The sequence below is a fragment of the Equus przewalskii genome, chromosome 3 (assembly GCF_037783145.1).
Source record: "Equus przewalskii isolate Varuska chromosome 3, EquPr2, whole genome shotgun sequence".
NCBI lineage: Eukaryota > Metazoa > Chordata > Mammalia > Perissodactyla > Equidae > Equus > Equus przewalskii.
In genome coordinates this window covers 115979068-116037462 of record NC_091833.1, presented here as the reverse complement: position 1 = coordinate 116037462, position 58395 = coordinate 115979068, and the positions used below count along the sequence as shown (strand labels likewise).

Here is a 58395-nt window from a genome sequence, read left to right as displayed (position 1 = left end):
TCTTTACATGGTAAATCGCCAAGTCTAGTTGATTCTATTTCTGTAAATTCCATTCGAGGCGCGTGTCTTACTTTGGATTACCCGCCCCCCTCCCCCGCCCCCCCCAAACAGAGCCGGAGACAAGGATCGGGGCGCAGGCGTTTAAGTATGGAGCTGCCCCAAGATGCAGGGAGGAGGAAGAGGGAAGTAGGAGACGAAAGAAAGAACGCCAGTAAAGGGTGGGTTTCGAGTTGGTTACTGCTTCCGGCACCCCGGCGCAATTCCCCCGCACCCTCTGAGGAACCGGGCGCGACCACGGTTCTCAGACTTGGCTGAGCTCCTGGGCGGCTCGGTAACTTGAGAACGCCAGGCCCCAGCCTGCGGGCTCCGACTCGCCGCCCGGGACTGGCCGCAGGAGCCCGCGTGCTGAACGATCGCCGGGCACCTCAGCGCGAGGCCCACGGGGCGCCCGGGCGCGGCCAGGAACGGGCCTCCCGCGCGCACGGCCTCGGCGCTCCCGGCGCGCGACGCGTCCTGCGTTTCCCGGGCAACGGGGGCGGCCTGCGCGGCGCGATGACGTCAAGGGCGGACGGAGGCCGAGAGGCGGCGGGGGCGGTGGCCTGGACGCGGCTGCGCGCGCACTCCGCTCGCCCTTGACTTTGTTTGCGCTCAGCTAGACGCCCACTGAGCGCCTGCTGTGTGCACTGGGCGGTGCGGAGAGACAGCGAGCCGGAGGGACCGCGCTTTTCTGAGGTCTAGCCTGCGTCAGCCCCGGGGCGAGGGGGCAAGGGGACGAGTGAGTGCCTGGTGGGAGCGGGGAGACAGCGTGTGCAAAGGGCCGGGGGCGCCCTGGGCGTCGGTGCACGCCCTTCCAGGTGCGGAATTGCCTGGAGCAGAAGTGGCAAGGGCCGGCGGGCGGGTAAACGCCTGAGACATTTTGAGGAGTTCGAACGTTGTTCTTTGGGGTCACTGGACACCTGTCACCTAAAGGAGAATGATGAGATCTACATTTTAGAGTCACCTCTTCCACTGCAGAGAGGAAAATTGAGGTGGCTGTCGCTGTCATAATGATATCAAGGCCGCAATCCCATGCTGGGAGGTGTTCCAGGTACTACTGTGAGTTTCAACAGCCTGGAAACTAGGCTAGCGTTACCCTGTCGCCGTAACCACTGAGGCACAGACAGGCGAAGCGACTTGTCAAGTTCACTCAACTCGTAAGCTTTAACGTTGGGGTCTGATGCCAGACACTCTGGCTTCAGAATCCTTGCTCCCAGCAGCTGTGCTTCCTGCAGTAATGTTGGTGACCTCAGGTGGCGGGGGGCTCCAGGGACTTACTGGCTGGTTAGGATCATGGGCTTTGGGGTCAGGTGTGCCTGATAAGAGCTGTGTGACCTTGGGCAACGTTCTTCACTCTGACAGCTCAGTTTCCTCACCTGGAAAATGCGAGCGACGTTGAGATTATGTAGCTGCTTAACACATGCACCTGCACTCAGCGATCGCTCAGTGATCGGAGGTTATGATGATAGATTTAATAGGAGCGGGGAGAAGTGAGAGCATTGAGTAGGCATTAGGGAGGCGCGGGAAGGACCCGGTAACTAACTGGGTCACAGGGCGTGATGGAGAAGGGAATTCCAGGATGACAACCCTTGGGCCACCGGCTGTCGAACTGGGCCTGTGGCAGGACAGGCTGGGTCAGGGGGCTCAGGGTGAGCCCAGTGTTGAACATTCAGAGTTTGAGGGCCTCGGGAACGTGACAGGGAGGGGTGTCCAGGAAACTGCCAAGTGGGTGTGGAGGTCTCCACGCACGAAGGAAAATGTACACGGATGCCCTGATGCAGAGCGGGAGTGGCTAAGGCCAGGTCTGCGAGGAGATGGAAGAGGAGCAGCCGAGGAGGAGGGGACTGGTGTTCTGGACCCCACGGGGGCGGAGCTCGAGGAGTCACAGGGATGGGGCCACGTGCGGGAAAGTCCAGAAGGTACTGTTCCCCTTGGACTTTATCACTTGCATTTGGGCACCTGGTTTCTGCCAAGAGCTGAGCCTTACTTTTTTTTTTTAAGAAAAATTGCTTTATTGAGATCGAATTCATATACCCTGCAATTCAACTGTCTAAAGTGTGCAGTTCAGTGTTTTTCATATAGTCCCAGAGTTGCAACCATCACCACTGTTCAATTCTGTAAAATATTTTCATCACCCCGAAAGAAACTTTGGACCCATTAGAAGTCACGCCTGTGCACCCCCTCCCCAGCTGCTGGCAGCTGCTCATCTCCTTTCTATCTCTGTGTGTTTACCCATTCTGAGCGCTTCATGTAAATGGAATCATGTGATACGCGATCTTTCGTGTCTGACTCCTCACTTAGCCTGATGCCATAGCGTGTGTCAGTACTTCATTCCTTTTTGTGGCAAATAATATTTCGTTGTGTGGACAGACTGTATTTTGTTTATCCGTTCATCAGTTGATGGACATATGTGTTGTTTCCACTTTTTGGCTCTTACAGATAATGCTGCTGTGAACTGCCTTGTGCAAGTTTTTGTGTGGATATCTGTTGTCGTCTCTCTTAGGTGTGTGCTTGGGAGTGGAGTAGCTGGGTCGTATGGTGACTGTATATTTCACCTGTTGAAGAGCTGCCAGACTTTTCCAAAATGACGTAGGGACCATTTACGTTCCCACCGGCCACGTGTGACGGTTGCTGGTGTACGACTGCTCCTCATCCTCATCAACACTTGTTATTTTCTGTCTTTTTGGTCGTGGCCATCCTGGGGGGTGTGAAGTGGTATCTTTTTGTGGTTTCGATCTGCATTTCCCTGATGGCTAATGGTGTTGAGCATCTTTCCATGTGCTTGTTGGCCATTTTTATATCTTCAGAGACATGTCTATTCAAACCCTTAAAATTGAGTTATTTGGCTTTATTATTAAGATTTAAGATTCTTCATATAGTCTGGGTACAAGTCTCTTATCAATATGTGATTTGCAAATATCTTCTCCCATTCTCTGAGTTGTCTTTTTGCTTTTGTTTTTTTTAAAGATTGGCACCTGAGCTAACAACTGTTGCCAATCTTGTTGTTGTTGTTTCCTTTTCTACTTTTGCTCCCCAAATCCCCCAAGTACATAGCTGTATATCTTAGTTGTGGGTCCTTCTAGTTGTGGCATGTGGGACGCTCCCTCAACGTGGCCTGATGAGGGATGCCATGTCTGCACCCAGGATCCGAACCAGTGAAACCCTGGGCCACTAAAGCGGAGCGCGTGAACTTAACCACTCGGCCATAGGCTGGCCCCTCTTTTTGCTTGCTTTCCTTTTTTTTTTTTTTGAGGAAGATTAGCCCTGAGCTAACTACTGCCGGTCCTCCTCTTTTTGCTGAGGAAGAATGGCCCTCAGCTCACATCCATGTCCATCTTCCTCTACTTTCTATGTGGGATGCCTGCCACAGCATGGCTTGCCAAGCGGTGCCATGTCTGTACCCGGGATCCAAACCAGTGAACCCAGGGCCGCCAAAGTGGAACTTGTACACTTAATCGCTGTGGCACTGGGCCGGCCCCTCTTTTTGCTTTCTTAGTGGTGCTCTTTGCAGCAAAGTTTTTAATTTTGATGAATTCTAATTTTCTAATTTTTTTTTATTTTATTGCTTGTACTTTTGGTGTCATATCAAAGAAGGCTTTGCCTAACTTGAGATTATAAAGGTTTACTCCTGTATTTTCTTGTAAGAGTTTTACAGTTTTAGCTCTTACATTTGGGTCTGTGATTCGTTCTGAGTTCGTTTTTGTGTGTGTGTGGACAGAGTTCAACTTCATTGCTTTACGTGTGGCTATCCAGTTGCCCAGCACCGTTTGAGAAAAGACTGCCCCTTCTCCTTGAGTCATCTTGGCACCCTTGTCGAAAAGTAGTTAACCCTGCATGGACGGGTTTGTTGCTGGACTCCAGGTTCTAGTCCATTCATCCAAATGTGTCCGTCTTAAGGCCAGCACCATAATGTCTTCGTTACTGTCACTTTGCAGTGAGTTTTGAAATCAGGAAGTGTGACTCCTTCAACTTTGTTCCTTTTTCAAGGTGGTTTTGTCTCTTCTAGGTTCCTTAAATTTCCATATGAATTTTAGGATTCGCTTTCTAATTCTTGCAAAGAAAGCCAGCTGAGGTTTTGTTTGCGATCACACGAAATCTGTAGATCAGTTGAGGAGTGTCACTATTGTAACACTGAGTCTTCTGTTCCCTGAAGACGAGATGTGCTTACATTTATTTAGGTCTTAGATTTCTTTCGAGAATGTTTTGGGGCCGGCCCCGCGGCCGAGTGGTTAAGTTCGCGCGCTCTGCTTCAGCAGCCCAGGGTTTCGCTGGTTCGGATCCTGGGCGCGGACGTGGCGCCGCTTGTCGGCCATGCTGAGGTGGCATCCCACATGCCACAACTAGAAGTACCCACAGCTAAAAATACACAACTATGTACCGGGGGGCTTTGAGGTGAAAAAGGAAAAAATAAAATCTTTAAAAAAAAAAAGAGACTGTGTTGTAGTTTTCAGACTATAAGTTTTGCACTTCTCTTGTTGAATTTATTTCTACGTATTTATTAATTTTGATGCTGTTGTAAATGGAATTGTTTCCTTAACTTCATTTTTGAATTGTTCATTGGTGGTGTATAGAAATACAATGGCGTTTTGCATATTGGTCTTGTACCCTGCAAACTGGGTGAACTAATTTTTAGTTCTGATAGTTTTTTAGTGAATTCCTTAGGATTTTCTATATACAAAATCATGTCACCTGCAAATAGAGATTCCAGCCTGGGTCATTTTCTTGCCTAATTGCACTGGCTGGAACCTCTAGTACGGCATTGAATAACGAAGGTAGAGCTGACATCTTGCCTTGTTCCTGATCTTAGGGGAGAGGCATTCAGTCTTTCATATTTGAATATGATGATAGCTATGGGTTTTTTGTAGATGCCCTTCATCAGGGTGTGGAAGTTCCCTTCTACTCCTAGTTTGTTGAGAGTTTTTGTCATGAAAGGGTGTTGGCTTCTGTCAAATGCTTTTTATGCATCAGTTGACGTGGTCATGTATTCTCCGGTGTGTTACATTAATTGATTTTTCAAATGTTGAACCAGCCTGCTTTCCCGGGATAAATCGCACATGGTCGTGATGTATAGTCTCTTTCATATGTGGCTGGATTCAGTTTGCAAGATTTCCTGGAGGATCTTTGCGTCTATGTTCGTGAGGGACATTGGGGTTTTGTTTGGGATCACGTTGAGTCTGTAGGTCAGTTGGGGAGCAGTTGGTTTGTGGTTTCCTTTTCTTGTGATGTCCTTGGTTTGGGTGTCACGGTAACACCAGCCTTATGGAATGAGTTGGGGAGTGTTCCCTCCTCTTCCATTTCTTGGCAGGGTTTGTGGATAACTGGCATCTTTCTTTAGGTGTTCGGTAGAATTCACAATTAAAGCCATCTGGCTTCTCTTTGTGGGTAGTTTATGGATTCCTCATTCAATCTCTTTCCTCGTTGGAGGTCTGTTCAGATTTTCCGTTTCTTCATGAGTCAGTTTTGGGTAGATTGTGTCTTTCTAGGAATTTGTCCATTTCATCTAAGTTGTCTAATTTGGTGGCATGTCGTGTTCATAATTTCCCCTTGGAATCCTTTTTATTTCTTTATGGTCAGTACTAGTTCCCCACTTTGATTCCTGATTTTAATAATTTGTGTTTTCTCTCCTTCGCTGGGTCAGTCTAGCTACAAGTTTGTCAATTTTCTTAGTCTTTTCGAAGAACCAACTTTTGTTTTTGTTGATTTTCTCTGTTGTTTTCTCTTCTCCATTCCATCCGTTTTTGCTCTAATCTCTCTTCTGCCTTCTGCTTGCTTCACGTTTAGTTTGTGCTTCTTTTTCCAGTGTCTCACACGGTGCTTGAGGAGCGTGACCCGAGGTCAGACATGGCTGGGTTCAAACCCCTTCTGTGCCGCTTCTCAGCTGTGGGAGCTCTGGAAAGACAGCCCCTCTGAGCTTCAGTTTTTCCATCTTCCAGTAGGGACAAGAGTACTTGGCTCACAGTTTGGGGGAAGGTTGAAGAAATCCCGTCTGTAGCGGGCACCGTCCCTGGCACCCAAGCAGGGCCTCCGACATGCTCCTCCCACCCTTACCCCTTTCCCTTAGAAAACACAGGGCCTTTTTCCAGTGAAAGAGATCGCTCTCCCACTGCTTATGGGCAGTATTGACCCGTCGTACTCAGAGTCCAACATCCTAGACGATTTCAGCTTCAGCTAAAAGGATGTGAAGGTTCCCGTGGGCCTCAAACAGCTAAGCTGGGGGTCCACACACAGGACTCAGCTCTCCCGGTATTCCTCTAAGTCTGGGTTCATGAGCCACCCCCATCCAACGCCTTGGTTAGCCAAGGCTCTGTGGAAAAGGAAGCAGTCTACTTAGAAAATTCCAGAACCATTCAGTTGAGAGCTGGTTGTGGGGTGCTTGCTCTGTTAGTGGGAAGCCAGATGCCCGTGTGTCAATTAGTGTCCAGGACAAAAGCCTGTGTTCAAAGGCTCTGTGGCTGATATCCACGTCCAGGAGAGCTGGAAGGGGTCCTTTGGTGAGATCGTGTGTGGCCAGTGGACCGGCGAGCATTGGCTGGATTCCAGAGGAGAGCTTCCTGGCCGCAGGGTCTGACTGCGCCTTCGGGGAGGGGTCTGGGTGGCTTGAGTGCCCCCCGGGAGGGCCAGGTGTTCTCAGGCCAGGCTGTAGCACATACAACCTCTGGACTCTACACCCGGCTCCCCCACAGCCTGTGATCGTGGCGCTTCCCAGCATCGGCCCCGGGGCTGCCCTTGGCTGTCGCCGGTCTCCTTGGTCTCCTTGTTCAGGAGGGAAGTGAGGGGATCTCGCCTCACCGTCCGTTTGGGAAAATGGCTCTTCACGAGGTCATTCTCTTTAGCCTCCCTGTGGACTCAGAGTTCTTCTCTTCTTTATAGCGCGTTACACGTCTGGGGTTGCTCATGGACAGCGTGAATAGATAAACTGAAACACGTGGGCTCAGGTTGTATCTCTTGTGCAGGTTGATGCTGAGCGATGGCGTCCTCTTCGGAAGGAAGTGGCGATGCCCTGCTGCCAGATTTCCCCAGGGGGCCCCTGCAGGCCTACCGTGCCCGCGCCTCCTTCAGCTGGAAGGAGCTGGCGCTGTTCCTGGAAGGCGAGGACATGCTGCGCCTTAAGGTGAGGCCGGCGGCTGTGTGCGAGAGGCCGTGCTGACCCGCAGTGCGGCCCGGGAGGCATCGCCGTTCATCGGCAGGATGGGGCTTCACGCTCTTGAAGCCACGTGGCCTCCCTGGGCCTCGGCTCCGCCTCGGTAAGGTGCGGCTAGTCCTGGGCCCAGCACAGGCCAGGACCCTGGAGCCCCGGGGCTGTGGAGGAGTCAGGAATGAGCACAGGTGGTCTAAGCTCTCTAAGCCTCAGTCCTTCTGCTTCCCGCTGGCAAGGGCTTTCGTCTGCCCCTGCGTTTCTGGGTTAGACAGTGTCCCAGGTAGCCGGCGGCCTTGAGCAAAACCGTGTGAGTAAGAGTGTAGCGAGCTTCCATCCTTTGACTCCAAATCGGCCATTCCCCATCTGCTGTGTTTCCAGAAAACCATCTTCTCGGCTCTGGAGGACGACCCCCTCTTCGCACGTCCCGGTGGAGGTGACCTCCCGATGGAGAAGTACCGGGAGCTGAACTTCCTGCGCTGCAGACGGGTCTTCGAGCACGACTTGCTCCGCGTGGAAGACATGCTCCAGAGCCCCCTGAAAGTCTGGGCGCTGGTCAACTGCCTGGGCATGTACGACTGGTCCCTGGCTGCCAAGTTTTTCCTGAACGTGCTGGTAAGTAGTCAGGTGGGAGAGGGAAGGACATGAGGCTGTCACAGTCCACTCTCCAGCCTTGGGATGGCCCTGCCCCAGGGCCAGGCGGGAGGAAAAGACACTAAAACTACAGGTACTTGTTTCCTTGGAAGACACACAGCGCATAGCATTTGCACAGTTGGGCCCAGCCCAGTGGCCTGGTGGTTAAGTTCAGTGTGCTCTGCTTTGGAGGCCTGGGTTTCCGCGTTTAGATCCCAGGCACGGACTACCCTGCTCATCAGCCATGCTGTGGTGGCGAATCTTCCTCACCAAAAAAAAGAGAGAGAAGAGATTTAGACAGTTGCCGTTGTAGATTGGTAAATGTGTGCTTTTAGAGTTTTGTGGTGATTTATGTGTTTGGGAAATGTTTGTTTAAAGAGATTTCTAAGAAATAATACAGGAAACAAAAGCAGAGATTAGAATGTGTGAGCAGATCTTGTGATTATGTCTGCAAAGTCCCATTTTTTCAGCTATCTATGCAAATTTACACACGTAAGTCCTTGAGTAAAATCCAGTGCCGTGAAAGTTAAAGCCCCTTAGAAGAGGAGCTTTGGGACGTCTTTTGCTCTATTCCAAAAGAACACAAAGGAAAGGGAAAGTAGTTCGAAGGAGAGGCCTGTGTCCCTTCCTCTCCAGCTCCCAGGCAGAGATGCGCTCGGAGGCGGTGGCTGGGCCTCGCCCTGGCTCGCGGTCGGTCCATGTGTTGTCAGGTGGAAAGCCGGGCTCGATCTGCCCGTCAGGCCCCCTCACTCCCTGCCTTCCCCACCCTCCTCTCCTGGCTCCCTGCTGCCCACAGACCCTCGGGATTTCTTTCAGTCTTCGAAGTTCAAAGTGATCCTGTTTAACTCACATGAACTGCTTGGGGCAGGGACCCAGGTCCTGCCACTCCCATGAGCTCAAGGACTGGGCGGCTGGGTCTCAGGGGACCCTGGGCCCCGGTGCTGGTGCTGTCACTTAACTCTCGGAGCTTCCTTCTCGTCTGAAGTGTGGTGGGGAGGGACCGTCGTGGGGCAGGCGGTGACGTGCTGGTCGGGCAGGGTGTCCTGGGATGGCAGTACTCATTAACTTCCACCTGTTTCTGTGACATTATATCTTCAGGTTTTTGGATCAGCCATTTACAACTCTGGTTCTGAAAGACATTTCAAATATATTCCGAAGATCTTCAGCATGGAGGTAAGTTCCGGTTTGCAGTGAGTTGTGAGCCTCTGTTCTCTTCTGTCTTCTCCTTAGAGGCGTGTGACGGGCAGATGGCAGACAAGGGTCCCCGGGGGTCTTATTTCCCAGTGTCCTTAGGCTTCTTGCCAGATAGCTAACACTCTTGTTTACCAGATGGGGGTATGCTAAATTCCTTGCACTGTATGAATTTAGCTTTTTCTTATCAAAGCTGAAGCTTCCATTTCCTTCTGCCGCCGGGGAGCGGTTCCTGCCGCAGTGCTCACTCAGCGAGGCCGCTGGCAGCTCCTCCAACCCGCTGTCCCGCAGGCTGGGGGGTGGGTCCATCTCGCAGAATGACTGTGAGGTCCCTGGGCAGGTAGATGGGTAGATGGAGATTTGGGGCTTTGATCCATGGCTTAGTCCTTAAAGGGAAGAGGGTGGCAGGTGACCCCAGGAACGCACAGACAGAGGCTTTGTAGCTCATCGTTTTGTGCTTCCGTGTAGATTTTTGGATGTTTTGCTTTAACTGAACTGAGTCACGGGACTAACACCAAGGCCATCCGGACTACCGCTCACTACGACCCCACCACCGAGGTAGGCATGACCTTCCCTCCGTCCCTGGGCTTCGGGCACGAGGAACCGGGCAGTATTGTGGTGAAAAAGTCGTCAGATGGAGAGACTGTCCTTGTCCCCCATGCTTGCACAGCGCACGCCGACATCCAGCCGCCGCAGGGAGGGAGCTCTCGAGACACGGAGTCTGAGCCACAGAACCCGCTCCCCGTGAGCTGTGTCTCGGTTTGGACCTGTGTCGTCGGAGGCCGGTGGAGAAGCTGGCCATCCGTTAAGCGTGTTTCTGTTTCTCGGGCAGCCAGTGGCAGTTGGTTTTGTGACAGTTCAGATCACTCACGCTTTATGAAATGGCAGTGTGCGAGGCTCCTCCGTGACCCTCGTCCCTTTCCAGCTGCCCGTCTGCGTCCCCTGCCTGCGGCCGAGCTCTTTCGGCCAGCGGCCTCCCTTCTCCATCCCTCCCTGCCCACCGCAGTCTGGCCCCCTGGACCCTCGCCATCTTCCTGCATGCAGGCCTCGTCCCGTGGCTGTCCTGTGGCGTTTGCCCCGTCGGCCCTGCCTCACACCTTCATCAGCATATCTGTCGAGTGCTGCCCTGTGCTGCGCGGTTCTCGGTGCTGTGCGTCGCAGGCTGTGTCCTTGCTCTGAGCGAGCGGACAGTCTGCTGGAGGGAGACAGACCGTGAACAGATGGATTCATGTCTATTGCCCAATAGTCGGTGCTGGGGGGGAAGTGAGGGCAGGGAGAGGACGGGGCGTGCGGGCCGGTGGGGGGCTCCTCGCTCCGGGACCCCTGTGCCTCCCCCGTTCTGCTGCCCTCCCCCAGTCCTGGCAGCCGCCCCCTTCGCCTCCGTTCTCACTGTGGCCTGTGTCCTTGCCCTCCTTTGCTCCCCTGGCTGGTGTCTGGGGAGCCTTTCACCTTCCCCCATTGTAGTGTGGTTTGGAAGAGTCTGTGCAGCAGGAAGTGAAGCCCTGTGCCTGTGTATTTGCTCGTCATCCGTTCATTCAACAGAGAGCACCGAGCATGGGCTGTGTGCCTGGGGCGCTTCAGGCCAGGAGCCGAGGGCCAAGCCCGAGAGGAGCTGGAGCGGGGATGAGGGAGGGTGGTCCCCGTGCCGCACCGTGTGGGCTGCTGTCTCGGGCTTAGAGCCGAGGGCCTCCCTCCACTGCCCGCCGCTCAGCCAAGGCCTCTTGGGGTTTTCTGTTTTTAAGCCACGGGATGCCGCTGTCTGCACCGAGTTCTCTCTGGCTCCGTGGCCCCTGCCCCTGCCCCTGCACTCTGTGCCTGTGGGCTCTGTGTGAGGCGGGGAGGCCTGTTCAACTCTGGCAGAGAGAGGGCAGCACCACGTGGCCTCGGGCTGGGGCCTCGTGGGCCGGTCTGTTTCTAACCACTTCTTCCTGGCAGTTGGTGCTTCAGTGAAGGTGGGGGCACGACGTCCGGGCAGTGAGGTCAGGAGCCCGGAGCCCCTCACGGGCTCTGGTTATGCGTTCGTCTGGACAGCAGTATTCATTGGGTACCTGCCATGGGCTGGACGCTGCTCGTAGAGACTGTATACAGAGCGGCGAGCAAACAGATAAATCTCTGCTCTGGGGCGACTCTCGTGCCAGAGGGGAGACACGGACACCAGGAAGAGAAGCCGGTTGTGCCAGGGGCTATGGAGCCTCGAAGGGATGGGGGTGGAGCGTGACGAGGCACAGGGAGGGCATCTGCAGAGGTGACAGGCTGAGACCGATTGGCACGAAGGAGACAGTTGGGTGAAGCCCCGCGTGGGGAGGCAGTGATGCTGAGGCCCCGAGGGAGCTGGCCAGCGGGTGACTCCTGCAGGGCACAGCAGCCGCGGCAGCTGAAGTGTGGGCAGCGGAGAAGCAGAGGTCGCCCTGAGAGTGGAAAGGAAGGCCAGCTGGCAGTCTGCTCTCCCGCCAGCTCCCACTTTCCTTTAGTGAGGTCTCGACTCTGCAAGATGCTGCGTAGCACGCTGTAGTTTATAAAACCGTGCACGCTGCCTGATTCCGGAAGGAATTCTCCCGGCACATCCTTCCCGCTTCCCACCCTGCAGGAAGAGGGAGAGCTGAGAATGTCCCGACGCTGGCCTCCGTCAGTCACCGGGCCACCGTCCCCTCCCCTCCCCACCCGACTCATAGGCCCTCCCGGTGGGGCCCTCCCCAGGGGCAGCCCCAGCCCCCGGCGACCACCCCGGCTCCCTCTTCTCTTCTGCCAGCTGCATCCTCTTCTGTCCACGCCTCTCAGCTCGGTTGAGAAAAAGAAGGGGAAAAAAAAAAGATTAGCAACAGATGCTAGCTCAGGTGCCAATCTTTTTTTTTTTGCTTTTTCTCCCCAAATTGCCCCAGTACATAATTGTATATTTTAGTTGTGGGTCCTTCTAGTTGTGGCATGTGGAGTGCCGCCTCAGCATGGCCTTATGAGCGGTGCCATGTCTGCGCCCAGGATCCGAACCAGCGAAACCCTGGGCCGCCAAAGCAGAGTGTGCGAACTTAACCATTCAGCCACGGGGCCGGCCCCCTCAGGTGCAAATCTTAAAAAAATTTAAAAAAAAAGGCTGCGGTCAGGGAGGCCCCCCAGCTCCCTGAATATTTTGCGTATATCTTACTGTTTGGCATGTTAGTTATCATTTAAAGTTCTTCTTTAAGTCGTAAGACCCAGGACTATGCTCTTTAGAAATAGATCTACTTGTGCCTTACAGGCAATAAGACGTTCAGTCAGTTCTTCCTCTTGCCTCAAAGGTTTTGAACAGAGAAAATCAAATGTATCAAAAAGGAAAAGGAAGCCTGTCTGTGTTTCATGTCCTAATCATAACTTTTGCTTTTTTTCCTCGTGCAGGAATTCATCATACATTCCCCCGATTTCGAAGCTGCCAAATTTTGGGTCGGCAACATGGGCAAGACTGCTACGCATGCGGTGGTGTTCGCACAGCTGCATACGCCGGGGGGTGGCTGCCACGGCCTGCATGCCTTCGTGGTACAGGTGGGCTGCCTGTGGTGGGGGTACTGGGGTTCTCAGCAGGGCTGGCCCTCATTTTCTTTTTTGATAACCACTCTAGTGGGTGTGGAGTAGTATTTGTTGTGGTTTTGATTTGCATTTTCTTAGTGACCAGTAATGTTGAACATCTTTTCATTTGCCAGTTAGCTGATTGTCTGTCTTCTTTGGAGAAATATCTGTTTAGATCCTTTGCCCTGTGGAAGGAAGTGGAGATGCCTATGGGAAAGGCAGGGGCCGTGTCCTTGGTGCTGCTGGAGCAGGGGCTCGGCCACCATCACCTGTGTTTGGCAGAGACTCAGAGGCAGGCAGAGGAGTGGGTGTGCTTCACAGAGGAGAAAAGGGGCTCAGGGGGGCCCTGAGGGTCTGGGAGCCTGGGGAAGAGGATGCCTCACTAGGAGGGGGCGTCCCAGGTGACTGTGAGGGGGCATGTCTGGCTCTGTCGGTTTGGTCCTGAGGTGGCCATGGGGACAGAAATTAGGGACGCTGTTGGTTACTGCTGGAGTCCTGGCTGGTTGGTACAGGTTGTCGTTTGGCCTGGCAGGCTGCTGCAGGCCGTGGGTGAGAGCTCATGATATGGTCTGGCCATTGTCTGCCTGTACGTTCAGCCCCTCCGTCCATTTCTAAATTGGGTTGTCTGTCTTTTTATTGTTGAGTTACAAGGGTTTTTTATATGTTCTGGATACTAAACCCGTATCAGATAGATGATTTGCATGTATTTTCTCCCATTCTGTAGGTTGTCTTTTCATTTTCTTGATAGTGTTCTTTATGCATACAGGTTTTTAACTTTGATGATGTCCAGTTGATCCATGTTTATTTTTTGCTCACGTCCGTATTTCTCACTTTACATTTGAGCTACTGCAGACGAGGTGTATTTTTCAGGTCCGAGGCCACCATCCGTCACTCCTGTGAGTGCAGATGTGTACCTGAAGTGAGCTTCTGATGGAACTTGTCTGGACTGGAATCCATGTCGTTCAGTGTTCAGTGTCTCTGGTTCTCAGACTAGAGAGCTGCGGTGTTTCAGACTCTTTACCAGTTAAGCTTAAATCCGCAGTGGGGTTTAGCCGTCCCTCCATCCAGCAGCTGGCTCCTGTGCCCCTGGTGTGGTTCCCACAGGCTCGGGGGCAGCGTGGCCCCCTGTCCCCGGGGCTCAGCGCCTGCTGAGGAGGACTGGGCCGGGGAGCCCCGGGGTGGTTAGGTTGCAGTTGTGATGCGCGCTGCTCACGGCCAGCTGGGAAGGTGGAGGGCGGTAATTCGTGCAGGTTCTTGTGTCAGGTTGGCAGTGTCCAAATGTTGTGGGGAATGTATATGTCAGCTGACACAATTATCTGTTTTTGAGATAAGCAGACCATTAACCAGCTCTGCCTTTGACCCTGGTCAGCGTCTTTCCTGGCCTGGAGAGGTCCACGCATTGTGTTTGTAAGGACAGCAGTGCCATCTACTCCCAGAGGAACCGACCCCTTGCACTCACTGTATTGTTCTGTTTGGTTACCTGCAAATCACCGGATTCCTTTTGTATCTGTTCTCCTCTCCATCTCCACTTTTGAAACCATTTTCTAATTTCAAAACGCTTTTAAAAGTTTGTATCTGAATCTTTACTGAGCCTTATTGAAAGATTTTAGAGAAAGGGAAAAGATGGTTGACTTTTGGGTTCCAGCCTTCTATTTTATTTTAAATATCATGATTATAAAGTTCAATTAAGTTAGATCCTTGTGGTACTGAAGTAAACAAAATCCAGCAATTCGTACAAATAGCTCAATCCCAAATAGCACAAATTCAGTAATTCTGTAAAGCGGAGTTTCTCAGCCTCAGTGCTGTTGCCATTTCGGGGCGGCAGTTCCATGCTGTGGGGCTGCCACGTGCAGTAGGGTGTGGGGCAGCTCCCCTGGCCTCCAGCCACGAGGTGCCTGTGGTTCCCCTGGTTGTGACAACCAGAACTGTCCCAGACATTGACGAGTGTCCCCGGTGGGGTGGGTGGGGGGTGGCAGACTCAGGCCTGGGTGGGAATCGCTGCTTTAAAGGTATTCTAGAAGGAAACTCCTGTCCTGAGTGCAGAGCTCACACAGTGAGGAATGTCAGCGAGCAATGTCTGTCTTGTTAGGGAAATGCATTTCTTGGAAACTCGTTTTGAGGAGCAGAGGTTTACAAAAATAATCTTAGGCTTTTTCACCCACAGCACACGTGTGCACAGCCATTTTGTCATTTTATTAAAATCCAGCAGGAAGTCCTGTGTCTGGAACATGCATGTGACGTTCGTAAACGTCAGATGCCAAGTTCCTGAGGCAGCAGGGACGATCCGTTCCTGCCTGAGTTTCCTGAGGCTGTTGTGACGAAAGAAAACACCCCCAGCTGGGAGGCTTCAAACAACTCAAGTTTCTTTCCCTCTCAGTCTTGAGGCCAGAAGTGCAAGATCAAGGTGTGGGCGGGGCTGTGCCCCTCCGGGGGCTCCAGGGGAGGCCCCTTTCTGCCTCTCCTGGCATCTGGGGGCCACCAGAGTCCCGGGCTTGTGGGCGCATCCCTCCGGTCTCTGCCTGTCTTCTCTGCATTCTCTCCTCTCCTGACTCTCAGAGGACACTGGTTGTTGGGCCTGGGCCGCCCGGTGGTCGGCAAGGACCTCCTCTGAGATCTTTAGCGTAACTACCTGTGCAGGGACCCTGACTCCACATCAGGGCGGGGCACACGGTTGCACCCCCCGCGCCTGCCTGGAGGGAGCCCAGGGCTCAGTCACTGGCGTTTTTGACGATGCTCGCTTGATTCTGTGTGGCCGTAACAGTTGCTGTCTGTTGCTCTCTGTACTTTGTAGATTCGGGACCCAAAGACCCTCCTCCCCATGCCGGGGGTGATGGTTGGTGACATCGGGAAGAAGCTGGGGCAGAACGGTCTGGACAATGGGTGAGTGTGCTCCCACGCTCCTCGCGGGGTCGTTACAAAAGGCTGCTTACTCAGGACCTGGATTCCTGCCGAGTCCAAGGCCACGTGGCCGCTCGCACTGTGACCTCCCTGCGTCCCTCAGTGCTGTCCCCTCACCCTCCTGGACTCCTGTGGGCCAGGTAAAACGTGGCGGGGACACATGCCTCACCTGCGTACCTGAGAGCGTGTCCTGAGGGCCTGCGCGTCTCCCTGGGGGATTCCAGGGTCAGCGACGCGGGAGCCGTGGAAGCTGACAGATTTGGATTCAGGTTCTGGGTCCACCTCTGACTCTCTTATGTTGACCAGCTCTCGGCCTGTTTCCTCACCCGTGAAGTGTGCACGAGGACAGAGTCCTTCTGAGCGGGCCGAGGCAGGTCGTCCTGCCCGTTTGCTCTGGCTCAGTGCCCCGAACCTGCACATGGGGGACTCCGTGCCCTGTCTCTGGAAGCCTGGCTGAGGGGCTTTCCGCTCCTCTGCTCCTGTGAGGTGGTCTACAGCTGGGGAGGAAGCCAAAGCAGGGCCGTGCCTTAGTCGTGTGTCCTGCGTCGTGTCTCTGGAGTGTTTATAGACTTGCTGCTTCGTAACAGGGAGCCGCCTCTCCATAGTTTGACTCACCGGCTATCATAACCCTGGTCATTTGGGTATGAAGCAGGAGGCGGGTCATCGCCAGAAAGAGAAGCTGGACCAGGTGGCTTCCAAGGACCCCGAGTGTGGAGAGACCTCCTTGCATCTGTCCCTTCCGGGAAGTCGGGGTGCTGGGGATGTGGGGAGAGTCTCAAATCTCTGCTTGGACCCTCAAAACACGGGGGGCCCAGACTGTACCAAAGAGGGCTGGGCAGCCTTGATTTTACTCAGTGCCAGCTTGAGGAGAAAACAGAAGGATGTGGTTAACGAGCAAAACAAAGCACGCGTGCACAAAACCCTTCTAACCAATACCTGTCTCCTGGAATTCTGGCGCCTCTCGCTGACTAAAAGAGCCTGTTTGACACTGGGGCCAGGCGGGGAGGAGGGCGTCCCCAGTGGGGCCGTAAATGCCTTTGATCACTACTTTGTGCAGTGGGGGGGGCCCTGGCGGCCCACGCTGAGGCTCGCCATCCTGTCCTTGTTCTCGGGGCGGTGGGGAGGCACGGCCGCACTCTGGTCTGTCCGAGAAGGTTGCACTGGCCGTGGTGAGGAGACATCAAGGAAGGCCGTGCAGGAGGTCCTGTGGAAGGGACTGCCTCGTTCTGGACTTTGAGCACTAGCATCCTTTTGTTAGATCCACGTGTCCAGTTTGGGGCCCAGAAAACACGTGATTCGTGACTCCGTCTGTGGAGGGGTCTGCACGTACATGTAAGGCCAGGCGGTGCATCCCCAGGTGCGTACTGTGGTAAATCACCCTCCAGCTGCGGATAAAGGCGACCAGGTCACATCCGGTGGGCGGCACCAGGTGTGGGCCTGGGTCTCTATTCTCTGTCCATTTGGTTTTTACTATTTAGAGTCTTTAACATTGTTTTGGAACATCACCAAAACCCCTGCACTTGTTTCCCCTGAATAAACTCAGACTCCTAGAGACTGAGCACCTGTCTCTTGTTCTCATGGTCCCCAGGAGCATTGAGTAGAGCCACGTACAGTGAATGTGTCACAGAACATGGCCCAGGCTCTCCTGAATCAGTATGTCACGTTGCTGGGGCAAAACCTCTTCTGAGACCCAGAAATGCCGGGCACCGCCAGCGTGGTCCTGGGCAGTGTAAGGGCCACCCGGTGGCGCAGCTGCGGGGCGGCTCCCCCACACCCGTGCCACCGTGCCTGGGAGCTGCTCAGTGGCAGGCTGGTGAGACGCTGCAAGCAGCCACAGGGGTCTCTGAGCCTCTGAAGGTTCAGTGACTTGCTCTGGTCCGCGGCTCACAGGGCTGGTGCTGGGCTGTGAGCTGTCACGTGATTTCGCCAGACCCCCCCCCCCCCCCACCCGCTCCTGCTCCCCAGAGATGCTGGCTCCATCCTGGCCTTGGGCTTGCGCCCAGCAGAGGGCGCACGGGGTCCGAAGCTCCTCGCTGGCTCCTGAGGCCGCGCCAGGATCCTGCTGGCTTCTCTGCCTGGGAGCTGTGCAAGTTCTCCATCGAATTTGAATGTCAGGGTTCTAATTTAGTGATTTTTTTTTCCCCAGATCATTTATTTTGGAAAAAAAGCCAAGAATTTGTAAGTTAGATTTTGTCACTTCCCAAGAATTCCCAAGTATGTGGGATGGCCGTCTAGAACTCAGAGGCAAACATGAATTGTGTGGATTAATTTTGGCCAAATAACTCTGGAAGTCAAATAATGAAGACCCTGTCAAGTGAGGTTTTCAGCCAGACCTTTGATGTGGGCTGCAGCTACATTTGTTTGTTTGTTTGTTTTTGAAGGGAGATCCCAAATTGGGACCCTCAGTTCCGGTGATCGCTTCAAGAGGCACGTGTCTCGCCACAGCGCCCTCTGTCAGCTTTGTCCGTCCCACTTTATTTTTACTACGCGGTTTGTCTATTTCTTTCTTGCGTTTATTATTTGTTTATTTATATGTATTGCAGCAACATTGGTTTATATCATCATATAAATTTCAGGTGTACATCGTTATATTTCATTTCCTGTGTAGACTACGTCATGTTCACCGCCCGAAGACTAGTTACCACCCATCGCCACACACATGTGCCCTGTCACCCCTTTTGTCCTCCTCCCCCCTCCCCCTCTGGTAGCTATCACTCTAATCTCCGTCTCTGTGTGTTTATTTATTGTTGTTGTTATCTTGTGTTTATGAGTGAGATCATACAGCATTTGACTTTCTCCCTCTGACTGACTTCACTTAGCATAATACCCTCAGGGTCCATCCATGTTGTTGCAAATGGCAAGATTTCATGTTTTTTGTGGCTAAGTAGTATTCCACTGTGTATATACCACACCTTCTTTATCCATTCGTCCCTTGATGGGCACCTAGGTTGCTTCCAAGTCTTGGCTATTGTGAATAATGCCGCGATGAACATAGGGGTGCGTGTGCCTTTATGCATTCGTGTTCTCATGTTCTTTGGATAAATACCCAGCAGTGGGATAGCTGGATCGTATGGTAGATCTATTCTTAATTTTTTGAGGAATCTCCATACTGTTTTCCAAAGTGGCTGCACCAGTTTGCACTGCCACCAGCAGTGTGTGAGGGCTCCCTCTTCTCCACACCCTCTCCAACATTTGCTATTTCCTGTCTTGTTAACTATACCTATTCTGACCGGAGTGAGGTGATATCTCATTATAGTTTTGATTTGCATTTCCCTGATAGCTAATGATGTCAAACATCCTTTTATGTGCCTATTGGCCATCTGTATATCTTCCTCGGACAAATGTCTGGTCAGATCTTTTGCCCATTTTTTAATTGGGTTGTTGTTTTTTTGTTGTTGTTGAGATATATGAGTTCTTTATATAGTTTTGAGATTAACCCTTATCAGATACATGGTTTGCAAATATCTTCTCCCAATGTCAGGTTGTCTTCATTTTGTTGATGGTTTCCTTTGCTGTGCAGAAGCTTTTTAGTTTGATGTAGTCCCATTTGTTCATTTTTTCTATTGTTTCCCTTGCCCGGTCAGACATGGTATTTGAAAATATGCTGGTGAGACTGATGTCAAAGAGTGTACTGCCGATGTTTTCTTCTAGAAGTTTTATGGTTTCAGGTCTTACATTCAAGTCTTTGATCCATTTGAGTTGATTTTTGTGCATGGTATAAGGTAATGGTTTACTTTCATTCTTTTGCCTGTGGCTGTCCAGTTTTCCCAGCATCGTTTATTGAAGAGAGACTCCTTTCTCCATTTATGCTCTTGGCTCCCTTGTCGAAGATTAGCCATCCATAGATGGCGCAGCTATGTTTTTGTGCGATTGCTCTCAGATGAGGCAGGGCCTTTCGGCCTTGGGAATCCATCTCAAAAGTGGCTGGGCAGAAGTCCCAAAAGGTGCTAGATGTGTGGGTCACAGGTGGGGCTGGGGTGATGGTGATGGTGGGAGGCCCAAAGGAGGAAGAAAATTGCTAGAACTTGGAGCAGAAAGCCCAGGGCAGAGGGTGTGCAGTGCCTGGGAGCAGGGTCTGCGGCTGCAAGTGTCCAGCACAGCCCCGCCCCCCGCCGGGGTCACACTCTCCCTGTGCCACGTACGCCCCCGTGCCACACACACCCTGTGCCACACCTGTGTCATAGCCCGGGGTCACACACTCACCCTGTGTCACATACCTGTGTCACACGCACACACTTGTCTCACACTCTTGTTTCACACACATCCCATGTTGCACACCCCCCTTGTTCAGATACACCCAGTGCCTCCCACACCCTATGCCCTCTGGGACACTGGGAGTTCTGGCTTGCAGGCTGGCGCCCCAGTCTGGCCATCGTCTGACTGTTTGGGACCAGCTTTTGTGAGGTAGAAGTGCTCAAAGAGAGTACGGGAAATTTTTGCTTTCCGTTAAACCCAGCGAATACTTGTGCAAATATAAATATATTCGGCCTTGTTCCACCTCTGGGTGGCACGGAAGGGCGAAGATTTTCCACTCCTTACAAAGGGCTCTTCGAGTTTACCGGGTTGTTCTTGCAGCAGCATTCCTTGGCTTTCGAGGAAAGCCGGTGTACACAGGGGCGTTGGCATCAACTCTGGGGTTCTGGAAAAGTGGGCGTCTGAGTGTGCAGCCACACTCACAGCTGTCATGTGGTGGCCCCCTTGGCTGGGCCTGCCAGTGCCCCAGGCTGGCCGTGAGGAGGGGCTGCAGCCGGCCATCCTTCCCCACGTGGCTGGAGGAGTGTAGGAGGGCCTCCGAGCCACCCATGCCCGCTGGGCTCTGCTCCCCCCAGGTGTGCTGGAGGGCACGCTGTCCTTACCCCAGGCCCTCCTGGGACCTGGGTTCTCTGGAGATGGCACCAGCGCCCCGCAGATTTCTCACCCACAGTAGGTTCACTCCACAGCACTTACTAAGTGTCTGGTAGGTTCCAGGCACTGCAGCCCCATTGTAACAGAGTGAACAAGACACGCCGCCAACTGCCTGTGCACAGCAGGTGGCTCAGCAACGAACGTGGACATGGGCAGTCACTGCAGAACGGGGCCGCCCTCTACTGGCGCTGTGGGACCACCTGGTGCTCAAGGGGAATCGTGGCAGGCTTCCTGGAGGAGAAGGCAACACTGAGGGCCACCTGCCTGGAGGTCAGGAGAGAGCCTGGCCAGTTTGAAGGTCACAGGCAAACACAAGCCAGCTACAGGCTGTGAGGGGACAGTGCCATTGGAGCAGTGGGCAGGTCCTGTCTGAGGACTTACCCTGTGTTTCTAGGGGGTTAGATTCTGTAGGGCCCAGGGATCTGATGGTCTCGTGAGGGTGTAACCATTCTGAGCCAGAGTTGGGAGAGGCTGCTGCTCCCCTGTGCGGGACAGGCTGACGAGGCGGGGTCTGGAAAGAGCCACGGGGGCGTTGATGCAGTAAATCAGACAAGAAGAGGTGGGAGCTGAATGGAGACGGGGCTGGAGGGGAGCAGATGGTCAGACACAGCCCAGGGCAGAGGGGACGGCAGAGGCGGGGCCAGGGTGCTGACTCAGGATGGCGTCCTGGGTACCGCCCGCAGGCTGGAGCCAGAGGAGCTGTCTGTGTGGTTTAGTGAGAGAATATTCCCTGTGATGCTGAGGGTGCTCTTAGCCATCACACAGGTTGCTATAGGAACTACTGATATTTTTAAGATGGTTCAGGTTTTTTTGCACAGTTTATGTCACACCCATTACTTTACATAACCCCGTTCCCTAGACAATTGTGAAATAGGTTTTCCTGACCTGACAACCATAGCAAGTACCTTTGATCACTGTCACGTGGCTGACCCGTGACGACATGTGTGTCCGCCTGCTCTTCACGAGGAGCCAAGTGGCAGCCTTTGGGGCAGGGCTGTAGTGGCGCGGCTCTTGAGTTGGCCTCCAGAGTTTAAGCCCCACTGTGCTGATTTTTCCGCACCGCACGGTGCAGCCTGGGCTGAGGTTGCAGTGTGGGAGCCAGAGACCCTGGCCCTTCGGTTCACAGTTCCCGTCCTTTCTGGCGAGTAGCGGCGTCCTCAGTGGATGCAGGGCCGAAGACTCGCCCTGCAGCCGGCCCCCTCTTCCCTTGTGCCCGGGGAGCTCCCTGTGCAGCCCCAGGACTGAAATTCCCTGTCTACTGGTGTCTTCTCTCCCATTTTCTTTGTCTTTTGGGGATTATGTCACCTTTTAAGTGGTCCTTCGCTTTCATTTGGCTGGGTTTCAGGAGACAGAGCAGGTAAGCGCCAGGCCAGACCCCTGTTCACCTGCCGTCCTGCCGTGTCTCCGCAGGTTCGCCATGTTCCACCAGGTGAGAATCCCTCGCCAGGACCTCCTGAACCGGGCTGGAGACGTCACCCCTGAGGGCACCTATGTCACCCCCTTTAAGGTACAGGTATCTCCAGGCAGGGGGGTTTGTGGGTGGCAAGGCCTCCCCTCTTGCCACGGCCCCCCCTCCATGCTCAGCAGGGGATGGAGCCCAGCTTGGAAGGTGGGCTCACCTCTCTAAGTTCAGGTTCCGGTGCCACCAACAAGGAAGGGGGCACTTGGGTGTGATGGGGCCCAGGCATGATGACAGATGTTGGCCGACAGCTGCCCAGGGCGTCCACTCCCCTGCACCACGCCACCAGCCCCCCGGGGTTACGTCAGGGATGCTGCCTCTGCCAGCGTGGTTTCCCAGGAAGGGTTAAAAGGTGAAGGGCCACCTGGCGGGGCGTCCACACGTGGGGGTGACAAACCGCGTCCACTGGCGTCGGGGGTTCCCCACGCCCCCAAATTCATTGTGTAGTAGACACAGTGGTGTGGCCTTGAGACCTTGGCAGATGGGGCCTGAGTTGGAGTGGCCGATCACCCTCCTAAGTCCTGACCTCACAGCCAGGATGGCCGTGTCCCGAGGAGCTTATGTGCCACGAGGGCTCTGCCCGGACAACATGCGTCACTGACAGGAGCCGAAAGGGCAGGGCTTAGAACGAGTGTGGCAAGTTCACTTAGAGACAAGGAGAGCACTTAGCACCGTGCAACTGGAAGTCATTTAAGATGGAAATGGTAATATGAAAAGTTAATTAAAAGTGAATATGGAAAAAAAATAATCGAAAGAAAGCACGTAACAGATGGGACAAATAAGGTGGGAGAATGACTTAGAGATTGGAGAGTCGGTCAGGGAGCCTCCCAGAGGCCCAGGAGAGGATGCGAGAAAACAAAGAAAGTTTGGAGGAATGATGACGGCAGATGTCTCTAAATTAAAGAAAGGAAAACAGCTTTGACCGAAGGACCCCGTGGCACCCACAGAGGAGACGTCAGCGAAGCTCGCACCCCAGGCTCACCGGAGAGAAGTTTAAGAATCTCCAAGAGCAAATTCTGAACTCTTCAGAGAGAGGCTACCGATCTGGCTCTGAGAGTAAACCCGCTTCCCCCTCCGACTTCTCAGGCGCAGCCCTGCAGGCGGAGAAATGCGCGATCCTGCCCAGGGCACACGTGTGCCGTTCCATCCTGCTTCCCTGTCATTCGGGCGCGAGGACGGGAGAGGGCTTCCCCCGCATGCGGAGTTTCGGAAGGTTGCCACGCAAATTCCTACAGGGCTCATAATTTTGGAAGAAAAGCCCAAATAATGAAGTGACCCAGGAGAAGCAGCAGGTGGTCAGGGAGGTCAGGGCGATGGGACAAGCCCGTAAGGCTGTGGGTCAGGCGGACCCACCGCACCACTGACAGGCCTCGAAAACAAGCCAGGCGCTTCGGAGACGGTGGCGCGTGCCCTGAGATCTGTAACAGAAGATCAAAAGTAGAAGCGCGCAAGATGGCTGCCCATTTTCAAGGAACACAATAGCCGATGACGTCACACCCCTGGGGACAGTTGTCTTTGATGGGGAGAGAGGAATTCTGGGGGAAAGTGGGTCCATGGGACTCATTTTGTGAACAAAGCGTTGGCACCAGCCATGGAGCGCGGGTCCGCGGTTCCCCCCTGGGCTCTGGGCACAGGCACGCTTGCATCTCTGGGTTAGAGCCAGCTGCCGTGCCTGCAGGTGGGCAGGGACCGGTCCCTGGGAGGGTGCGTTCCTGCACAGTGCTCTTCCCTCTGCCTGGAGCACCCTCCCCTGGTGCCTCCCCACTCCATCCCATGAGGGTTCAGTAATGGCAGCCACTCGACCTGCCCGCACTGTCCTGCACCCGGAGGCCTGTGTGTCTGGGCGCCCTGGGGGCAGGACCCAGCCGGCCCTTGTCGGCCTGAGTGGCTGAACGGACACACCTTCCTCTTGGTGCCCTTCTCCCTGGGGAGGCCTCGGAGGTCTTGCTGCACTCCTCACCAGCTTTTCTTCCCCAGGACGACAGGCAGCGCTTCAGAATGTCCCTGGCTAGCTTGTCCTCCAGCCGCGTCTCCATCGTGGGCATGTCCGTTGTCAATCTGAAGCTGGCCGTGTCCATAGCCATTCGCTTCTCTGCCACTCGGCGTCAGTTTGGGCCGACAGACAAGGAGGAAATACCGGTTCTCGAGTATCAAATGCAGGTGCAGTTGGCAAATGCAGGTTCTTTTTCTTTCTGTTCCGTGTGCAAGTGGACTTCTGTCAGGGAGCCATGCTTTGGTTCCGAGAGTCGACCAGACCTCCTCAGGCCGTTAAGAGAGCCATTGCCAGGGCGCTTCGGGAGGTTGAGCGGCATCCAGGGCCGGGCTTTTAGGAAATGGTCGTAGTTAAGGCGGGGCACGCAGGACTGTCCCCTGAGGAGAGTGGAGGAAGTGTATTCCGGCGAGGCTCTGGGAGACAGGTGCACATGCCGTTCCCACGTGAGGTCACTGCAGGCTTCGGCAGGTGGCCTTGCACGTCCACGACCTTTGACTCATTCATCCCGTCCCTGAGAATCGATCCCAAGGAACTGACCGTTAAGCTGCGGAGTGTGCCCCGTTGTTCCTTGTGACGTCGTTTAGCAGAAGGGACGCTCCTCCTTCGGGTCCTCGGAGATGAGGCAGCTGTTGACGGCAGAGATGCGGCCCAGACCACAGTGCAGGAAAGCCCACGTCACTGCCTGGGAGGGGTTGCATTTTATCACAGCGAGTACCCGGACAGCACTTAGGGTTACCAGCCCATTTGTCCACACCAGGTGTCTAGTCGTCACACACGCGGGTCGGGTCATTATTCCCAGTTTGCAGGTGGGGGACTGAGGATCGAATGGGTGACACCTGTCAGAGTGCAGTGGCTGAATCTGGTCCTGGTCCACATTCTGTGTAAGCAAAGGTGTATTTGAGGGAAAGTTTGAGGTAATTGTCACAGAATCATTTCTTTTACTGTGAGCCTGTTTTAATAATAAATAATGAAGAGCAGAATGTCCTGGTTCATGCCTGTGTGGCACACATCTCCCACCCCCTGCTAATCCCATGGCTGTCGTGAGGTCACAGGGCATCTGACCGCCTGGGCATCCAGCGTGGCTCGGTGGTTACGAGAGCCCCCTCACGCACAGTGCTGCTTCTCCTAACCCCAGCTCCACCCCTAGTGGCTGTGTGCCCTTGGGCAGGGCACTGACCCTCTCTGTGCTCTGATTTTCTTATTTGTAAATTGGAAGTGATAGTACTAGCTCTTCACTGGTGGCTGTAAGGGTGAAGCGCGTTAGGACATGAGAAACAGGCGCAGCGTCCACCCTCAGTAACGATCAACGGTGGGGACTGTTTCCCGGGTCCCTTTTCTCCCCTTCCCACTTCCCATCCCTGCAGCAGTGTATGTGCACAGGTAAATAAGACACTCTCCTTTCCTCCGAGGAACTTCTGGCTCTTCATGAGCCTCAGTTTCCCCATCTGGCTTAGGTTGGTTGCTTCATCCCTCAGGGCTCACAAAGCACAGGATATCAGCCAGTCAGCGGCCTACTCTGGCACAGCAGGCTGGCTTCCGTAGTTCCCAGATGGACCCACTCTCACTCTGTTCCAGGGGTCACCTCGATGGGCCAGCGGGCAGTGGGGGCATGGACCCACACTCGCTCTGTTCCAGGGGTCACCTCGATGGGCCAGCGGGCAGTGGGGGCATGGATCCACACTCGCTCCATTCCAGGGGTCACCTCGATGGGACAGGAGGCAGTGGGGGCGTGGACCCGTGCTCGCTCCGTTCCAGGGGTCACCTCGATGGGACAGGAGGCAGCGGGGGCGTGCAGGGAGATGCACAGGGAACAGTTGCACCTTTGAGCGTGGTTGTCGGGGTGATGGGCGGGAGAACGGGCTGAGCTGAGAGCGTCAGGGGCACGGTTTCCTGGAGGGACCAGGAGACATTAAGTGGGAAAGTGAGCAGTGAAGTCCTGTCGCCCACGCTCCCGCATCTGGTGCTCACGGCATGCAGGGTGGGCTGGTCCCGAGGCCCTGGGGTGTATTTACGCGAGTGTCTTATTTACTGCAGCAATGGCGCCTCCTCCCGTATCTGGCAGCTGCGTACGCCTTAGACCACTTTTCCAAATCGCTCTTCCTGGACATGGTGGAGCTTCAGCAAGGCCGGCTGGGGAAGGACGCAAGTGCCGGGCAGGTGAGAGCTCGCTGTCTCTTCTCCGCGGCATTTATGTGGCTATTCACACTCGCTGGGGCTGGACGGCTCGAGGCAGCCTTTCTTTCAAAACAGCTGAGGCTGCTGGTGTCCAGGATGCGGCTCTGACGTACTCCCTCGCTGCGTCCACCCCCTCGGGCCCCTGGGAGCTCGCTTTGATGATGTGAGCAGTGTGGGCGCGTGTCCATACCCCTGTTTCTCAAGGATGTGCTGACAGGACTCCTAATTCCAGGCTGTGAGTTCAGCTGTTGCTCTCCTTTTGAGAACATGATGGTTTTGCAAAAGCCTCGTTCCTGGCCCCTCAGTAGATTTCATGGTTCGATCCTTTTGTAAACAACCCTTCAAAGATCTGAACCCAACTGACGGGATTCGAGTTGACAGCTAAGGATTAGTGCCAGGAATGAGCGTGCAGATCCACTGAGATCAGCGACTACGTAAAAAGAAGTCCTTTGCTCATTTCTGTATTGATGGCTTACAAATTGATTTTCCATAGCCCCTCACGCTGCCTCCTGGGCAGGAGTGAGATGTGAATCACGAGAAATGCATTTGAAAACAGATTAAAAATGCTGCAGATTGGGTTGTACAACACTCTAAAGAGCCTGGATCAAATTAGCACATTTTGACTGTTCTGCATAAACAGGAGTCAAGAGGCTCGGACAACATGGGGGGAATGGCCAGCAGGGCGTGCTGCTGAGCAAAACGGGTCTGCCCGGGTCTGCTAGGGACCCCTCTCCGGAACAAAGGGGTTAAAGGTGTTTTTCCCCGTAGTGTGAGTCATTGAAACTTCTGCCAGCTGACATTGGACTTATTCTCCTGTTAATAATGTTACAAAGTGTAATCATGCTTTATTTTTGCTGAAACTCAGTGGTTTAACCCAGGCGCAGTAGGACCCAAAAGTAGCCCTATTTGAAGTTGAAAACCCTGGTAAAATGCACTATCTTATTTAGCAGGTGTGAGTGCGTTTCTTTCTCCTAAACGTCAAGCAGAAGCAGAAAGACATTTGTAAGATGTGGACGGCCCAGGACGCTGGCTGGAGAGCACCCTCGAGGAGTCGACTGGGAAGGGCCCCCCTTCACGGTCTCCTGGGACCCGTCCCCACGTCCCTCCTCAAGGGGCAGCGTCTCAGCACTGTGTCGTCTCTTGCTTCTCTGTGTGGTCTCACCACAGACGGTGGGAACCTTAGACATCACGTTGCTCGTTTTCACGTTCGTGAACTTCGTGTAAACTGAGTCCTAATGTATGTTCCTGTGAGGTTTGCTTCTGCGACCAGCCCAATGCCCCTGGCTGGGGGTTATCTGCTGTACAAGCTGTGGTCCACTTATTTTCGTTGCTGTGAAATTGTCTGAGTGTACCACAATGTGTCCATTCTTAGGTGAATCCTGTTTTTAGACTAAAATAGGGTAGGGTTTCTTTGTTCTGCAGCTGTCAAGTGTCCCAGATTCGACTGGAGGACAGGCCTCTGTCGCTAGGGTTGAACTGGCCCCTGACCTCTGGTGTCAGAGCCTCTTTTCACTTGCTTTTGTTGGATTCCCTCTCTCAAGGCAGAGCTCGGACGTGAGATCCACGCCTTGGCGTCGGCCAGCAAGCCCCTGGCCTCGTGGACCGCCCAGCGGGGCATTCAGGAATGCCGAGAGGCGTGTGGAGGACACGGCTACCTGGCCAGTAGGTTTTGGAGAACATGTGACGCTTTCCTGTCCTTACTCCTGGTGGCTCAAGACCAGGGGTCAGCACACTGTGACTGCCCCCAGCTTTTGGGAATCAAGTTTTACTGGAACGCGGCCATGTCATCCGTTTACGTGTTTTCCGTGGCTGTGTTTGTGCTGCAGTCAGAGCTGAGGGGTCGTGACGGAGCCTAAGATGTTTGCTCTCCGGCCTTTTCAAGGACGTGTGTGCCAGCCCCGGCCCCACGCAGCTCCCTCCGCTTCTGACGCCCCACGTTCCTCAGTCGAGATCTGGGGGTAACGACACAGTGAGGAGAAACCGTGCGAAGGAGCCTCCTGCAAACCAGAGCAAAAAGCAGATTATCTGTTCGTTTGAATCGTGACATTTTGGTTAATGACGTGGCAGTAGACTGGCACCAAGTTTTGTTCTGATGAAAAATTCTTAAACTTAGAAAAAGAGAGCTGGTTTTCATTGGCATTGGCTGTCGTTTGGGCAGCTGGTGTACGGGTAAGGGAGCAGGCAACCCGTGGCCCAGGGCCAAATCCTGGCTCTGCCGCTCACTAACGGCACAGCCGTGGGCAGGCTACCCAAGCCCGCTGTGCCTCAGTTTCTCTGTCTATGAAATGGGGATGGTTATAGGATACGACAGCACGTTCTTGCCCTGATTCAGTGAATACACACGCAGGAAGTGCTCAGCACGGTGCCGGGCACATGGCTTACCTGCAGAACTCCTTGTGCTAATCTCCGTAACCGACTGGTAGAACCTGGTTACGCACGGAGGGCCACTCACGCCTTCGAAACAGCAGCACGGGCAGGAACCTTATTGGCAGCTCATACCAACAGAAGCATCTCGGGCTCTTGCTGAGTTTGAGGGTTCCGGTGATGGGCTGTAGACACAGCATCCTGTCAGTGAGGGTCCACCCCAGTTTCTGCTCAAGCAGGGGCAGTGCCTCCCCCCCATCCCGACCCCGACTCCTCCATTCTCTGCCTCTCTCCGTCACTGGTGTGTGGGTGACCATGGCTCTGCATCAGTCACTCAGTTACCGGTTTTGTCCTCCACACGACGCTCTTTGTAGTTTCTGTTTGTTGTTATAACTCATAGAGACGCTATAAATAGTTCAGAATAAGGAAATTGAGTCATGCAGGACTGCAGACAACAACATGACTGAACCAAGAGTCATTACATATAAAACACTAAACATAAGGCCTTTATCTAGGTTTAAATGTCAATTGCAAGTGACTTCCCTAAAGTTGCTCCCAGCTCCTCACGTTCAGTAGTCTAAGTATGGCATGGGCAGCCAGTCGCGAAAACAATAAGGATGTCATAGGTGACCACAAGCCTCGTGGCTGCTACAGAACATCTCACACCCTCCGGGGCTCTGTTCCTGGCAGTGTGTGAGCGGGAGAAGTCAGAGTCCCAGCCCTTTCCCATCCCAGCCTCACGTTGGGAGAACCTTCTCCATCAGAGGATGGAGACCCAGAGGTGGAGGGTCTGGGAAGCATCCCTTATAAAATATGCAAAGGAAGTGGGTTATTTAACTGGCAGGAGAGACCACAAGAGGGAAAGGAGCTTTGTCTTTGGATATTTGAAATTTTCTGCATGTAAAGAAGGGTCACTTCAGTTGTAGAAGGACGAAGGGCAGCCCCCTGACAGTGAGCCCCTAGAACATTCCAGGTCTCTCAGCGACGCCCCCCTCCCCCGCCCCGCCCCCGGGGAGCTTCTGCGGGGGGCCCATGCGGAGCTCATGATAACAGTGGGGATGCTACTGACAGTGACTCTGTCTCGAGTGCTCACTGTGCACCAGCACCACCCAAGTGTTTACGGGGACCCGCCCGTTGACCTCCCTGACAGCCTTACTGGGCAGCTGCCCCCATATCCGGAAGGATGGAGCGGGGCCTTTACAGAGGTGGGGGGCGCACAGGCCCCTGGGAGGTGGAGCTGGGCCTCAGCGGGGTGGGAGTGCCTCATTGGGTCAGGCAGGGCCGGGGACTTTGAGATCCCAGATGGGCGGGGGGTTCTCCCCGTGCACCCCACCTGATGGGAACGCTGTGGTTTCACTGCAGTGAACCGGCTGGGCCACCTCCGAGATGACAATGATCCGAACTGCACGTACGAAGGTGACAACAACGTCCTGCTGCAGCAGACCAGCAACTACCTGCTCAGCCTGCTGGCCCGCCGGGCCCAAGGTGAGCCCGCCGCTCTCTCGGCAGCCCCTGGACTCAGACGGGGAGCTGCCCTTGGGCCCCGTGGCGTTAGCCCTCCTGTCGAGATGTACTATGTGTTTGCAGGAAGTAAAGGTGTTCTTAAGTGGTGATTGGCCAGCTCGTGAAATGGGGCGGGAGGGTCTCCCCTCCGGGACGGCTCTGTGCGTGGGGCCCCCTGGCTCCCCCCAGCTCACAGGGTATGCTCCTAGGTGGTGCTCACTGCAAGAGCCGTCTGAAGACTGTGGACTTTCTGGAAGCCTACCCCGACATCCTTGGCCAGAGGTTCGAGGTGCCCAGCCTTGAGGACTGCCTGGACTCCTCAGGTGAGTGTGCCCCTTGCTGTCCCTGCTTCTGTCACAACCCCGGGAGGTGCCCTGTGCCCTGGGCGGGCTTTGGTGGTTCCCGTTGTGGCGGCAGTGGCCTTGGAGACCCCTGGAGGCAGCGTGTGGGTTTGTCCCTCATTCATTGGTTGATTCATCCGTCGAGCATCTGCCTGTGCCTGACACTGAGCTAGGCACTGACTCCAAAGGTGAAACGGCGGGAGCCCACTTCCTTCCCTGACTCTCTCCTCTCCTAAGGATAAAGACGGGGAGGCCTCTGGGGTCCCGCCTTGGCCTCGCTGGGCCCCGAAGCTCCCACCCGCCGCCCTGGGACTGGGCTCTCGTCATAGGAAGCTGGGGCTGTCCTGCTCATGGTCCACAATGCCGGCTGTCTCTGGGCCTTTGCACGGGCCAGGCTTTTCATTCTGGTTGTGGCCTCACCTGTCGTCCCCGCCCACCAGTAGCCCTCCGCCAGCTCTCTTCACACTTCAGCTGCTCCAGCCCCTGTGCCTCTCCTACCCTGGTAGCCCTCCAGCCCTTGCCCCCAGGCACCTCGTTCCCCGCTTCCTGCAGTCCCTGTCGCAGTCTTGCCCGTCGTCAGCATCCTTGTCTCCATGCTCCCCTCCTTTTGGTGTGATTGTCTCCTGGCCGAGCGCAGAGTTAACCCTGCAAGCCTGCTGTGCACGCAGGGAGCAGCTGCAGGCCCTGCCCCCACAAGGACCTGGGAACGAGAGCTGGCCCGGGAAGCGGCAGCTTATTGCAGAGCATGCGTGGTCCTGGCCCTTGGCTTCCCGGGCAGAGTCCTGCTCCTATGCCGCTCCCGCGTTAGCTGCAGACAGGCACTAGGCGTGTCTCTGTGCAGCTCTTGCCAGGCTGTGAGGGTGACTGAGACCTGGGTCGCTGCTCTCACGGGGCTGTACAGTCTGGATGGGGATACTATGTGTTTGCAGGAAGTAAAGGTGTTCTTAAGTGGTGATTGGCCAGCTCGTGAAATGGGGCGGAAGGGTCTCCCCTCCGGGACGGCTCTGTGCGTGGGGTCCCCTGGCTCCCCCCAGCTCACAGGGTATGCTCCTAGGTGGTGCTCACTGCAAGAGCCGTCTGAAGAAGCCTACCCCGACATCCTTGGCCAGAGGTTCGAGGTGGCCATCCCTGAGGTGGAGTGGCTGCTGCATCCCTGTCTGCGTCCCTGTCTCCGTCTCTGGGGGCCGTGTTCAGGGGCATCCACCCTTCTAAGTGCACGCACGGTGGGGGCACATGAAATGCCCCTTGGGCTCTGGCTGCTCGGGCTCCAGTGGGTCCAGTGGCTTGTCCGAGCTGGAGACAGAGAGCCCGGGTCTGCCCCCACGCCTGTTGCATTCCAAAGCTTGGGATCCTCCTTGACAGCTCCCGGAGCCTCCTAACAAGCCATCAGATGAGATTTTGCAGGAGAAACAGGGTCGGACCTTCTGCCCCGCAGTTCGGGCGGCTTCTGAAGGAAGTGCCTTCCTCCCACGTGGTCTCACTCTCATTTTATCGAATCGCATGTCAAAAATAACAGCTTTGGGGCCGAGGGCTTGGGTTCACACTCCGCTTCAGTGGCCCAGAGTTCACTGGTCTGGATCCTGCGCATGGACATGGCACCGCTCGTCAGGTAATGCCAAGGTGGCATCCCACATGCCACAACCAGAAGGACCTACAGCTAGAATATACAGCTATGTACTGGGGGACTCTGGGGAGAAGAAAAAGAAAGAAAAAAAGAAGATTGGCAACAGGTGTTAGCGTGCCTGTCTTAAAAAATAAATAAGTAACAGCTTTAAGCCACAGCAGAAATACCACTAGTTTTGTCGTCACTGTATCCGTTAGTAATTGCTGAACATGCTTCACTTTGCCACCTGAAACACCTGTTTCAGGTCATCTCAGGGACTTACTCTGTGGCCTAGGGACGAATCATGGAGTGTGTGGGGCAGAAGCTGACCCTTCTGGTCAGACACTCAAGACTCAAGCCCACCTGCCGGGAGAGCGAGGCATTAGGCTCCCCTTGGCTGCCGACCCTGTGCCCGGTCCCTCCACCCGCCAGCCCTGGGATTCAGGCCCGTGTCTCGCCCCTCCTGCCTCAGCGTCCTCATTTGCCCTCAGGGTGCTGACAGGACCTGCTGCACCAGCTTTCATGGTGAGCTGGTGCGTGTGAAGCGCTTGCACGGGGCTGGGCACCACATGAGCACCCGGTCACTGTCGACAGCTGTCTGACACACAAGCGCGTGTGCTTCTAGCTTCAGTCACAGAAATCTCCGTCAGATGCCATACATTCCACTGACCACTGTGAGCAGAGGGCCCTTGGTGGGGGCGACCTGAGTGTGAGCGTCCCCTGGGGACTGGGGGCTGCTGGGCCCTCTGGGTGAAGGTGCCGCCATCCTCCCTCCAGGAAGGACAGAGGACACGTGGCACATGGGAACATTGGCAGCTGCAAGCACTCAGGGCTGCGTCGGCTGCTCACGTCTTCCGGACAGCAGACCGAGGCAGAGAGCACGTGGCGGGGACCAGCCCACCCCAGCCCATGCCAGAGCTGGCATGCAACCCAGGGTGGGTTGACTTCCCAGCCCAACTTTCCTCCGTGATCATTGTCATCATCGTCGTCGTCGTCATCATCGTCTTTATCAGCCAGAAAACATTTCTGGTGGTAATTTTTTGTTTCTCATCGGTCACCACGGTTTGGTACAATTTTTCTGGCGACGGCTAAACTTCTCACGGCTCTTCCCCTGCCTTCTCACGGTGCTGACAGGGAACAGGGACGCCCTTGAAGCTGTTTCTGATGGTGGCGGAGCTCCCCACGTGTTGCTACAGAAAGCACTAGAAAATGAGCTATTCGTTCTAAGAACACCAACCCAACCAGAACTTGTTCTCTAAAACCACAGCCTGTTGTGAAATCAGAAAGTATACAAGTGGGGCGCCAGCTTCTTGACGTACAGCCCGTGCTGCTGGTGTCCCCCACTCGCTGACACCATGACGGCAAAGTCCACCTCTATACCGGTATCGGAACAACGCCAGGCGGGGCGGCATCTGTTTTTCCTGTGAGTGGCCTAACTTTTGCAAGATCCAGCAAAGTGAAAACATTGTCTAGGGCAAAGAATGCAACTGAAACTCATTTCGTGAAAGCAGCTCGGCGTTGAAGGCTAACATTACTTTCTGTGCACACACAGGCCCAGCCTCGTCCCAGGTGTTTGACCCTCCGCCCCAGTCCTGGGCTCGCTCCACAGCCCATCTCAGCTGCATCTTTGGTAGAAGTTGCCTGAGTGACTTACAGCCCTCGGGCTCGGTGGGACTGTGACGTGTGACCTTTCCAGCATGGAGCACCACTGTTTGCAGGGTCAGGGTAGGGGGGCAGGCATGCTCTCTGTCCTGGTCCCAGGCTGTGCCCAGCGTGCACCCCGAGGATGGTGTGACAGATGGCCCCGTGTGCTTGAGGACCGCACCGTCGCTGAGTGTGGGAGACCTGTCTCTTTTCTCTCGTCGGCTCATTTGCAAGAACGTCAGACGACCTCAGCTCCATGTGGTTGCTGCTCTGACAGCCTTGTGGACACAGGGGCTGGGGTCATGTCACAGCATGTGTCCCGTGGCTTCCATGGTACTGTTGGTGCACCGAGGTCTGGGAGCTCAGGCTGAGGCCACACTGCCCCCAGCGGTGTGACTTGGGCTAGGTCCTTAACCTCTCTGAGCCTCAGTTTCCCTTGTGACATACGGGGAGGGCGCGAGGTCGTCCCTGTGCTGTCCCTGGCAGTGGCGTGGCCTGTGGTGGAGCGCCCTCACTGGGGGCTGGCTGCCGTGGTGGGGTCACCATTCTGGGCACGTCAGATGCGGAGTGAGCAGTGTGCGTGTGTCCTCGGGCCCCTAACAGCCCCTCAACAGCCCCCCCACCCCGAGGAGGCGCGTTGCTGCTGGAAGCTGCCAGCTTCCCACCCGACTTCATCCACCGAAGATTCCTCAGCTCCCGCTGAGCTCCAGGAACTTCCCACGCAGCCTCCTGTGCTGTGTGCTTTTCTCCGCTCGCTGGGGACTCCTCCCTTCCGTGCGAACCCCGCGAGGCAGCGTGACATACTTTTTGGTAAAAATTAAGAGCTAGATGTTGGGTTTCTAAAGGAAAAACATCCAACAACTCCCGTGTCAAGCTTGCTTTCTGTTTGAAGAGCAAAGCACACTGTGAACTGGTCACTGACATTGAGCCACGCGGTCACCTCTGCTGTGGACACTGCTTGGAGAGTCCAGGTGACTGCCGCAGTGGCGCGTCCCCCACAGAGGGATGCCTCCTAGGGCAGCGTGTGGGGACGTCCGGCAGGCCTTGGGGGACAGCGGGGTCGGACGGCGGGAGCCTCTGGTGTGGGTGGGGAGTCAGCACGAGCCGTTCCTGGCCCTGGCTGCGTCCTCGGGTTTGTTGCTGTGTAAATAAATCATGGAAAATGTGAGTCTGCAACCCCCTCCTCCTGCTGCCGTTGGTGACAGCCCGTCCTACTGGGAAGAGCTGGGGAAGTGGCAAAGTCTCAAAGACCCCCGAACAGGCGTCCTCAAAACGGGCTCTGGGATGTCAGCCTTGCTTTCCAGGGACCGCCTGGAGGGCAGCATCTGAGGCTCAGGAGAGCCCGCTGGGCTCGCTGGTGTGTCAGCGTCCTGGGAAGCACACTGGATGCTGAAAACAGCAGAGACGTACTCGCACATGGTTCTGGACAGAAGCCCAAAATCCAGGGCTGGCAGGGCTGCCTCCCTTGGTGCCTCTGGGGAGGGTCCTCCCTGCCTCTTCCGGCTCCTTGTGGCCCCAGGCGTCCCTGGGCTTTTGGCCACCTTACCCGAGCCTCTGCCTCCATTGTCACACAGCTTCCTGCCTGTGTCTCTGTCTTCTTTCTGTCTCTCATAAGGACACTCTCCTTGGATTCCGGGCACACCCTCCTCCAGGATGATCTCATCTTGAGATCCTTAACTAATTACATCTTCCCGAGTAAGGGCGCGTTCATGGGTTCAAGGGGGCAGGAGGTGGTCATGTCTTTTTGGGGCTCCTATTCAAGCTACACCTGGCAGGAGGCTGGGAGGGGTACAACACCCCAGTTCCCTCTCCACCTGCCTCACTGGGCTCCCTGGGAACAGCTGTGTGGAGGGTACCTCAGGCCTCCCCCACCCAGGGCGGCGGAGAAACCAGCACCTCCCCCCAGGCTCTCCCTCTTGGTGGCTGTGTGAGCTTGGGCAGGCTGCTGCAGTCTCTGAGCCTTGGTTTCCTTTGCCCTGTGAGACAGTTTGCTTGCTCTTTAATGGACGTCTCAGTTGTGCTGAGGATTAACTCATGGAGTAGCCGTGAAACAGTCGAGTGTCTGCAGCAGGACCCCACCCATCGCTCCGTGTCCTTTTCCCAGGGGCCGGGCTATGTGACAGAAGGAAATCCCAGGACCCATTTGCCCAGGCTTCGGGCCCTGACCAACGCAGCCAGGTCCCTCGTCCCCCTGGGAGCTCTGAGCCAAGAGCAGCTGCCAAGTGGAGGGGCTCCTGCACCCTGTGTGCCCTCTGTGCCTGGGCCGGGGGAAAGCGTGGCCTCAGAGCCCCGTGGCCTCAGAGCCCCGTGGCCAGGCCAGGCCAGGTCCCTCCCACTCGCTCACCGTGTGCCCCAGGTGCCTCCTTGCACCCTGTGCCCTCGTCGGAAGGGGTGGTAACAACCCACTTGGCAGGGTGTTGTGAGCACTGCCAAGTTCTCGGAACCACCCGAGAGGTGACGAGGGCCCACAGCTATGGGCGCAGCGCCTGGGCGGGGAGGGGGTTGGGGGGCCGTGCGCCCTCCAGTCTCTCCCGGGGGGGGTCTTCCTTCCAACCTGTCCCCATTTACATCCTGTCATAGCACGTCCCTGTCTGTCCTTCCTCTTGTCCCTGTATTGCGTCTGAGCTCCTTGGGAGGGATGGGCATGCAGCGAGGCCGCGGGAGAGAGGCGTGAGAGGGAGTGAGGGGCGCCCCGCTCAGCAGCCCCCTGCAGTAGTGAGGTCGGGGCTGGGCCGGCCAGGGGGATGGGCGCCCCCTCTTCTCGCCACTTGTCTGCCATCCACCAGCAGGTTGTCCTGATGTTTGTGCAAATCCCTGGTGACTGGGGGATGCGCCCCCATTTCATCCAGACTAAGCACGTGAGCACCAGCAGAACGTGTGGCCGTCGTAAGCGAGGTGCTTGCCGGAAGGTGGCTCCGTGAACCTGCAGCCCCCGTGGTCGCTAGAATGGCATGGAGCTTGGACGGCCTCGCCTGTGCCTGTGCCTGTGCCGGCCTGGCCACCGCCCGGTGGGGGGTCTTGGGCAGCCCCCTCCCTGTGCCTCGGTTTCCACGTCTATAAACTGGCCCCGCCTCACACGCTCATCATGGAGATTTCTCTATACACGCCTGGCGCTCGCGATGCGTCCATCCCCGCTTAGTACAACTGTTAGATGCTCTGTAGTTACTTTGTTTTGTGTGTTTTCTCTCGTTCTGAAGTCCCCCTGGCAGCGTATGAGTGGTTGGTCTGTTACCTGCTCCGAGAGAGTGACCAAAAGTTAAATCAGGAGAAAAGATCAGGAAGCAACGACTTTGAAGCAAGAAACAACTGTCAGGTATGGGTTTGTCTTAAAAATTGTTTTTGTCTTATTTGCTCCTGATTCCTGTGTTGCCGTGTCCTCAGGAAGGTGACTGTCCCGGCAGTGGCGGCCCTGTGACCGCGGGCACGTTGCCCCAACTCTGTACACCTGTGTTTGCTGGCGGGCTGGCGGGGCCTCCGCTGGGGCATCACGTTCAGGTGCCCATCTGCAGAGCTGTGACGAACGGAGTTGGGACTTTGGGTTGTGGGAGCCTCAGACCCAGTGTGGGTGGAGACACCAGCCCAGGGCCCTCCCAACCAGAGCCATGGCTCCGTGACTCACGTGAGGTCACACCAACCCTACGTCTGGTTTTCAGAGTCACTGCCGCCCTCCCCGGGGAGCCTCGTGGGACTGGTCCTCACCCTGGGACAGGGCTGTCTCTTGTGTTCCGGGAATCCTCAGCCCAAACGCCTGCCCTAGGACCCCTCGTTTTGCCGGCTCTGCTCCGCTGTGTCCATCTGTCCCGTGTGTCTGTAGTGATGGGTGTCCTTTGGGAGGCCATGGATGAAGGAAGCACAGAAAGCATGTAAAACTGGTGCCATTTAACGAGGCTCTGTGTCCCCCGAGGCCCGGCATCCACATCTGTCGTCCCCTTCGGAGGCCCTGGCCCCACCCCTTGTGCTGCGAGGGGCAGCTCACCCCCCGGGCGGACGCAGCCAGAGGCAGAAATGGCGGTGCCTCGGGGGACCTGCTGGATGCACCTGCCCAGGCCGGAGACGAGGAGCAAGGGGCAACTGGAGCAGCTCCCGCTGAGGCTGAGCAACCAGGACCAAACCTGGGGCTTAAAAGAAGTGAGCACGACCAGAAGGACCTACAACTAGATATACTCCTGTGTACTGGGGGGCTTTGGGGAGAAGAAGAGAAAAAGGAAGAACATGGGCAACAGATGTTGGCTCAGTTGCCATGTTGAAAAAAAAGCAGATGGCCAAGGTCAGTAACCTTCAGGTTCGGTGCCACCGTGACCAAAAGTAGGAGGTGTGACAGTGACCCTTCTGGAATGGGCTGCAGTCACCACAGGCTGGGCCACTCGGACACTGATGGCCGCGGGTTAGCTCGTCCCGCCTCACTGCTTTCTCAGTTTGTCAGGTCGTCATTCTTGAAATGGAAGTAGGGTTACTCCCCTGAGTTACAGCCCAGGACCGTGAAGAGAAGGAGGGTGCAGAGGACCCCCACTCCCACCACGTCTGAATCCCGGGAGCTGCCCCAGAGGTCATTGCAGACCTTGTCCGAGCTCTCCGTCAGCACCCCCATGCCAGCCGGCTGCACCTGCGCCTGGCACGTGCAGTCAGACAGTGGAACCCGAGGGGTGACAGAGAAATAATTCACCTGTAAACCTTTGTTAAAGAGTCTCATGATGGCATTTCAGCGAGTCTTGTGGCAGAGAAGGATGGCGGGCAGCGGGCCCGGCCTAGCTTCTGGGTCTGGCTGACCCCAGTGTCCCTGGGGAGAGCCACAGAGCTGACCGGCACGCGTCAGCAGAGGTGCAGCCACACGCAGCGGCATGACGGTGGACAGGAAGGCGGCTGTGAGGCCTGAAAGGGGAGGGCACAACTCGAGAGGGGTCCTCATTTTCCAGAGCCGTCTGGATCACGGAGCGTCTTGAGTGAGCGCTGGGTCGTCCTGACAGCCGGGAGCTCTCAAAGCTCTCCCTGAGGAAGGCCAGTCCCTTCCCAGATGGCGACTGGAGCAGCCACAGAGCGTGAGAAGAGGGCTTCAGAGGATGTTTGTGTAACCTGAGCGTGGGACGAGCCTTCTTGAGTCAGACAGGAAACTCAGAAGCTGTAAAAGAAGAGGGACCGTCAGCTGTGGCTGCATAACGTTCACTTCTCTGAATAACAAAAGACGCTGTGAACAGAGCCAGAAGATGGCGCAGCCTGGGCAGACGTGGAACGTTTACCCGCCGGGGCGTCCCCAGGAGGAAACGAGTTCCTGCAGACTGAGCGTCAGCCGGCCCGGAACCAGCCTCTGGCCCCAGGCAGCGGCCGCAGTGGCCGCCAACCGTGAACCAGGAGCCAGGGACGTGCGGTTAAGGGACTGTGTGTGATGGACAGCGGCCACTCCAGACACCTGGCAGAGAGTGTGAACTGCTATGTCCTTCGGGGAGGTTGTCTGCTTGCTCCTGCTGATGACAGCTGCCATTCACTCTTTACCTACTGCTAGTCAGCTGCACACAGTAGGTTCTTAAAAAAAAAGATGCGTTTATTGCATTTCTTGGCTGGGTAACACCCTCACGTGTTCAAAGTGAGAAAATATAACAAGGTAGGTGGTGGAGTCTCCCCCACCCCCATCTTCCAGCCTCGCCGCTCCCACCCCTGGAGCCAACCCATCCGAGGTCCCCAGGACCCTGTACAGAGATCCGTGCGGCAGAAGTGAGATGAGAATGATTTTTCTCCCTTCAGCGGCACTAGGCTCTTTCCCTGTGCCATTTCATGCCGTCATCTCTGACGGATAAGGCAATGGAGGCCATGAGGGGTGCCCAGCTGGCTCGGCCCCCTTAGGGCAGCATTGGACCCATGCACTGACCCCAGGGCCCAGCACTTTGCCCCGTCCCACACAGCTGATGTCTGAACTTGGACAATTCAGGGTTTCTCTTTTGCCCAAAGTGTCTGTTCCTTGTTAAAATGCAAGTATCCTCTGAAATTAGAGCACACTAGAAGTTAATACCTGGATCCGAATTCCCTTTCTGGAGCCGGAGCAGGGTTCACGAGAGAAGGGAGTCTGGCATGGGGACCAGTGTGGAGAGGGGAGCCGGCAGGGGGCGGGGAGGTGGCTGGCCGGTCCTGGCTCTGTGTGTGCTCTCCCTTCAGCCGTTAATTCCAAGGTTTACTGCTGTAAGGTGACATGTGATGCTCAGCTGCCTTGAGTCCAAGAGGTTCCTGGTGAGCCTCCTGATGGGGGACAGTTAAGCAGCACACTCCGAGGGTCAGCTGAGACCGCCCGGAGACTGAGCAGCGGGCTGCAGCCTCCCCGCCCCATCCCTGCCCCGTGGGCCTGGCAGGAGCGGCGGGTGCCAGACCTGCCTGCAGATGCGTGAGCACTCGCGGCTGGAGCTTTTTGTGACTAGAGACCAGCCGTTTGAAACGTTAACTGTGGAGAAGTCTTTGTAGGGAGTGCGGACCACACTTGAGGCGTTTCTGACCCCTCCACGGCCCCAGAATGGGCACCATGCAGGACACTTCGGGGCCACCAGCCACATTTGTTAATGCCTTGCTCACGTTTGTTGATCGCGAGGACAGGCCATCCAAGACTCAAGGAGGAGCCTGAGGGTGCGGGAAATGGGCTGGATGAGCTCGGGGACCTGTCCTGCGTGGTGCAGGATGCTCAGCAGCACCCCGAGTTATGCCGACCACAAATGTCTCCTGACAGTGCCAGGTGCCCTGGGGTCAGGCTTAGCCCAATTGAGAACCCCTGAGGTCAAGTGTGGCAGGCCTCTTGTCTGGAGCCGGGACGCCGATGGGAAGGGGAACCATTCTCTCTGGCTCTTGGCATCTCAGAGGCCACAGGGCCTTTTGTGCTGTGCCACGTTTCTTCTCAGACAAGCTTCCTCCTGCCTGCAGCCCAGCGTGGCTGCTCCCTGGGGCCCACATGACGGCCCAGGCCCAGCACAGACTGCCCTCACCCTGTGGGCTCTATGGCCATTATTTCAGATTCGCACACGATGGTTGGGTGGCCTGACAATCGCCCGGGAAAGCCGTCCACCCAGCCTTTCTAGTCCCGTTAGCCTGGGTCAGGTGTTGACGTGGGCCCTTGTGCCTGCTGCAGCCTCAGACACCGGGTCAGGAAGGCTGCAGGGGTGCCCCAGAGCCTGTGCCCCAGGTGACTGATGGTCTCATCGAACCTTGCCCAGAAGAGCACGTGGCAGCTTCGTGCACGTCCGGTTCCCAGGACTGAGCTGGCAGGAGGGTAGCGGCCACGACCGAGGAGCCCCTCCACGTGAGAGTCCGTCTCAGCCTCCTCCCAGCACCCTGGGAGGTTGGCGCCATCACCTTCCCTCTTCCCAGACCCAGAAGCTCAGCCCAGGACATAAGTCACTTGCCCATCCTTGCACACTCATGAAGCTGCGTGGCTTCGGAGGCGGGCTCTCCAAGGCCCGGGCCGAGAGCTGCTGTGTCAGCTCAGGGGGACTCAGGATGCATTTTTTTTTTTTAAGGAAGATTAGCCTTGAGCTAACATCTGCCAATCCTCCCCTTTTTGCTGAGGAAGACTGGCCCTGAGCTAACATCCGTGACCATCTTCCTCTATATGTGGGACACCTACCACAGCATGGCATGCCAAGTGGTGCCATGTCCGCACCCAGGATCTGAACCGGCGAATCCCGGGCCGCCGAAGCGGAATGTGCAAACTTAACCACTGTGCCACCGGGCTGGCCCCAGGGTGCATTCTTGATGGTGGCAAGGTCACAGGTGGGACTGCCTTTCCGGGCCTGTCACTGGCCTGTGTCATCACTGAAATTGAAGCATGCCCCTTCCACCAGAAAATAAGATTAAAACACTGTGCTTTTAAAACCAGAAAACCTATGTGGCGAGGAAGAGAGTACAGTGGAGAGATCCCAGGGCTGGGATTCAGTTCTGAGCCTGGCCCCTGTGCTGGGATCAGCCTGGCCTCAGGTTCATGAGGGTACCCACGAGAAGGGGCGCCCTCATTGTGTGAGCAGGTTTGGGGGTGTTGGTGAGATCTAATGTGCTACCATCCTAGGGAAGTGGTTAAGGGGCAGGCGCTGGGGCCAGGTGAGTCTCTGCCCTTGCTATTGTTCCAGGAGGATCAGGGGCTTCGCTGGGACCTCTTAGCTCGTGCCTGGCCCTGGAGCGCTCACTGCCCACTTGCACCGTCAACTTCGTCAGCTTCCTCCCTGTGAGGTCCCAAGGGCCTTGGGTGGGTGCCTGAGGGCCTGAAACCAGCAGAGCCCCCACCTCCCAGCCCTCATTCACCAAAGCCACGGGCACGCACGCCGTAGTGCATGCCAGAGCAGAAGAGGGCAGGGCCACTCTGCAGGCAAGACAGCAGGATGAGCGCCCTCTCGCAGGCGGTGGTCCAGCGGGGTCTTGGGATGGACCAGCCTGGCCCGAGGCAGGGGAAGGAAGCCCCCTCTCCTGAGCTCTCTCCCGAGGGCTTGCGGTCTTGGGTGGGGCCCTGGGAGACCCCGGGCCTCGGGTGTCTGCTCTGCGAGTCCCCAGCAGGCCTTGAAGACAGAGCCTGGCCCTCTCAGTCTCGCCTCACCGTGCACGTTCCACCCCGCAGCCGCGCTCTGGCTAACGTTTGGGGCAGCGTCACGCCAGGCACTCGACTAGGGGCTTCCGTGTCGGGTTTTCTCCCCCTCGCCCCGCTCGTCACTTTGCTGGATTATTTCTTCAATTTCAAAAGTAACTCATGCTCATTAGAACAAATCAGGCAATACCTGTGTTACTTTTCTAATTGAAAATTCTGGTAAAGTAATAAATTGGAGATGGGGAAAGAAAAGCTAGGAAGTGAAGCTAATGATTATCAGCAGGTGTTTTGGATATTGGTTTAAAGAGTTGGGACCAGAAGATGTGTGTGACCTCCTGCCTCCACCCGCAAAGCCCGCATCAGAGCTCCTTCTGCACGTGCAGCTCAGCCGGGCCGGCCTCATGTTGTGGCCTCTAGTTAGCCATCGGACATAATATGTGAGCGGGTCAGAAACGCTGTTTAAGAAACTTGGGAGGAGAGGAGCGTGGCCCTACCCTTGGAGAAGCCGGAATCACCGCCAGCTGAGTCCACCTTCTCTGTGGCCCCAGGTGCAAAAGAGACTACTGGATCTCGTGCCTGAGGGAGCCGGCTCCTGGGGGACGCCCCGCACTGCAGGGCCGGCCGGCACAGGTGTCCTTGCATGTAGGATGCTGGGGCCACCCTGTGTTCCAGGCGGGGATTGAGCCAGGAGCGGTCACAGGGTGTCCCGAGGTCCAGGTCTGTCCGTGTGCAGCCTTTTCCACAGAAGTGTTTGTCTGCCCTGCCCTGTCCCCCCCGCTCCACTTGGTGTCCTGTCCTCTGGGACGCGGGCCTGGGTCTCTGCTCCCGATGATTCCCCATGAACGGTGGCTGTGCAGGGGCCGCAGCTGCCCGCTCACTGGTGTCCGTGTGTCCTTTCAGGTGTATTACTGCCGCTCCTTGGCACTGGCGTTCCTGGAGCTCACTGTGGTGCGGAGGTTCCACGAGCACACGCACCAGCCCAGCGTGCCGCCCCCGCTGCGGGCCGTGCTCCGGCGGCTCAGCGCGCTCTACGGCCTGTGGTCCCTGAGCCAGCACACCGCCCTGCTCTACCGAGGTGAGCCTCCTGGGGCACCTGCTGCCCCACCCTTCCCACCCCAACCCCCCAGGGATCAGGCACCCTCTGCGTTATCCAGGACTCTGCTTTCCTGGGAGGCGTGACTTCCCCGAGGATTTACTGAGCACACCCGCGCCGGTGCACAGATAAGGAGCCCAGACACCAGGATGGGAAAAGTGTGAGGGGTGGAACTGTCAGGAAGGCACCCACAGGGCCAAGCAGACACGAGCCCAGGCTGCTGGGGAGGCCCCAGGAATGCCCGTATGGGGGTCCCAGGAGGGCTTCCTGGAGGAGGTGATGCCTGGGCTGATTCCTGGAAGACTGGTGAGGAGGTGGTTAGCCTGAGTTTCTCCACCTTTTTCTCATTCTTGTCACCTAAGGAGCCTTTTTAGACACGTTTTCCTGATCGCCCCCTGGCGTGTTAATAATACAGATGCTCTGTGTGTCTGTTCATCTCCTGTACTCTATCTGGGCTTCATGAAGAGTGAGGGGTTTGCCCCTCCCCCTCCCAAGAACCCACGTTTCCCCTGGGGGCTGGTGTTGGCCCAGGAGGCCATGAGAGTGCACAGTTAACAAAGGAGTGAGGGGTGTGCCAGCGGCAGGCGCGGCGGGGGGTGGGGGTGGGCAGGAGATGGCCCTCTCTGAGAAACGACCACTCTCAGCGACTGACGAAAATCAACCAAAGCCGGCTGTGCAGCAAACACATCCTCCCTGTGCAAGGTCGGGGCCTCGGGCCTGGTAGACGCCACAGCAGAGCCCCAGTGGGCCAGCGGAGGGAGAACCCCAGGAGGTAGCCCCGCGGCCCGCCCACGTAGCCCGCCCCTAGCCCCAGGCGCCCACCGCAGTCTTCCTGGGCATCCCGAGCCACCATCCATGCTTCCTTCTGCCTAAAATCCCCATTTCCTCCTTTGGACAGAACCCAGCCTGCTGTGCCCCCGGCCCCGCCTGCCTCCCCGGCCCCTCCTCGTGGGTCCCCATGGCCCACCTGCCTCCCCGGTCCCTCCTTCTGGGCCCCCTGCAGCCCGCCCACCTCCCCCAAGCCCTCAGATCTTTGCCCTCCTCACACCCGGGCCCTCTGCCTCAGCATCCTCAGCTTCTGGCTGTGACCTCCTGGTTCATGCTCAGAGAGCCGGTGGGAAAAGGGACATCAGAGCCCTGGCTGCCAGTGCATTCCTGCGCAGGGGTGCAGCCGGACTCGGGCAGTGGCTGTGAGCCGTTTTCACACAAAGTAGGCTAATGTGGAAAGCTGTTCCGGGGTGACTGCGCTTCCTGGGTGATTTGGGACCTAGGGTACCCAACAGCAGGGTAACCAACGCTCTGCTTCCAGGTGGCTACTTTTCTGGGGAGCAAGCGGGTAAAATGATCGAGACGGCCATCTTGGACCTGTGTTCCCAGGTGAGTGGTGACCACCGTGTGTTACCATCTGACATACGCATTACAGGAACCCCCGCGTGGTGGCCTTCCCTGACCTTGGCTGCCCACGCATGCGTGTGCCGTCAACGTGTAGCAAAGTCAGGAAAATTAGAAGAAAATGTGGTTATGTCAGAAATGTCAGGAGACGAGTAGCTTTTGGGGAGTATCTTAGCATCTGGCCACATTCGGCTCCCTCTGATCCACTTATCGTAGCAACACCAATTCTTCTCTGGAGCATTTCGAGTTACTCCGCCTCCAGTTTAAGTTCATTTCGTGGTGTTCACTTACCTCTGTCACCCAGAAAAGTCCCATGGCCCACACCTCTGTTCTGGTGGCGCTCTGTCCAGGCGGACTTCCTACAGGGATGGTATGTTCTGAGTTTCTCCACCTTTTTCTCATTCTTGTCATCTAAGGAGCCTGCCCCACACAGTCACCACTGGCCACGTGGGGCCGTTGGCAGTGGCAGTGTAGCTGATATGACCCAGGATTTTTAATTTTCTTTGATTTTAATTAATTTAAAGAGTCACTCTTGCTAGTGGCCACCATATTGGGCAGTACAATGCTGTTAATCGGGTTGCTACTCTCTTGATGGTGGGAAGTGACCCAGAGCCCGCCGGCGTTTTGTCAGATGTCTGCAGTGACACCTGGCCTGCCACTTCCCCCTCCCATGCTCTCAGAGCCAAGGGAGCAGCAGCAGCGTCTTTGTGCTGGTGCCAGCCACTTCCCGGGCTTCCTTCCAAGGCTGCTGAGGAGGGTGTGTCGGTACCTGCAGTGCAGGCACACGGCACATCACTTTTCTTAAAGTAGAACCATTGACAGGAAGGCCTTCCCTTGTGCGCTCCGTGGTGGTGAGCTGCTGTGTATAGAAAGGCACAGTGGTCTCCCTGGCTCTCACATGTGCTGTGGGGCTGGCGGCCATGGTGGAGGCGGCCCACGCCTCGTCTGCACCTGCCACCTCAAGGATCCAGGATGTCTTCTCCCTCGGGGAGGCCTGAGGCAGCTGGTGGAGGGCCGCCCACTCATCCACTAGGCCCTGGTCGGCAAGCCGTGCGCTTGTGCATCGTCTGTGGGTGTGTCCAAGCCGCCCTGGCAGAGGTGAGCCGGGAGACAGGCCCAATGGCCCACAAAGCTGGACTGTTCCCCTTTACTTTAAAGGTTGCTGACCCCTCGTCCCGACGGCTGCTCTGCTAATGATTTCCCTCTGAAGTGGGTGGGCTCGCTCATCCGCAACCTCGGCACAGAGAGGGTGGGGCGCCGTGGCACAAGTGAACGTGTGTGCTAGGGAGCAGCACCCAGACCGTGAAACCTGCCCATTTCCTGTGCTTGTGGTTGTCGCTCTGCCCAGCAATGGCTCTGAATCTGCGTCACTGGAGTTGCCCCGTTCCAGTGTTCTATTCGGCAAAGCCACGGAGCTTCACAATTGTTTTAAGAAATAATTTTTTTTTTGCATTCCAAGAAAATTCTTGGGAGTCTGTTCATATAAATTCCAGTTGTCATATTGAAGAATAATTTGTCTAATGGAACAGGAGGGTAATAAAACCACTGTGAGCCAAAGGGCATTTGTGTCAGGACCTTCCCAGGTGCTCATAAATGCCTTCTCCCTCACATTTCTTCTGGATGCATTTTCCTGCATTAGAACAGCAACTGCCCAGATAGGTCAGGGTTCAGAGACGAGTCTCTGAAGACGGTCGCCAGTAAATGAGCCACAGAGTCGTCACTTTTACGAGCAGTCCCCACCTTGTTGAAAAACAGTAAAACATTGGAAGTCATGAGTGAATAGCAGCATGGTGAAAATATTCAAACTCACACTCAGGGAATCTGTGATCCAGGCCAGGAAAAGATAACACGTTAGTAATGGAGCCTTGCGCGCCTGCTGGGGTTACCGTTGCTAGTGGGCCCAACAACAAACGGCCGCAGCTCTGTTCTGCAGTGGTCGCCATGGCGATCTCTGGGCGTTGCCAAGTGTATGGACTGTGTTTTCCGACAGCTGAAAGATGATGCGGTTGCCCTGGTGGACGTGATCGCCCCTCCTGACTTTGTCCTGGACTCACCGATTGGCAGAGCCGACGGCGAGGTAAGGCGCAGCCCCCTCCCATGGCTGGGCAGGAGTGGGAGACGCCGTGCACTCAGGCACCAGCGGGGGCTGTTCTGGCAGCTGATGGCCGTGATTGCAGACCTGCGGGGGTGACATGGGTCAGGGGTCCCCTGGCGCCTTCCTCAAGGGAAGTTGTCACGCTCTGAGCAGCAGTGGAGGGAGTGGCCCGAAGAAGTTGGGGTGGTTGTGGGCGAGTTAGCCGTCCCCCGGCCTGCCTTCCTCCAAGAAACGGGGTGGTGACGCCACCCTCAGGGGCTGCGAAGCCAAGGTCAGCACAAGCCTGTGCGAAGCGCGGCCCCGCAGCCGTCTCCCTCTTCTCACACTGCCCCAGGCCCTTTCCAGTCCTGGGTCTTGGTGCCGTCGTACAGTCTGGTTCCCACCCCATCAACCAGGCCACTCACCCCTGTCCCTGCGCTTCCTGGCGGGTTCTCGATCTCCTCTCTTGCCCCTGGTGCTCCAGAAAGATTTCTTAAAAAGCAGATCTTGTCAAGCTCCTCCTCTGACTGAGCTCTCCACCAACATCCCCCACACCTGAAATAGCACCCACATCCCCTCCTGTGCCCCCAGTGTACGGCCTGCCCTCTGCCTGGTTCTCCAAGGTCATTTTATGCCATGCTCCTCCTGTCCTCTGGACTCCAGCCTCCAGCCTCACAGTCTTCTTCTCTGTTCTTCTATCATGCTGGGCTTGTTCCCACCCCAGGGCCTTTGTACCTGCTGTTCCTGCTACCTGGAGTGCTTCCGTTCGGTTGGGTCTAAGGAGAATACATCCTCTTCAGAGAGGTCTTCTCTGGCCTCCACTAAAGTGCCCCCACTTTGTCCTGCTGTGTGATCTCACAGCACTGGTTACTGAGCCCACAGGCACCCCTAGGCGACTTTCACCACCACGTGGAGATGCCAGTGCTGGACGATGCTCACGGGTCTGCTGTGTGCCTCCCAGCACCTCACCACCCACAGGTTATTGTCCTTGTGTTACCATGGGGAGGTGGCATTTCAGACTTCTGCAGTCACGTGCCTGAGGTCTCGCGGCTGTGAGCAGCATAACAGGAGATACCCCCCCCCCCGCAAACTCTGACCCCCAAGGTCATGTTCTTTCTGCCAAGGCACCGCTGCCAACCCAGGCTCTGCTTCGATGGAGACTGGACGTAAGGGGACAGGAGCCCTCCCTCTGTCCTCAGGGTAACCATCGTGAACTTGCCCAGAGAGGGGGCAGGCACCCTGGCCTCCCACAGCCCGGACACACCTGGGGTTGGACAGGGGTCCCAGGTGCTGGAGGGCAGGATGGAAGCGTTCCCTGTCGAATTGTTCAGGAGTAGGGACAGTGACATCTGTGCGGAGCCTGCTGTCTTCTGCCTGCACAGCTGAGCATTTGGCATCCTCACTGAGTCCCACAGGGTGGATGTGTCCATGCCCACTTTGCTGGGGCAAAATGCAGCGTCTGGAGGCTGGGTGGGTGCCCGTGGTTGCCCAGCCAGGGAGCGGCAGAGCCGGGATCTGGGCAGGCATCCGCCATGTGGAGAGAAGACAGGAGGGCGAACCTTGGTCCCCTGCTGTGGCCAGGGCCCCCTGGGAGCACGGAGAACATGCCAAGCCCACGGGAGAGGGCCTAGCCTCTGCTGACATGGGTTCAGCAGGCAGCCGGGCAGGTGGGCATTCCAGGAAGAAGCAGCACGCGCCCATCCCGGAGGGCCTGGCAGTGGTGTCGATCGAGGACCTCGGAGCACGAGCGAGGCTCTGCCTGTGCAGAGGGAGCCGGGGCGGCGAATGCTGGACCCACCTGCTCCGCAGAGGCAGCCCTGTGTGGCGCACGGCCGGGGAGTGACCTGGAGGGAAGAAGGCCATCCTCAGATGGGGCCCCTGCTGGCACTAGATTCACGGAGCTGGGAGGCCTCGCCTGATGCGATGTTTATACAGCCCACGTTTCTCCCAGTTTTAAGGAGTGATGTCTTTACCAGGTGCTACTCAGTAAGAGATTCATTTTAGGTGAACAAACACAGCTGGAGGAGGTTATTTGAGACAGTCATGAGACATCACGCTCCCAGTTGAGAAATGTAACCTCAGGTTTATGACCCGTTGGGGAGAAGCCTGGGTCCATGTCTCTTTGGGGCCAAGAGCAGATGTTGGAGGAGGAATTGCTCAGTGCACTTAGCAGGTGCAGGGAGAGCGGCCTTAAAGGTAAAAATCGGTCCACAGCAGCCGGATACAACCCAGGCCCCTCCGCGGCCCGGGGGACTGTCACCGCCTCCCAGCCTGGCACCCACTGTCGAGAGTGGTGAAGATGGGTCATCAGCCCGCAGGGTTTTCGCGGCCTTCCTCCATGACAGCTGCTCTCCCCGGTTCTCCAGCGAGGCCGCCTGGGTGAAGATTCGCTTTGACAGGCCTGGAGGAGGCGGACGGCTGGCCCATGGGAGCAGGCCGACGGGGAGGGACAGTGTGTGCCGGGTGTGGTGGCCCAGGGGACCACACGGCAAGGCCAGCCCACGAGCCGTCATTCTGCTGCCCGGCTGTGCCTCCCCTGTGCCAGCCAGAGCCTCGTGGGTGCAAGAGGACAGAGTCCAGGAGAAAGAGCGCACGGAGGCTTGGAGGGTCCCACGGCGGCCATGCTTCAGAAGCAGAAAAGGACGAGTAGGGTGTTCCATCATGAATGTGCTTTATGGTGCTTTATAATTGCATTTTCCTAATTGTTTTCTACTGAAAAAAGCTTTATATAAATTAAATTTAAATCATCTTAAAACTTCTCTAAAAAGCGACACAAGAGAATTTCCTGTTTTTAACAAAAGCTCACGAGGGGAGTTGCATTTGCACGCTCAGCCATCTGAGGAATCTGTTTTATTATTTATGTGTCTGTGTCTTTTGTAGCTCTATAAAAACCTCTGGGGCACCGTCCTTCAGGAAGGCAAAGCGCTGGAGAGGGCCTCGTGGTGGCCGCAATTCTCTGCCAACAAGCCCGTCATAGGAAGTTCGAAATCAAAGCTGTAGTCACGAGGCTCAATCTCATTAATCTAATCATGCTAATCAAGACATTGACCTCACCTTCTGGTTCCAGGAGACGCTGGACATTGCTGCCGCTTTCTGAACATGCACCGCTGCCTCCAACCAGCCCTTGTCCTGTCGGGACTGGCCGTCCTGGGCTGGGCTCTCTCCAGTCACCCCAGGAGGCGTCGGGGCGGAAGTGCGGGGCTCGCTGGGGGCCGTGGTGACTTGCTGTGCAAAGAGGGAACCTAGATAATCATATCTTCCTGATGGCTTCCCACTGTGGCGATGAGGACTGGGCACGTCCTGTTTCACTCACCGAATATAAAGCTGACTGCTCCTCATCAGGGACTTTGTTTCTAACATCATCCGAGATTTTTTACAAAGCTCTTCTTCACTGAGACTTAATGGCGCCGGTGTGAGTCTGTGGACTCTAGCCTGCCTTTACTGTGTAATTAAATTCGTTATAATCTTCCTCGTCACACCAAAGACCATCTGAGTGACATAGTTTAAGATTTTTAAGGAGGAGAAAATCAGTTTTATTACTTTCTTGTGTGGAACTAGAAGTTTCCATCAAGGAGATGTTTCCAAATTTAAAAGTGCATCACGACTTGAACGTCTAGACAACTTAACACCCTGACCCCCAGCGTGTGGCTTGTTGAGTTGGTAGAATGGGGTGGTTTTGCCGTCAGTAAATACCCAGGGCTGCACGGCCCCACGGGGTGTTTGCCTGGCAAACTCCCCACATGTGTGTGTGCATGTGTGTGCACGTGTGTGCGTGTGCGCCCAGCGCGGCCCAGGTCTGTGAGCATATGTCCAATCCGTGGAGACCAGACTGAGGAGCTCAAAGAGCCTCCCCGGCCACGCGGGTTTCCGAGCCCAGGACGCCAGCTGGCAGGTGGTTCTGACTCTTGGCACTGTCTCTGTTTCCCCTCCGCTGTCCCGTTGTGCTCCTTGGCCTCTCTGATCAGTCCTGGAAGGCACAAGACTTTTGCCCTCAGCGGCCCCCGTGCCTCCCGACCTCTGTGGCCTTGGAGCCCACTAGTGCAAACTGGTCCTGGACAAACGAGGACCTTTATTTTTCAAAATAACCCAGGGAATTTCTGAGCACATGGAAGGCGTGGGCAAGAACCTGTTTGTGGAGGCTGGATTTCCAGCTCTGGAAATTACGTGGGTGGTTCCTTCTCAAGCCTCAGTTTTCATGCCTGGAAAAGGGACACATCTCCCACCCCACCTCCCACCCCTGCAGAGCTGCCAGGAGCATCAGAGCAGGTAGGAGGGGCAATTTGTCATGAGCACGCACTACGTGCTGGAACTTTCTATCCATCATTGGCCCCTCAGACAACTGTGTGGGGCTGGGGGGAACTGTGTCATCAGGCCCATTTTACAGATGGGGAAACTGACCCCAGAGGGCTGATTCACTGCCCTGGGCTGGATAGCCAGGAAGTGGCAGAGCTGGACCGGGCTCTCAGGTCTGACCCAAAGCCCCAGCCTGTCCTTGGCCCCACACGTTCTCAGAGCCGGGCACAGACGGGCCTTTGCTGATGTCAGTGTCACGGCTTTACCTAGGGCACAGTCCTTCCTCATTTAAGGTCTGTCTGGTTGGGGGGGTTTCCTTGTGTCTTAAATAAACCCTTCACATTTTTTAAGAGTGTTTTGTCCATTATACTCTTCTCTGCCTGCTTTCAGAGAGAATGGGAACAACAGAAAATTTTCCAGACCCTTAGAAATTGAGATGGGCTGGTTCTGAGCACAGATTCCAATAGTGGAGTGGAGGAGCCTGTCGATGCCAGAAGGAGGGGTTCACTCCCCACAGGTCTCAGGGGTCCCCAGGCCCAGCCACTCTGCCTGGGGTTCCAGCCCAAGAGCCTGCTGGCCGCGGTCACCAATTTCTGTCGTGTATCCCCGGGAGGCCACTCGGGCTGCGTGTTCGTGGACACTGCTTCACCCGCACCCCGTGGCTCTTCTCAACAGGGAGGAGCTGGCTCTCTGGTCCTCTGACCCTCCTGCCGCTGGTGTCCGGCTGCACCCTCCGCCTCGGGCCCCATTTCAGGAGTGACAGCCTCACCTGGGCATCTCGCGTTTTCGTATTTTGCCTTTTGTCGTTTGGGATCTTGGTTTATTGTCCAGTTTTGGGTCTGAAACCACCAGCTCTTCCAACAGGTCATAGAAGTCCGAGGTTGAGAGTGTGTTCATCCAGGAAGATAAACACAGTCGTCTGTAAGTGTCAGGCGTGCTGGGCTCTGTGATCAGGGAGCTGTGTGAGGTGTGCCCGCGGCTGCCACTGCTCCGTGTGCACTCCCGCGCCCACCCACTAGGGACGTCTTCACTCCCGAGGTTCTGCAGGCGGGACGTGCTCCTCGACTTGCAGGGCCAGGAGGGTCATCAGTGAGCCACACAGCCTGGGCGCCACCCCCCAGGCCCGGCCTGGCCACCTGCCACCGTTCATCCACCACCAGGCTCCTCCCCCCCGCCACCGGCTGCCTGGTGCAGGGCTGTCCCGACGGCAGGAGCGGAGGAGGTTAAGGAGTGGACGGTCATTAAAGGCCATTTTAAAAATAAAGCATTTGAAAACACTGTGCAGTAAAAACTTGAATAATTTGAATAGATTTTAAAAATTTAATCTCATTGCTTTCTACCAGTTTTTTTTTTTTTTTGGTTATAAAACCAACAGGCGTTTGGTACTATTGCAGTAACATAGGAAGGTTCAAAGAAGAAAACGTCACTCATAATCCACTTGGGAACAACCACTGGTTGCATGGTATTTACTTTAGGGCCACGGGGCAGAGATCTGGGTCCACCGTAATCCTGGCTCTTGCTGGGTTTGCCCGGTTGTGACAGTGACTTGTGCCCTTCCCTCGGCAGCCCTGTGGCCTGTCCCATCCCACCTGCTGGTAACAGTGTAGCACACCCCATTCGAATGCCTTCCTCCTCCGTGTGTGGGGGGTTTTTGTAACAGGAAGGGGGTCATCCTCTTGTCAGCCTTTTTGTCCCCGCTTAAAGGCATGTCACGGGCACCTCCGTTCAGGCAGCGTGGGGTACAGGGTTAACAAACCTCCCCTTGAGGGCTGTGGAGAGGGAGGGCCTGTGCTCCAGGTGGCTCTGGGCCGTCCGTCCTCGCACGTGGGCCTGAGCGTCAGTTCCTGGAGGCCGAATTGCTGAGGGCCGGGATTTCACGTGGGGGCTGCTGATAAGGCCGGAGGCCCTGGGGCGGGTGTGGACCCACCAGCGTGTTGGATGAGAGCCCAGAGTGGGCCACGTTGCCTGGGCGGGTCCCCCGCTGATGAAGTGGGATGAAGGGGAGAATCTGGCAGCTGTGAGCCTTAACATGGGCTCATCCGGAAAGCACGCAGCGCAGAGCCTGGACGTGGCGGGCGCGAGCTCCTGGCACCTGGTCATCAGTCTCCTCCACGGGCTTTGTTCCCACGCCCCTTTGTCCTCACTGTTCCCTTCCCGTCCCAGGGGTTAAATAAACCAGCATCTCCTGGTCGGTTTGCTTTTCTTTGCTCCCTTCTGAGAGCTGATGGTGTCTTCCCCTGTATTCATAGCGATTTCTATTGTTCCCCTGTGATAACTGCCTGCTCTTGTTCTTTGTCTAATGGAGCATTTAGTTTTTAAGATATTTTCATTTAAAAAATATTTTTGTGTACTAAGCATCATAAACCTTTGACATGCATTGAAAATTATTTTTCCTCATTTATTATTTGCCTTTTAATTAATTTTTTTGATTTAGTGTAAACTTTTAAAATTTAAAATTGTATGTATGTATAAATCAAAAAACTAAGGATCGTTTCTGCTTCAGCCTTTGAGGTCAGGCTGGGAGAGTCCTCTCCCGAACCCAGATGATTCACGTTTGCCTATGTTTTCCTTGAGGACGTTACAGTATTCAGTGGGCTGGGGGTTTATTTCCAGGTGGGCGTGAGGCCAGGATCTAAAATGGTGAGCCCATTGACTGACACACTGACCTGAAGTCCCACCTGTATCAGACGCCACAGTCGCGTGTTCTCAGGTCTGTCTCTGCCTTTTTCGCTTTTATTGGCTTTTCTCACATCAGCTTCTGTTGATTTCATTATTGAGGCTTTCACACTTTTAATATCTTTTGGAGTGAGGAGATATAGCCTTATCTCTCATCTTTTCAAAAAACTTCTCAGGGCTGGCCTGGTGACGGACGTAGCGGTTAAGTTCACACGTTCTGCTTTGGCAGCCCGGCGATCGCTGGTTTGGATCCCAGGTGCAGACATGGCACTGCTTGTCAAGCCATGCTGTGGCAGGCGTCCCATGTATACAGTAGAGGAAGATAGACAGAGATGTTAGCTCAGGGCCAGTCTTCCTCAGCAAAAAGAGGAGGATTGGCTGCAGATGTTAGCTCAGGGCTAATCTTCCTCAAAAAAAAAAAAAAGCCACTTCTCAGATGTATGAGCTTTGGTATTATTCTTGTCAAGTCTGGGCACTCTCCCATCCCCAGATTAAAGAAAGATTCTTTGGAAACTGGAATTTTGTCTAATTGATAGATTAATATCAGGAGAATTTATATCTTTAAGTAGTTTTCCCATTTAAGACCATGTTTTCAAGTTTTTAATAAAAAGCTCATTTTTGTATATTTTGTAACTGGTCACCTTTTAAAAACCTTATTATAACAGTCTTTTGTTGATTCTCTTTGGTTTTCCTTATATGTCAGATATAGTGATGCTTTTGCCCTTATCTTTCCAAAACTTTGACCAGTCCTGTAACTTTCCTGACTGGTGGCATCTGTGGGACAGACCCCGTACATGTGATGGCGGCACCACCGTCTGGGCCCGGTGCTCAGGAAAGGCCCTCAGGGGTTCTCGTTAGCCTGATGCCTCGTGAAGGACAGATGGGCAGACAGACTCAAGGCGGAAGACAAATGTGCACCGATGGCTGGACCCTCTGACCCACTGAGGACAATGCCTGCAGAGCGGGGAGCCGCCTGACCCTGGAATAAGAGAGCAACGAGCATCCCCTCGCCCTGGGGCTGCTTCACACGGACACAAATGCAAACCACGCGGACAAAGAAAAGGAAAATCAGCCACCCCATCGCTGTCTTCAGGAGCCCGCACATATCTCGGGATTGAGGCCTTCGACATCACCTCCAAGGATCCTGGTGGCAGTGGAGGTGTGGGCACTTTCCTCATGGGTGTATTGTTGACGCAGGGCAGACATTTGGGGACTGTCCCTTTTCTTGGGCTTCTAATAGCTCTGCCCAACCCTATTCACTTTTCTGCTATTTTTTATTCCCCCCGAGAGATTTAAGGGGGTCCTACCCTTGGGCTGCCCCCAGCAGGGATTTTTTACGCAGTCAGTGTCTACGCAGCGGTCACCCCTCCTGCTGTGCAAGGACAACGGCTCACGTCCTCATCACAAGGCTCCTTTCTACTTGACTTGGTCCACACGGCCATTCTGGACGTTCCCCAGACTCCGCATGGAATGTGTCCTGCCCGACGGTGGGCCCCATCAGAAGAGCATGGGCCAGGCCCCAGGCACGGGTCCTCCAGAGGTCACATGGTCTTAGACCCCCCTTCATGTGGTGGGCTGTGTGGGTTTCCTGCCCAGCTTCCGAGCCCCTTCGTCCTCTCTAACAGAACCCTAGTTTTGTCCAAGTTCTGCCCCAAGGCTGGGCCCATGGTGGCTGGAGCTCCTCAGCTCATCTGGTCCCTTTGCCCCAGTCACTGGCTCAGGGATGGGACCCAGCTCAAGGATCCTGTTGGGTTGAGTCTAAGGAACCAGCTGGGACGGTGGTCTCTCGCTTTCACTGGACAATGTGCTGGCCGCTGAGGAGCTATGTGCCGCTCCAGCCACATTGCCACCTGAGCCTGAGGCTCAGCCAACCCGTGGGGACGGCCCGGGACACGGTGGCTGCCACACAGAACAAGAAGCCGCAGAGCCTCAGGTGATGGCCTCCAGGTGCATGAGCCACCGGCTTTCTAATCGCTGAGGACAGGTGAGCTAGGCCGAGGGCCCCACACACGGAGCCCCAGTGCCAGGCTTGGCCCGGGCACCTGCGGCAGAGCACAGGGGGCAGCCCCTGGTCCACACAGGGGGGCCACACTCCACAGGTGGCATGGCGGCTCGGTCTTGGGTGCGGGAGCTCTGGCACTGCACTGCCCAGCTGTCCCCCAGCAGCCTCTGCTTTGCTGCCAGCTGCTCTGGCCTCTGGCTGTCACTGAGACCTATGTCAGGGGGTTTGTCTCGGCCCAGGGCTTTGCTCCTGAGTCCGGGGGTCCGGGAGGCTCGGTGAGAGTTGGGTTCCTACTGGCTTCCAGGAAGCCCGCCTGTTCCAACTGAAACACGGGCCTGACCTCAGCTGGGCTCCCAGTGCCTGAGACTGCTGGCTGCCCCGGGGGTGGCTCAGCTTGCTCCATGACACCCGGAGGGAGGCGGATCTGGTCCCATGGTGGCCTGTCACTGAGCTCAGGCGGAGTTCCACTAGCCTTTCCTCGGGCTCCCACGTCTCGTTCGAGCTCTCAGGCAGGGAGGCCCACGCTGTGCTGCGCTGTTTGCTTTGTGAGAGAAAATGCGCGTTTCGTCTTACACAAGCCGAATGCTGGGGCGCAGAGCAGACCCGAGAGTGGTCCCCGGGGTCTGCTCCAGGTGTGTGAGTTCCGTGTGCAAAACTTCCTGACATCTCTCGAAGTTTTCCATCTTTGCTCCAGAGCAAAGCTTGTGAAAACAAAATGCATTTTTAGGAAGCTTTTCCTACGTCATCGTCCTTAAAAGCCCCGGGCCAGATGTCTGTGCTGGCAGCCTGAGGAGGTTGGTAGCAGCATCCACAGAGGACGGCTCTGGAGCTGGGCCCAGGTTCCAGGCCTCTCGGTCACTGGCTGTGAGGCCTTGGGCACATTTCTTCACCTTCCCAAAGTTGTTTCCTACTTTATAAAGGCCTGACGCTTGCCTTCAGGGTCAGAGGCGCTGACGTCATGCAGTCCGGGCACTCGGAGGGGCCCCTGGCCCACTGACCTGGCCCCTGGGGCTGCACGTCCTCCAGCACCGAGGGAAGTTCTGAGCATGCGGAGCCTGAGGACCACCGCCTCTGTCATGGGCCTGGATTCTGGGAAGAATGTGGGGTGGTCAGTGGCCCTCGTGAAGATGCTGAGACGGAGAATGACCATGTGCAGTCCCAGCGCCTGCCTGCCTGTGCCCTGGGGTGGCTCTGCTCTTGGCCTCCAGCGCTCCCACCTCTGCAGAAGGTCCTTTCAGGGACCAGAGTGGCCACAGGAGGAGCTTCATGTGGCTCCAGGCTGGCCCTTCTCTGCCAATCCTGGGCCCGCACAGAAAGCCTGCCCCCGGGGAAGCCCTGGTCATGCAGTCTTCGTCCTTGTGTGAGCACTCCTCGACACCCGGCCACCAAGGGCCTGGGGCCCCGTGGACAGTTCACTCCATCTTGGGACACTGCCCACTGCTGGCTGCTCACATGGCTTCCCAACCCCAGAATAGCCGCTGGGACGCTGTACCTGAGCCAGCTCCCTCTGTGTCCTTCCTTGGTGCTTCCCCACTTCCCTGACAATGGCCTCTGTGTGGACGTGAATGCAGTGTTGGCAGCAGACGTGCTTCCCACCCGGCATCCAAGCCAGCGTGGCCCACCACTTGCCCTGCCCAGCTGTCATCTGTGTGACAGAAGGAATTGCGTGACATTCCTCCTTCACCACGTTGGCTGCAGTAGCCCCACGACCCTGGACAGCACTTCCCACCGGTCGAGAAGCTCACTGAGGTCAGGGACGAGGTCTGAATCATCTGTGTGTCTCCAGTTCCCAGCACAAGGCCACAGAGAGGAGTCCTAGGCAAGCACTGGAGGGAGGCATGGGTGGATGGATGGATGGAGGGTGGATGGATGGGTGGATGGATAGGATGGGTGGATAGGGTGGGTGGATGGGTGGATGTGTGCATGGATAGAAGGATGGTTGGGTGGGTGGATGAATGGATGGATGTGTGCATGGATAGGTAGATGGATGGGTGGATAGGGTGGGTGGGTGGGTGGATGGGTGAGAAGATGAGTGGGTATATGGATGGATGAACAAATGAATGAATGAATGACTTCAATTAAAAATTGAATAAATGAATAAAATGAATGAATGAAAAAATGAATTAATGAATGAGTAAAGGACTGAGGCCAGCAGGGAAGGAGTGCCCTCGGCTGCCTCCAAAGGAGAGATCAGCAAGAGGGACTTCGAAGTCCCAGGACTCCCTTTGCGGCCACAGTGCTACCACACCTCGCCTTTTGTGTCCATCCCTGAAGTAATGACCACACAGGGTGTTACGGCTGAATTGTGTCTCCCAAATCCATATGCTGAAGCCCTAACCCCCAGGACATCAGGATGAGTGTACTTGGAGAGGGGACGTTAAAGAGGCGATTTAGGTAAAATGAGGTCGTATGAGTGGGTCCTGATCCAGTCTGACTGGTGTCCTTGTAAGGAGAGGGGATTAGGACACAGACACGCACAGAGGGACGACCATGTGAGGACTCAGGGAGGGGACGGCTGTCTACACACCAAGGAGAGAGGCCTCAGGAGGAACCAACCCGCCCACACCTGGATCTCGGACTTCCAGCCTCCAGGGCTGGGAGAGGATAAACGTCTGTTCTCTGAGCCCCAGGCTGTGGGTGTGGCAGTCCCCACGGGCTGATGCACAAGGATTCGTTCCTTGAGTGATCTCTGTGAGCCCAGCCAGGGGACAGATGATTCCACCCATTTCAGATAAGGAAACTGAGGCAGAGAGTGGCTTGGTGACTGGCCCCAGGTCCCTCTGACAGTGGGGCACAGGCACCCAGCTAGTGCAGATTTCAACTTCTGGTTCCGCCAGGGAGTAAGGGAGGCGTGTGTGTCCAGGGAGCTCCCGGGGTGTTGTCGCCAGATGACAAGGGATGTGTAT

General features: G+C 55.9%; 1 protein-coding gene across 14 annotated transcripts; it reads left to right on the top strand.

Moving 5' to 3' along the window:
* Positions 1-253: 253 nt before the first annotated feature.
* ACOX3 (acyl-CoA oxidase 3, pristanoyl) lies at positions 254-57608 on the top strand. Of its 14 annotated transcripts, none has more exons than XM_070613425.1 (19): positions 567-732; positions 6990-7147; positions 7553-7786; positions 8903-8977; positions 9464-9553; positions 12365-12508; positions 15324-15412; positions 21746-21842; positions 23772-23954; positions 25822-25944; positions 27504-27624; positions 29689-29811; positions 30039-30152; positions 36615-36730; positions 42860-43034; positions 44362-44429; positions 46435-46521; positions 53425-53521; positions 54235-57608. In XM_070613425.1, the coding sequence occupies exons 2-18, from the start codon at positions 7004-7006 to the stop codon at positions 53479-53481; spliced, it is 2040 nt and encodes a 679-aa protein (XP_070469526.1). In that variant the 5' UTR covers positions 567-732; positions 6990-7003; the 3' UTR covers positions 53482-53521; positions 54235-57608. The 14 variants fall into 14 exon arrangements, with proteins under 14 accessions (XP_070469523.1, XP_008531070.2, XP_070469526.1 ...); XM_070613426.1 differs by having other exon boundaries at positions 578-775; positions 54235-57308; XM_070613422.1 differs by lacking the exons at positions 53425-53521; positions 54235-57608 and adding an exon at positions 49399-51161 and having other exon boundaries at positions 254-775.
* The last annotated feature ends 787 nt before the right edge of the window (positions 57609-58395 follow it).

Coding starts and splice junctions, on each gene's coding strand:
- ACOX3 (XM_008532846.2), top strand. CDS start 7,004: ATGGCGTCCTCTTCGGAAGGAAGTGGCGATGCCCTGCTGCCAGATTTC. Junction 12,509..15,323: donor TGCATGCCTTCGTGGTACAG/GTGGGCTGCCTG, acceptor TGTACTTTGTAG/ATTCGGGACCCAAAGACCCT. Junction 36,731..42,859: donor AAGCAAGAAACAACTGTCAG/GTATGGGTTTGT, acceptor GTGTCCTTTCAG/GTGTATTACTGCCGCTCCTT.